We start from the raw sequence: 70,446 nt of genomic DNA, 5'->3' as shown, positions 1-70,446 counted from the left end.
CTAGCCTAGAGCTGAAGAGCTGAGGGTCAGCGTCCAGGCCCAGAGTTCAGGCCCCATGACCGGACCGCCTTCCCAAAATAAGAAAGTCCCTAGCCCAGAGAAAGGACTTCAAAGTGATTGTCGGGGAGAGTGGCCACCAGAATACAACTGTCCAGGATTCGAGCTGAGCATTCACGATGAGGAAAATTAAGCCACAGGGCTGAGAAGGAAATTGCTAGCTACTCATTGGATTCAACCTGAGCTGTGTCCCACTCTGACAGGCCTGAACTAAGGAACCCTACCCACACAGAGGCTAAACAGCTCCCAGTGCCCAAGCCCGAGGTCATTTGTCACCTTTCTTATCACCACTACAGAGGCAGGGCTGGAAGAGAGAGGTGAAGCCACTTGCCCAAGGCCACATAGCATGCAAGTTGCAGATCCTGTTTGGCTATGGGTCCTGAGGCTCCCATATCATCTGCTCACACTCATAGGGACCAAGTGTGTGAGACAATCTCCTGAGCAGCAGGAGGTAGGTCATCTTCTTCACCCTGGTGGGACCAGCCCCTACCTGTGAGGACTTGGTCAGGATCTGGGCAGTGGGTGTAGGTCTTCAGCCCCACCAAGGCTGGAGCAGCTGTGTGGACGCTGCAGTTGGCTCGGGGGAGCAGGCAGCATCTGGCCACTGCAGAAACCTGACTATCTCCAAATGCCAGGCAAACGCGTCTCTTTCCTAGGATCTGAGAGTCCAAGAGAGAAATGGGAACTTGCTGTGAAGAGGTCTAGGGAGTGGGGAACCTGGTCTGAGAGGGACCCAATCTGCAAGTTCTGACTCCTGAGTCCTCAGCACTGCTTGGTCCCAGGCAGTCTGTCCTGCCATGTTCAGCTCAGCTGAATCTTCCCAACACTGGCAATGCCTTGTAACTGGAGATAAGGGTACCTGATACAGCAGCACAGAGACTACGGGCCCCCTGACCCATCGGGCCTCTCCTAAGAAACCTACCTAACATTGATTTCTGCACAGAAATGCTCACCTACCATATCCTGTAAGCTCACTTCCCCTCACAGGGCCACCCAGGGAATGGGAACCTCATCAGCTGCTTCATCACCTTTGAAGTTCTCAACTCACAGAGCCACTGTCATCCCAACCTGAGGGTCATGACTGTAGATTCTCTTGGTTGGCAGGGAGAAGGAAAGGGTGTGTCAGTACTGGGACTTGAACTCAGGGCCTAGGTGCTGTCCCTCAGCTTTATCATTCAACCCTGGCACTCTACCAGCAGAGCTGCAACTCCCCTTCATGCTTATTTGGAGATAAGAGCTACATGATATTTCCTGACTGGGCTGGTTTTTGAACCACAATCCTCAGATCTAAGCCTCCTGAGTCATTAGAACAACAGACATGAGACAGAAACACCCAGCATAGAGATGGCTTTAGGCAAGGCAGAGAGCCGAAGCCACCGTTGTCCTTTCCCTCCTGTGCCCATGAGGGTGCTGTCTGTCCTGAGTCCCCCAGGAGCACCTGGCCCTGCCCAGGCCTTTGAAGTCGAGACAGGGATTGGAATCCAGAGGACAGAGGACTGGGCACACAGAGTGTGCAGCTCACCCTCACACGCTCGCCCTGCCGCTTTCCAGTCTGAGAGAAACTGGAGCAGCCCAGCAGCTCCTCCTCTGGGTCACACTCAGCCACTGCAGGGTCTGCCAGAGTGATGTTCCAGGGTGCTGACCACACAGTCCTGCAGAACAAATGTTCACCTGCAACAAGGCCATGAGTAATGAGGCTCTGGGGGCACAGGACACCCAGAGACTCCAGAGAAAATTTCAGTCTTGAATAAGGGAGAGGAGTTTCCATATCACATGAAACTTTTAGTTAAAACTTCAGTGTTGAAATAATTACCCTGAGCCTGGAGTCCTATCTGAGGAGGACAGTCCTTCTGTAGACCAGGTTGGGGATTGTCAGCTCCACATGGGCCTCTCATACCCCAGGTTGGCCTCTGCCTACCCACCTGCCCTGCTCACCTGTTTCCTGGGTGCGGGGGGGCAGTGCAGCCAACAGGTTGGGGGTCTTGAATCGCTCCTCCTCCGGGAACCAGGTGTCATTGATAGCATTTCTGATAGAGTAGTGGATCAGTCTCTGCCTCAGCTCAGCCACAGTGAGGTTTGGCTGGGCAGTGAGCATCAGGGCTGCAATGCCTGATGGAGGAGGGAGAGGTCAGACAAGGTGATGGCCTGGCCTTCCGTCCTAGCTGGGAACTCCTTTTAGGACACAAATGCACACACATGCCCATATCATGTGCTCTTCCCAAAATGAAGCCACCTGCAATCCCTTGCTTAGTGAAAGATAGAAAGTAACACATCTTGTTCTCCTACATCTAGGCCTTTGTATTGGCCATTGTGTTCACCAGGTGAACACCTATTTATACTCCAGATTCTAGGATGCAAAATGGCACCATCACCATTGGGTTTGCCCATTTGGTCCTATTGCTAAGAGCCAGGCGTATGGAGGATCTGGCCAAAGGGGCCGCAGGAATCCTGGTGGCCCAGGCACTAACATGGTGACTCACCAGCCACATGGGCAGCCGCCTGCGAAGTTCCACTCTGTGTTACATAGCAAACATTACAGTCTTTGGAGGCACTGACAATGTTCTTCCCGGGAGCAAAGATGTCCACACAGGATCCATAATTGGTACCTAGAAGACCCTGGATGAGTGGTTGGATCTGATAATCGACAGCTCCAACAGTGATGACCTGGAATGTGGCAATGAGTTGAGGGAAAGGCTGCATGAGACAGACTGATCAACTCCTATACTACCGGTTTGACTCCCATGTAAATGTCTTCTCCACAGGAAAATCTGGCTCCTGGGCACAGCTGATACCCTAGCCTGTCCCAGGGCTTCTACAGGACACAGGCACTACTTTTGATGCCCTGTAGAAATTGTACTTAATGGGAGAAAAACACTAAATTGACAATGTTGTTATCAAGAAGCCAGAGTGCTGTGAGGCAACCCACAGTGAGCCAGGCTGGATGCAGGCTGTTGTAAGTTCAGCATCTCTGGAAAAACCGCAGGAGCTATAGTCTGAAGGTTTGTGCAGGAAAAGGAGGGAGAGGGAAAGGGGAGGGCAGCAGTGCCCATTTTCCTCTGTATCTTCCCTTCCTTCCAGGGCCCAGAAGTCCTGGAGATGGGACACCTGTCCTCCCCCTGATACTGCCAGGCCCACACAAGCCCCACACAAAGCAGTGGCTCTGCAAATGTCAAGCAGGAGTAGAGGGATGGCGCAGAGGGAGGATGTGATGGAGGGGGTAATGTGGCAGGGCCTTTGAAGGTGAGGCAGGGCTAGCCAAACCCCTTGTCACACTGGGGTTTGGGGATGCTGGGCCTCTGACAACCTGCAAGGCAGGACGTGAGCAGGAAGCCCTGCTGGCACCTACCTCAGGAGACGACGCTGGAGAGTAGGCACAGGCATTGCTCTGAAAGTTGCCCGCAGCGGCCACCAGCACTGCTCCAGCCCTTGCCAGGCGCTTGCAGGCATCGTTGATGCTCTGACTGTACCCACTCACCAGGGGCAGCAGCACTACCATGCGCTTGGAGGGATTGGAGACCAGCTTTTTCCAAATAAACTCCAAGCCTGAGAGAACATACATGACTGAGAACAAGATGACTGCCTGGAGAGGGGCATGTTCCCCCCCCCCTAGCTCCTTCCCTCCAAATCAACAGTGATGTTCACTATTCAACCCAACATAGGTCAATGCATCTGGCCAAAGTGGCTGATGGGGTCTGCCACTCACCCATGAGGATGCCACTGACCGTGCCCTTCCCTTGGCAGTTGAGCACACGCAGGCTGTGTATGTTGATGTCCTTGGCCACGCCAATACTCTGGCCATTGACCAGGGCTGCCAGGTGGGTGCCATGGCCTCCACAATTGCCCTCCTGCTCCACCAACACAAGGACCAGATGAGAAAGCCACCCACCCCACAATTTCACAATAGACCCTGGATGGATCGCAATGCCCACCCTCCCTTGCCTACAGCTGAGGACTGGGGATGGACAGTTAATACTGGAGAGGCTGGCCATGGGGCTCCAGGTCTGGTGGTCCTCATCTTTTCTGGAATGGGCGGGAGAAGGATGGCTCACCTGTGTCCTGGGCGCACTGGTGCTCTGCCACTCCTCCTCAGGCACTTTCTCAAAGTTAGAGATGTTGATCCTGCCCTTAATTTCCAGGTGATTAGGCTGGATGCTAGTGCCCAAGAGATACACCTCGACGGGGTTTTCCTTGTCTTCTCACAATGACATTTGTGCAAGAAGAGAAAAGGGAGAACCAAGAGGGTGATGTTATATGTGGGTCACATGTATCAATGATGGCATGCTCTGCTTCTCAATAGTGCAGTCTTTCATCTAAAAATCCTCCCAAGCCACTCCTAGTCGGTCTATGTTACTGACGTGGCCAATGACACATAGAGACAGGCAGCTGTCCTAAGCCATGTAGATGGCCAATGAGAGACAGTCAGGATACTCCCCAATCGCATGCTGCCTGTTACTGGGTCTTGTTATCAACTCAAATGGCCCAGCTCCGCCTTGAGCTCTGTCATTGGCTGGGAGCAGCCCAGGAGTCAGGGCCTCAGGGACCTGCTCCTACTACTGGTTTTCTTGCAGCAGAATTACAGCAGCACACTTTCTATTGTTGCCCAAGCAGAACTGCAGTTCTGGAGATCAGAAATTCAAGATCAAGAGATCAGTCCTGCTGCACTCCCCCTGAAGATTCTGGATAAGAAGCTTCATTAGATTTGTCCACCTCCTGGTGGCTGCTGGCATTTCTTGGTTTGTGGCTTCCTCACCCCAAGTTCTGGCATCTCCTCCTATTGCCTTTCTTTTACAAGGTTTGGGTTTGAGGATAACAAACAGGTGTGCTGTGTGGCCTCTATGAGTGAAGGGACAGTGCAGGGCCGGCCCAGCCTTCTTTATCCCCATCCATATGGGACCTGCTTTACCCTGTCCCAGTCCAACAGCTCCTAAATGGTCTACTCCAGCCAAACCCTTGAGAAGATTCTAGAAGGGGCTCCCTATCCCTGTATCCACTCCTCCAGGAATGGACAAGGACATCATGGGCATCACCAGGGAGCAGGAAATGGACTGTGTCTACTCTAAACCTTCAGGAGAGCTAGTCACTAGTACCATAGAAAAGACACACCATGTCCTTTTAGACCTATCTATCTGGAGGCTAGAGGTGTGACTTAAGTAGTAACCTAGCAAATGTGAGGTCCTGGATTCAAATGACAGCACCACCACCAGACCTTATCTGAAAAAGAGGTCTTTCTACGTGAGCTCATGCAGGATGAACAAGTAGCACTAAATCCAGTGCAGAGTGGTCTCACACAAGAATGAAGAGGAAGGCTGGACACTGTGTCTCACTTCTGTAATACTTGCTATTTTTGAGTCAGAGAATGGGTAGATCAAAGCCAGCCCAGGCAAAATGTTCACAAGACCACATCTCAACAAAACCTGGGTCTAGTAGCACAAGCCTGTCATCCCAGCTACTCAGTAACCATAACAAGGAGGATTGTGGTCCAGGTTCTGGCATAAATATGAGAACTTATCTAAACAGTAACTAATGTATACATGTCTTGAGTGGTAGAGAACCTGCCTAGCAAGCATGAGGCCCTGAGTGCAAAGCCCAAGACTCTAAAGGAGAAAACAGAACATATCTTGCTACTCAGAAAGGAGAAATGCAGAGCATTAATGGTTCAAAGCCAACCTAGGCAGCAAAGTCCTCTAGATTCCATCTCCAATTTACTAGTAAAATGCCAGGCTGGAGGTGTGGCTCAAGTGGCAGTGTGCCAGGGTGAACAAGTAAGCTGAGCACATGGGTAGCCCTGAGTTCAAGACCAATACCACTTATCAAATAAATAGAATAAGTCAATGAAGAGAAAGAGGAATGGAAAAAAAGAATGGTAAAAGGAGAAAGCAAGAAACCACACAAAGGTGGGAAGCTGGGGCAGAGCCAAATGACAGCCTGCCACCATCACCCACCTTCCAGTCCTGAAGACACTGCCTCAGCTTCCCCTTAGCCTCTAAACAGTGGGGAGGACAAGGCTGATCACAGCCTGTTCACAGCTAAGGGAAAGGCCTAGAAAGGGAGGTGGCTCCTCAGACCCTGATATCCATGGATAAGGAGAAGGCATTGGGCTCACCCCCAGACCTGAGGCCCAGCACCAAACCAAACCCAGGTCTGCACAGGCTCGTCCAACACTACAGGGTCCATCCAGAACCTCTGATCCTCTCCCAAGACCCCCCGATCCTCTCCCAATCAGGTGCCTTTACTGCCTTCCCCAGGTCAGGGTCACTTAGACACCCCCGTCCCCCACACACTGCCATTTTCCTGGCCGCCTCCTGAGAGGCCTGGAGGCCTGGAGACAGAGACCTAGATGAGGGAAGCTCTGAAGATCTGGTCTTATTTTGAGAACTGAGAGTTATATAGACCAGAGACTGCAAGTCACAGTCAAGTTTCCTCTTAAGGCAAGTATGCCCTCCTGGGGAGAAGAGGAGGAAAAGAAGATGGTTATTCAGGCACTTGTGGCTCAAGCTTGTAATACTAGCTACTCAGAAAGCTGGGATCTGAGGGTGGCTGTTCAAAACCCAGCCTGGGCAGGAAACTGTGAGGTTCTTATCTCTAATTAATCATCCAAAAGCTGGAAGTAGAGCTTTGAATCAAGTGGTAGAGCACCATCTTTGAGCAGAAAAAACTAAGGGAGAATACCCAGGCCCTGAATTCAAGACCCCAAATTTGAAAAAAAAAAAAATAGAATTGTGGACCTTAGGCAAATGTCCCGGTATTGTGCACAGAACACCAGGAGGGGGCACAGCCAAGTGGGGTTAGGAGAGAACAGAGAGAAGATGGGTCAGGTGAGGTCCCAGGATAGAAAGGGGAGGTGGGTCATGGCAGCTGTGGTCTTACTGCTGTGGTTGAAGCTACGAAACTGGTTCCACTCAGGAGAAATCCACTGCATGTTCCACATGGTGCTCCGAATCGGATTCCAGTGAGGGGAAATCAGATGTGGGCTCCACAGGAGGCTCTGTGCAAACGCAAAGGAATCCTCCTCGATGAACTTCGCCGGCTTCAGCCTCAGGACCTGCAGACACCAAGGACACAGGATCTCAATTTCATGAGTCACTTAGCCAGCAGCACCCAGCACTTGGCACATCTGATCCCTCCAGTTCCTACCGGAACCAAAAGGCCCCCTCCATGGACCAGAAGACAAAGGGTCCTCACTCCTTTAATAGGCTTAGGAGTCGGGGGAGCTGGGACCAGTGCACCCACAAGTGGTAGCTGAGCCCACGTGAGGGGCAGGAGAGATACAGCTTCCACATCTCATCTGAGAGCCAGGCAGTGCCAGTTCTAGTCAGGCTGGACAGTGGGGGAAGTCCTTGTGGTCTGGATTCCATGTCCACATCAGGATGTCGGCACTGGCCTTCCTTGAGTCCACTCTTTTCCCACATCTTTCCAGTCTTCAGAGCATAGTGCTATGAACCCTGGTGGTGGCATATGGGTGCTGAGCCAATGGGGCAGGAGAAGGGACCAGCAGGAATTGAGGGCAGAGTGTGTGTGCTCAGACCCATCCCTGCCCTGGAGCATGCCTCACACATGCATCATCCTGAGCCAACCTGACCCTTCTCTCACCTCAGCTGTGCACCCAGGCTGCAATGCACCAACCCAAGGACACTGGCCAGATGCACCAGAAGCTGGGAACCCAGCTCCCCCGTGTACACGGGGATGCCTCCTGCTTCAAATGAGGGTGAATAGACAAAGTGCCATAGGGGAATTGGCCAGGCTAACAAGGAAGCTGCCTGAGGAGGCTGGCATCACTAGCATCATTGAGCTACAGACCCTCAGGACTCAGTAAGTGTCTGCTGTCCCCTGAGTGAGTCAATCAAGGTATGCACACAGGCCTAGGCATGTGCACGCCTGAGCTGGGGCTCACCAGGTCCAGTGGGCCCAAGTTGTCCGACTTCATCAGGATGCCAGGAAAGAGGTCTTTGAAGACGTGTAGTAGTTCAAACATGAGGTCCTGGCTGGCAGCTTGGCTCTGTAGGCGTTGGACAATACTCTCCATCTGCTGCCTCTCGGATTCCTTGAACACTACCAGGTAGGTGTTGGGCACCTTCCAGGCACTCTGGCCCCAAGGGAGGAAAAGGAGCATGAGGACATCAAAAGAAAGACCCTTCCCTGTGTATAGATCAACTTAGAGCCAAAGAGACCCAGGACATAGAGAGACTACAGATGCCAGCTGACTCAGTGAGGCTTAAACCTCTCCACAACACACACAAAGCCCCAGTGACATCACCCACAACAGATCCACACACATCCAAACATGGTGTCCATCCCCAAAGGAACTTTGGGTCACCCTCAGCACTCCTGTGAGCACAAATCGAGCCGGCTCCACCCTGGCCATTCCCCAGATCCTGTCTTGAGACTCAGCTGTGAACTACCAGGAGTCCGTGGTGCACTGGCCATCCTAACTCCCCACTTTGGTGCCTTCAGTCCCAGGACCACACCAAGCCAGTGGGCAAATGAGCAAATGCTCTCAGGGATCTTCACTCCAGACCTTCCCTTACACTGAAGCTGGAGAAGAAATGGCATCCACATGGCTCCTCACCCCCAACCTGTTCGAACCTCAGAGCCCCGGTATATGATGGTTGTGGGCCAGCCGTGGATCTCCAAAGGACGGGTGAGCTTCGGCCCCTCTCTGGGTCTGTCCAGCTGCTCTTGGGCTCCAGACTCATCCTGCTCCTTTTGGGCTTCGACATTCTCAGGGCTCAGCAACAGCAGCAGCAAGGGCAGCAGTGGCCACTGTGGCCACCCACAGCCATGGGTGCCCATGGGGCTGCAAGAGAGATTTGCACCCTGGTGCTGACACCCAGAACCAGGACCAGCAGGAACAAGCACAGAGCCAGGCAGGACAGCTGGGCTGTCTGGCTCACTAAGTAGCAGCTGCCTGCAGCCAGGGGCCTCCAAGTATCAGGAAACCTAGGGTGCAGAGTGCTGTACACCTGGAATCTGGGTCAATCCCATCTGATTATATACTAATAGAGCCCACCCCTCCACACAACCCCACAGGCTGAACAGGAGGGAGTCTCCATGTTTGCATTCAGCAGTTCTGACATGGGATGACCAGCAGTCAGCATCCGCCCCCCCCTTTCCGTGTGCATTGGCACCTTTTTCAGAACATGTCTGCTCTTCTGAAGCATCTAGCCCTGCCTGAGGGGCACACTGAACTGGGGTCATCTCCCCATTTCACAGATAGAGAAATTGAGGACCAGAAATATCTTATCAACATCACGAGGCTAGAGGCAAAGCAGATCTGATTTTTCCAGCAGTTTCTTGGGAGCCCTAAGGGGCAGTAAGGTAAAGGTTGTATCTTGCCCCCAGAAGTCCCAGGCTCTTCCTTGGGCCAAGGGAGCTGGAAGAAGATTGAGGGGGTGCTGTGGCTCAGTGTATAAGTCCTCAGGTTTAATAAGGGCTGGCAAATAGGAAAAGCTCCCTGCCTGCACATCTAACTCTCAGAGAACTGTCAGGGTCACCTTCATGTGATCAGCACCTAGGCAGAACTTGGTAGGTACCTGTAATGACTGATTAGGTTAGAGATGGAACTGTGTGCACAGCACTGTTCTGCATGCTGGGTTACAGCAGTGAAGGTGATGGGCAGACACAGAGTGTGGAGATGGTGTCACTGGACACCAGTGCTGAGGGGAGGGGATTTACATTGTGGACAGAGGAAGGGAAGGGAGGAGGGACAGAGGGACAGGCTAAGAGCTTCTTTCTCCCCATGAAGTTCTGGAGACTCTGTGGGAAGCAGTAGCAGTGCCCAGCTGAACCAGCAGAGGACACCCAGTGGCCAGAGTGAGGCCCTGCAGCCTGCAGCCTGACAGGCAGGCAGGGCAGGGCCCACCTCAGCCTGGGCAGCACCTGCTCCAGCCTTCCCACCAAAGCCCACAGGGAGGTGGTAAGAGCATGGTGGTAAGAGAGGCAAAGCACACAGGAAAGGCAGGTTAGGTGTGGGGGAGCCCAGTCAGAGGGCAGTGCGTCCCAGCAGCCTTCCTGGAGGAGGCAGCTCAACATTGTGGTCCAGCTGTAACAGGCAGCACATCCACAGAGCACAGCAGGGTCCACTTGGAGATGCTGGGATGGGGGGTGCAGGGTAAATTTTAATATTAATATTTCAGTTTAAGACAATACAGGCACATCCTGAGGGTAGGGGGATTCTGGAAGCTTCTAATCAGAAGAGAGTCTTGACTAGCTTTCTGCTATACATACTCATTCACACTCATGTATGAACTTCTCTAAGTTCAACACAGTTTGGGGCCTCTCCCTGTTCCTGTCCTCCTGTTCTTGGTCCCAGAAGCTCCTTGCAGGCACCTGTGAGGAGAAGATGGCGCCAGGGTCTTCACTCCCCATTTCCTGCTCACCTCTGAGCCTGTCCAAAAGTAAAGTGACCACAACAACCGCTGCATGAGTCACAGACACTAGGTGGCATCAGCGAGCAAGGTAGATAGGGTCTCCTCTCCAGGTAGCCCCTACTCTTGAGGAGAGAACTGGTTTCTACTCCAATGCAGCAATGGTGCTCACTAGATACTATGTTGAAATGAACTATACACTTTGTGAGTGGGATGGGAGGGAAAAGTGAGAGAGGAGGGAAGGGGTGACAATGCACAAACGAAATTTACTTTCAGACAGCAAGGTCACTTCCTCCAGGCAGGCCTCTCTGGACACTTCCTTAAGACTTAGACATGGTTGTGTTCCCCTCCCCCCATCTTCACTCCCTTCCATGCGGCTGTGGACAGGGTGGTTTCAGATCCCTAAAGAGGCTTCTGTGCTAAGGAAAAGTGACAGCTAGATGATGAGGGACATATATAGAGGGCTGCGGAGTCAGCAGACAGGCCTTGAAACCAGTGTGTGTGTGTGTGTGTGTGTGTGTGTGTGTGTGTGTGTGTGTGTGTGTGTGTCTGTCTGTCTGTCTGTCTGTCTGTCTGTCTGTCTGTCTGTCTGTCTGTATCTATGTGTGTGTGTGTCTGTCTGTCTGTCTGTCTGTCTGTATCTATGTGTGTGTGTGTGTGTGTGTGTGTGTGTGTGTGTGTGTGTGTGTGTGTGTGTGTGTGTGTGTGTGTGCTGTGGTATGGCTTTTCACTTAAGGCTGTTCTCTACCTCTTGAGCTACACTTCTACTTCCTAGAACATTGGAAGGAACCAACATTGGATGAAATCTGCCTCTTCCCAGCCCTGCTGGCTGGGGTGATCCTTGCTGCCCATTTGCCCTCCATCCCAGGCTGCCCTGCTCTGGGTGACAGGGAGGATGCTCAGGTAGCTTATAACTAGGAACACTCGCAGCTGTGGGGCCTGTTACCTACCCCAGGGCTTCCCATTTCCAGGCCATTTGACCCTCACTTGCTGTCATCCTAGATTGGAACTGAACTGGGCATTTTCAGGCTACCTGGCAGAGTCTCATGACAGCTGCTCAGCGGGATCCACCAAACCACACTTGGCAACTTCATGTGAGGATGCTGACCCGAGGTCAAGCTAGCTTGTCAGCTCTGGGTTTGATCCACACAGCTTCAGCTCAGCAATGATGAGGATAATGGTGACTGCGGGTCATTGGGGCTGGCTGGGCACTGTCTTCAGGCTGCACACCCAACACATATATCCTGTCTGATTTTCATAGCATGGACACCTTATACGAATCCATCTTCCTTCCTTCCTTCCTTCCTTCCTTCCTTCCTTCCTTCCTTCCTTCCTTCCTTCCTTCCTTCCTTCTTTCCTTTCTTTCTTTCTTTCCATCCTTCCTTCCTTCCTTCTTTCTTTTTTTTGCTGGATCTGGGGCTTGAACTCTGATCCTGGGCATTGTCCCTGAGTTTTATTTTTATTCAAGGCTAGCATTCTACCACTTGAGCCACAAACTCCCCTTCTGTTTTTTTCCCCAAATAGTTTATTGGAGATAAGAGTCCCATGGACTTTCTTGCCCAGGCTGGCTTTGAAACATGATCTCAGGTCTCAGCCTCCTGAGTTGCTACTAGTACCACTAGTGCCTGGGTCACATTTTTTTCCTTCCTTCCTTCCTTCCTTCCTTCCTTCCTTCCTTCCTTCCTTCCTTCCTTCCTTCCTTTATTCATACCATCATACCATCACCCACTCTCAGGCCACACACTGTCATACTATCTTACTATCATACTGTCACACTACACACTGTCATACTATATATCATCACAGTGTATACCAGCACATCACTGTACCATCACACCATACAATGTCACACTGCATACTCTAACATCACACACCATCACACCACATACCTTTATAATATCATACCATTATACTGTCACACTGTACACATAACCATGAAACCATGACACTACCACACCAGCACACCAGCACACCATCACACCACTATACAATCACACCACCACACCATCACACCACCACACCATCACACCATCACACCGCCATACAATCCCACCACCATTTAAACACACCACCATACAATCACACCACCATTTAATCACACCATCATACAATCACACCGCCACACCACCATACAACCACACTACCACACCACCACACAATAACACCACCACACCATCACACCACCACACAATCACACCACCACACCATCACACCACCATACAATACCACCACCACACCATCACACCACCATACAATCACACCAACACACCATCACACCACCATACAGTACCACCACCATTTAATCAAACCATCATACAATCACACTGCCACACCACCATACAATCACACCACCACACCACCATATAATCACACCACCACACCATCACACCACCACACCATCACACCACCATACAATCACACCACCACACCAGCACACCACTATACAATCACACCACTATACAATCACACCATCACATGACCATACCACCACACTACCATACAATCAATCACACCACCATACCATCACATCATAACACCATATCATCACACCACCTTACCCACACCATGACACCTGCATACCATCACACCTTACACCATCACATTGCATATTGTCACATCATATCACATACCTTTATACCATCACACCTTTACATCATATACAGTCACGCTATATACTATCAAAACACACTGCTATGCCACTACATTGTCATATCATACCGTACACTGCCATAGTACATACCATAACACTGTCACAAAGTACACTGTCACACTGTACACTGTTACATCACACAGTTATACCATTATTCTCACACCATCACAGGTCACAGCATACACTGTCATCCTATACACTATCCTACCATCACACCACACAGTCACATCATAAAGCCATCACACCACACTCCATCACACCACACACTGTCACACATTACACCATCACAATACACACCATCACACTTCACACCATACACTATCACAGCATCACCACCCATACACCATCAGAGGACATACCATACACTGTCACACCACACACCATCACACTGTCATACCACTGTGGCTGTGGCTGCTGCCTTACAGGCCTGCTGCCCTGAGAGCATGGGTGTTTCACAGAAGTTAATTTGCAGGTAAATAAAGGCGACTCTTTTCCTGTTGACAGGGATTTCATTTCAGGCCTTGGTGCGGGCCTTCTCTGATGGGGTCACAGGTGCCCCACCTTGGCCAGCAGAGCACATGAACAGGCTGCACCTCCCCTCACCATGACCTGGGCACGAGCAGGGACACCCACCCTGGGTCTCATCAGTACAGAGAGGAGCTGAGTACGGCCACTGCAGAGGTAGAAATGGCCCGGGGAGGGGAGGGTGTGATCTAGGGGTCACAGGCCTTTTTGGACATATTACAGGGCATCTCCCTCCCTTGCTGGGGCCCCACCCTCCATGCAGATGCCCAGGCCAGGTAAAGGGCTCCACTCTGAGGCAGCCAGGGCAGAATGCTGAGTGTGCAGACCTTCTATGGGTCAGCAGCACCAGGCCCAGCTCAGGGCTGGCTGCCCAGGGCTTTGCCCAGCTCCACAGGAAGCAGGGGGACTGGAAGGCCATGGACAGTGACAGCAAGACCTGCACCAGCTGCTAAGGCTCTTTGACCCCTCAATGACCCCAGGTATACGTGATCTCAGGGGAGCTGTGATGTTGTCCTGAAGCCTTCTTGCCTGGCTTTGGGATGTCTGCAGGCCATTGAGTAATGTTAACATTCAGTCAGGTTCTGATGGCTCATAAATGTAATCCTAACTACTCAGAAGGCTGAGATCTGAGGGCCAACGTTAAAAGCCAGCCTGGAAAGACATTTCTATGTGACTCTTATCTCCAATTAACCAGAAAACTATTGGTGTAGAGATGTGGCTCAAGTAGAAGCTATGAATGAAAAAGCCAAGTGAGGGCTGGGAAGGTGGCTCAGTGGTAGAGCACTTGCCTTGCAGGCATGAGGCCCTGGGTTCAATTCTTCAGCACCACATAAGCAAAAAGAAAGAAAAAAGCTGGAAGTGGCACTGTGGCTCAAGTAGTAGAGCACTAGCCTTGAGCTGAAGAGCTAAGGGACAGTGCCCAGGCCCAGAGTTCAGGCCCCGCGACCGGACCCCCCCCCCAAAAAAAAAACAACCAAGTGAGAGCACAAGGTTCTGAGTTCAATCTTTGTTACCAGCAAAAAAAATAAAAAGGAAGGAAGACAGGAAGGAAAGAAGGAAGGAGGGAAGTAAGGAGAAAGCAAAAAGAAAGAGAGAAGAAAACAAAGGAAGGAACAAAAGAAAGAAAGAAAGAAAGAAAGAAAGAAAGAAAGAAAGAAAGAAAGAAAGAAAGAAAGAAAGAAAGAAAGAAAGAAAGAAAAAAGAAAGAAAAGAAAGAAAGAAAAGAAAGGAAGGAAGGAAGGAAGGAAGGAAGGAAGGAAGGAAGGAAAGAAGAAAGGAAGGAAGGAAGAAAGAAAGAGAGAGATGAGAGAAGGAGGGAGGGAGGAAAGGAAGGAAGGAAAGAAAGGAAAAAAGGAGGAAGGAGGGAGGGAGGAAAGGAGAGAGGAAGGAAAAAAGACAGGAAGGAAGAAAGAAAGGAAGGAAGGAGGGAAAGGAAAGAAGGAAGAAAAATGTGAGGCAAGCCCCAGTGGCTCGTGTCTACAATCCTAGCAACTCAGAGGCTGAGGTATGAGGATCATGGTTCAAAGCCAGCCCATGCAGGAAAGACTTTGAGACTTTTATGTCTAATTAACCACCAGAAAACTGCAAGTGGAGCTGTGGTTCAAAGTGGTAGAGATCTACATTGAACAGAAAATTCAGTCAAAAGGCCCAGGCCCTGAATTCAAGCACTGCAAAAGACCAAAGAAAAAAGAAAGGTGAATGCTGGAGAGTCAAGGGGCTGTGAGTATAAAATTTGGGAACTCAAGGTGGTGGCATTGTCTGAGGGGTCTGGTGCGTTCTACACATGCTCAGGGGCCACCAACTCTAGGACTCTGGAACTCTGGAGACTGAGGTAAATAAGGTTGAGGTGGCATCATAGGCAAGAGGCAGGAGGCAAGCCACAGTGAGAAATGGGCCTGTCCCCAGGGGAACTCAAGAAGTGAGGACTCCCTTCTTCGAGGAAACAGGGATACCAGAAATGCCTGGAGAGTGATCTCTGCAACTACTGGAAAAATGACATCTTGATAGAGAAGGGCAGCTAGGCCAGGGCATGGGCAGCAGAATAAGGATAGAATGTTGTAGAATGAGTGTGTGTGTGTGGATTGGGGGGCAGGGTTGTCCAAGAATGAAGTCGAGAATCTGCAGAGGTCAGTCATGCATCCAACTAGAGGATCATGGGGGCCCCAGAAGGGACAGGACCAGGAGGAAATGCAGTCAGCTCTGAGGGGGATGGATCACACCACCCACCACAGGATTGAAACGGATTAAGAGGGGACCCTGTGAGGCCTTCATGAGGGACCAGGCCCTGATAGCACCACAGAGTGGTCCCATCACAGGCCATCTTCAAGGAGACTAGAAAGGGTTTCTGAGAAATCAGCTGCTGAAAAATCTCAGAAAATCTCATTGGACCTTCAAGAGTGTGGAGGAAGAAGCTAACAACTGGAAGAGCAATGGTCCCTGAAGGATTGATATCCCCTCCACCCCCACCCCATGGATTTCCTTACACTTCACAGCATTCTCCAGCCCATCATCTGTCTTCTTTGACCCTCCATCCATTCCCACTTGGCACATTGGGAAACTGAGGCTCTATCAGGTCACTTAGGGTTAGCAGAGCTACCAGGATGGAAATGGGGGAGCAGAATCACTTTAGCCCCATGTGTCAGGCTCAGAGCCACGCTCCTTGTCAAAATGGGGGTACTCCAGGCTGTCTGGCGGCCCATAGTACAAGTCTTCCTCTTGCTCCTCAGGGTCTAAGGGGCCTGGGACTAGAGCATCCTTCTTCTCCTTTGTCCTCAGAGATAGCTGCCAGATTTGGGGCCAGGCTGCATCCTGAACCTGCTTCTCTGGGACTGTCATCCAAGGTGGGGGTGTCATCGATTAGAGCAAAGTCATGGAAGCAGTACAGTAAGCCCATGTGGGCCTAGGACTACTGTGGCAGGGCAGGGCTTCTCATCCTCATCCTTCATCAGCTGGAGATGAAGTAACTGCGCTGACTTCTCTGAAGTCAATATCTAGGACATCTTTGAAGGAGGCCAAGGCTGCAGGGGCCAAGGGACAGGCTGGGGGCTACAAAGGCAAAAAACAAGGAGGTCAAGAGCCCTGAGTCAGATTGCCTGGGTCCTGATTACAGCCACTAGCTGCAAGGCCTGAAGAGAGAAAATTCACATCTCCAAGACACAGTTCCCTTCCCCGAAAGGTGAGGAAAAATAAGTATATGCACTGCTGAGCCTGTTTCTGAGAGTCATAGCTGATAACAATGTGCAAAGCACATTGCACAATGCCTGGCATGTGGTAGGTGCTCACAACAGGGCTGTTGGATTACTGTGCAGACTACACCTCCAGTCATCCATATCTCCAGCCATCCCTCTTCTCCTATGGTCTCTCATAACACTTGTCACCCCAAGAGTCCCTCTGTTATCTCCTTTGCTTGCCCCACAAGACAAGATAGAGTTCTGGAAGCCTGGAGCCCAGGCAGGCCAAGAAGGCAGCTTGTGCCAGGTTCTAACAGTGGAATGAGTAAACAAGTGGATGAGTCAGGAGCTCAGTCACAAGCAAGCAGACACAGGCGAGCAGGGGGACAGCCTGGCCTGTGGTCACTGGAAGGTTGACAGCAGTGGACTCACGTCCTCTGCTTCCTTATCCTCCAGCACTCATGACAAACATCCAGAGAAAGCAAGGACCTACTGTGCACCAGGCATTGGAAATGTATTACTTGAAGCTTCACAAGACAGCTGGGTATGTGGGAATGACTATTCCGTTGGGGAAACTGAGGCTCCAGAGAGTAAGAGAATTGCCAAGTTGACAGAGCCAAAGAGCTGGTTTTTGCATCCAGGCTCCTGTGACCCATAGCTCTGCTCATGTGTTTGCTGCTGCCTTCATGTCCCACATCCCCTGCTGCCTGCTCCTCACTCCCAAGTGCCTCTGACCCTCGGTGATCCAACAGGCCTCCCCTCCTTTGCACACTCACCTACCTTGAGTTTGAGTTCCTTTTGTTCGTTCTTGTCCAAACTCCTATGGACAAACAGGGCAGCCTCCATTCAGCTCTGAGCATCATGAGAACCAAACTCTCCTCCACCACTGACTCCCAACTTCAGCTCTAGGGTTGGCAGCAGGCAGGGGTCTTCGCTGTAGCCCATGACTTTCATCTGGATGTGACCGAAGTTGGGTAGGCTCTGGTCATAGGTGGCTTCCTCCCACAGCCTGACTTAGTGGGATGGGGGCAGAGGACCGGGGGAGGGGAGGAGGGGAAAGAGGAGAGAAGAGAAGAGAAGGGAAGGCAAGTGGGCATCAATCCACTCAGCCAGCCTCAGTGTCCTCCCCTGGCCAGTGTGCTCTGGGTATGCCCATGCATCTCAACAAGAGCCCTTCAGGGCATCTCCCTCTACCCATTCATAGATAACAAGGTGAAGCTCTCACACCATAAATTCAGTAGCAGAGCTGGGGTCCAACCCCAAGTCTGCCTCTCAGTCCTGTGTTCCCTTCACTTTATGTCTAAAAAGGAAGCACAGCTTTTGAGGGAAAATGGAGAGCAGTGCCATGGAGGGGCACAGGGTCTCAGACTCGTAAGCAGACCCTGACTCTAAGCTGACGCTCAGGCAAACATTACCATTTTCCATGTACACGTGGGCCATCCTGGTGGTCACTCCTCAGTTATTGTGGGTCCTGGCCTGCCTGGCTCCCCATGATGCCAGGAGGCATGGTGGGGAGACCTCGCCTCAGGGAATACAACTGGCCTGTTTTCATTCCCTTTTAAGAGACATAGATTTAATTGATTAGATGTGGACATATAGAACACAGATAAGGGACATGGTGTAGAAAATCTCTCCCTTCATTTTCACTATAATAACCTTAATTTCTTGTTCTTTGCCTCAGGGATCAGAATTTCCCATGATGACTAATGAATTAAGAAATGGCCTTGATGGTGTTGACACTTAGAAGTCTGTGCCTAGATCCTCACAACACTGGGTGCTTAGCACCTCAAGAAACCAGAATCTGATCCTCAAAGCCCTTAGAGGAGCCTGGAGAGCTGGGAAAGTGTGACTCTGGAGGGCCATGTGCTCTGAAGGAAAGCTTTCTTTGGCCCCTAGATGGTGGGATGATGTTGGCAGACAAACTCCAGCAAGTGGACCCGAGTCCCGCATGTGGATTGACACTTGTGTGGAGACCAAGGAAACAGAGCTGCTGCCAAGCTCGTGTCCCATGAGCACACAAGAGAGGGGTAAGCGGTGGCTTTGTCCTCATTGCCACAAGAGAAACTCCTTTGTTTTTATATTTTATGGGAGAAAGATGAACTGCCTTTTGGTGTGTAGGGAAAATTTTAATGTTCCAGTAATATTGAGTAGGAATATCCCATTTAAAATGATGTAAAGATATGAGGAAAAAATCCTTTTCACTGTAAAGTAGTGGCTGAAGAATTGCGTTTACATGGACCTTTGTATTTAATATGTTTCTCTCTATCCATATACGTTGCCCATGGGTCTGGTTGAGATCTGGGCTTAGGCTTGAACCTTGAGGAAAAGCTATCAGGATCAAAATTGGAATGTTTACTTTACTCTTGAAGGTATTTTCTGTAAACCCCATCCCAGAAAACCACACAGACACACCTACGATCAGGAGAACCAGTTTATTGCCAGCTGATGCTGACAAGGCCCCCTATCCCATGGGAGAGCAGAAAATGGAGCCTGTCCTTTGTTCAGGGCCAAATTTATAGTCAGGAGTTAGGGGTTGGAAGTCCTCTGCATGAGCTAAAGGTGAATGCTCTGAATTCTAAAGATGGCACAAAGTTGGGGTGGGGCAAGGTAACTGTAACAGTTACAGTTAGATGACAGGAAATATAATAGACCTCTCTATAATAACCATAACTATCAATGGACTCAATCCACCAATCAAAAGAAAAAGAACAGTGGTGCTGTGGCTCAAGTGGTAGAGTACTAGCCTTGAGCTGAAGAGCTGAGGGACAGCGCCCAGGCCCAGAGTTCACGACCCATGACTGACAAAAAAACAAAAAAAGTAAAAAGAACTGCAGATTGGATCAGAAAACAAGATCCATCAATTTGCTGTCTTCAAGAGATCTACCTAACAACCAAAGATAAAAGCAAACTCCAAGTGAAGGGATGGAGGAAGATCTACCGTGCAAATGCCCCCAGCAAGAAGGCAGGAGCTGCCATTATGATATCTGATAAAATAAACTTTACACTTAAATCACTAGGAAAAGACAAAGAAGGTCACTATATAATACAGGGAACAATCCAAGAAGAGCACATCACCATTGTCAATCTATACACCCCAAACAGTGGTGAACCCAAATATGTTAAGCAAATACTCTCCAATGGATCCAAATAAAATAATACTAGTAGACTTTAATACTCCACTCTCATCAAAGAACAGGACCACCAACCAAAGAACTGGCAAATAAGTCTCTGAATTAAATAAACTCATATCTCAAACAGACTTAACTGACATATACCGAGTTTTCTGCCCAACAATAACTCAGTACACATTCTTCTCAGCAGCCCATGGAACTTTTTCTAAAATAGATCATATCTTAGCTCATACAAAGAATTTCAGCAAATACAAGAAGATCGACATAATCCCCTGTATTTTATCTGACCATCGTGGAATCAAACTAGTTCTCAATAACCAGGCATTCAGTAGAAAAAACTCAAACACATGGAAATTAAATAGCACACTGCTGAGCAACACATGGGTCCCAGAAGAAATTAAAAAGTTCCTACAATTCAATGCAAAGGAAGACACATCACAAAGAAACCTATGGGACACAGCGAAAGCAGTCCTGAGGGGCAAGTTTATTGCTCTGTGTGCACATCAAGAAAACAGAGACAGACCAAATAAACAATTTCATGATGCAACTAAAACTGCTACAGACACAAGAAAAACTTGAACCTAAGGTCACTAGACGGGCAAGATAACCAAAATAAGAGCTGAAATTAATGAGACAGAGACTAAGAAAAGTGTAAATAAAATTAATAAAACAAAAACCCGGTTTTTAAAAAGAAAAACAAGAAAATTGATGGACCACTGGCAAGATTAACTAAAAAAAGAAGAGACCCAAATCAATAAGATCAAAGATGCCACAGGAAAAATTACAACAAACATCCAAGACATCCAAACAATAATAAAGAAATATTTCCAGACTCTATACTCACAAAGGAAGGAAAACCTAGCAGAAATGGATGAATTCTTAGAGAAGTACAAATTGCCCAAACTGAACCAAGAAGAAATAAATCAATTAAATACTCCAATAACCTACAACGAGATAGAGGAAGCAATCAGAAATCTTCCACAAGGAAAAGCCCAGGACCAGATGGATTCACTACGGAATTCTACTAGACCATTAAAGAGGAGCTAATACTCATAATCCTCAAGCTCTTCAGAGAAATAGAAGCAGAGGGAATAATCCCGAACTCATACTATGAAGCCAATATCACAAATATCATTCCCAAACCAGGCAAAGACCCAACAAAAAATAGAACTATAGACCAATCTCTTTGGTGAATATTTTCAAAGCTCCAAAATAGAATTCTAGCCAACAGAATCAAGAAACATATCAAAAAAATCATACATTATGACCAAGTAGGCTTCATCCCAGAGATGCAGGGATGGTTTAACATACGTAAGTCAATAAACATAATCCATCACATCAACAGATCCAAGGTCAAGAACTACATGATTATCTCCATTGACATGCAAAAGGCTTTTGATAAAATTCAACATTCATTCGTGTTAAAAGCTCTGGAAAAATTGGAATAGAAGAAACATTCCTTAAAACAATAAAAGCTTTATATGACAGACCAACAGCCAATATCATACTTAATGGGGGAACTACAACCAGTTCCCCTAAAAACAGGAACAAGGCAAGGATGCCCACTCCCTCCACTCCTATTCAATATAGTTCTGGAATCCTTAGCCAGAGCAATAAGGCAGGAAAAAGACATTAAGGGGATCTGCATAGGGGAGGAAGAATTAAACTATCTCTTTTTGCAGATGACATGATTTTATACCTTAACGATCCCAAAGGCTCCATCCCCAAACTCTTAGAGCTTATAAACCACTTCGGCAAAGTAGCAGGGTACAAAACTAACCCACAAAAAACAGGTGCCTTTCTGTACACCAACAATGTACAAGCAGAAAGGGAAATCAAGGAAACAACCCCATTCACAATAAACTCAAAACACAAAAAAGAAAGTGTCTAAGAATTAACCTAACCAAAGATGTAAAGGATCTATTTCGTGAAAAGTATAAAAGCCTAAATAAAGGAATCATAGAGGATACCAGGAAATGAAAAGATCTCCCATGTTCCTGGATAGGCAGAATTAACATAGTGAAAATGCCATACTGCCAAAATTGATATACAGGTTCAATGCAATCACCATTAAAATCCCAATGACATACTTTAGTGAAAGAGAGAAAACAGTCCAAAAGGTCATATGGAACAACAAAAGACCTAGAATAGCCAAAGCAATTCTAGGCAACAGAAACAATGAAGGAGGGATCATGATACCAGATTTCAAGCTCTACTATAGAGCCATAATAACAAAGACAGCTTGGTACTGGTACAAAAAGAGACCCAAAGACCAATGGAACAGACTACAGGACCCAGAAATAAAGCCGTCAGTTGATATTTGACAAAGGAGCCAAAGACATAAAGTGGAAGAATCATAACCTCTTCAACTACTGGTGCTGGGAAAACTGGATGGCCACCTGCAGAAAACTGGACCGTAGCCTGTCACCATGCACTAACATCAACTCAAAACGAATTAAAAACCTTACATCAAACCTGATACTCTGAAACTACTGCAGGACAGAGTAGGAGAGACACTTGAACTTAAAGGAACAGGCAGAAACTTCCTGAACAGACTCCCAGGGTCACAACAAATTGGAGAGAGACTGGACAAATGGGACTACCTTAAAATAAAGTTTCTGCACAGATAAAGAAATAACAACCAAACTAGAAAGACAGTCAACTAATTTGGAAAAAATATTTACCAGCAAAATATCAGACAAGGTCTAATATCCATTATATACAGGGAACTCAAGAAACTAACCCCTCACAAATCTAACAAACCAATCATGAAATGGGCCAGGGAACTAAAGAGAGACTTCTCAGAAGAAGAGCTAAAAATGGCAAAGAACAACAGGAACCAGGATACAAAGACACATGCACCGCCATGTTTATTGCAGCCCTGTTCACAATAGCCAAGATTTAGAAACAACCCAGATGCCCCACTACTGATGAGTGGATCCAAAAATTATGGTACCTATGTACAATGGAATATTACATAGACATTAGAAAGGACAAAATAATGGCATTTGCAGGGAAATGGACGGAATTAGAACAGATTATTTTGAGCAAAGTAATCCAAGAATAAAGAGACAAATGGCACATGGACTCCCTGATATGTGGCTGCTAAAGCCAAAATACAAGAAGATATGGCAAAGTAACAGGACTCAAGAAACAAAGGACAGCCACCCATTTTGTCATAGCTTTGCTAAATGACTCCATGTTCTAGACCATATAGATGGTAGATATAAGCATGCAACAGAGGGAAGCCAAGAGGAGAAATAGAATAATTAGGAACAGCCTACACTAAGCAAAAGGAAAGAAATGTAAACATCCCCTGAAAAAATAACTTGTATTGTCAAAGCTCATAGAATTCACAAACTTTATAGACCATGATCATGACAATTTGCCTTGTGAAAGTTAAAATGTGTTTGTGACTCTAAGTATCACTATTCCACAATACTGTGAAATAAGTGACATTTATGTAATCCCCTCATCTCAATTAAAGAAAAAAAGTGAGAGAAGGCATAGGTTAAGAAAAATGAGTGACAATGTTGTCCGACACTTTGTACTCATATACTGTTTTGTAGAATGGGAACTTCTTTGTAAAACTACTTAAAGATCATTTTACAAAGTTACAGTTAGGTAGCATTCTCCTGATGCGGCTGGTTCAGAGGCCCAGGGCGGTAGGGAAGGAGTGGACGCAGACCTTTCCTGTGTTGTGTACCTTTTGTGTGTTGAATGGCTCAGTTTCAGCCCTCGTTCAGCTTTAGATGCATGCTCTGCTATATTTCCCACTCACTGTGTGCAGAGCTTGGGAGCCTTGGAAAGTGCCAGATTACCAGTGTCAGCCAGACTTGCCAAGGCAAAGAGGCCCAACTAGTCCCAAAGTGCCTTTCTGGTTGTTTTACATCTGTGGGGTCACATGACAGAGGTGACAACTTCCCTGCTGTGCACTTAGAATAGCCCTTAGAATAGGAGACAGTGGGTCCCCTGCAAATGTCCCTTGTGGTCCATGGGCTCTAGTTTAATTGTGTAAGCCCACACCCAGGAGATGGAAGACTAGCATTGAAGAGAACTATATCTCCAAAGCACACAGATGAGTGAAGGATTTGGTGTGGTTCCAATGTTCTTATACTTTTGAATGTGACACTCTAAAGTTGATTTTGAATATCTGAAGGTTCCATGCTCTCTACTAGATCTCCTCCCCACGCCTCTCCCTCCCACTTCTCTGCATACCCATTTTTGCTGAAAGATTGTGTGAGACATGCATTGAAATGCTGGCGATGATATGTTTTGGGATATAGTTGCCAGCAACTGCACTCAGTAGCCCAAATTCAGGAGTGAAATGGCCACTTCTAGTCCCTTATTTCCTGTGGAAACGATGATGCCCTCCACCCTGTACCTGCCATCTCTCCTCATGGGAAGCCACATCAGGATCGCTGTCCACTCTACACTTTGATTCATTGTTATGTTGTTGCTGCATTGAGCATCATTTCTGCTTTACCAGCAACCACCTCATTTCCTGTGGCTGCAGTCAACAAACCTGCTGAGGACTGTTTTTAATGTCTTACCACAAAGTGACAATTGTGACAGGCTTGCCTTGGAAGAGTTGTCATTTTTACTGGCAATTTTTGGATGACGTTTTTATAATCTTTCACAAAGTCTGCAAATCAAGCAGGAATTGCACAACATACTCAAGAAGCGCCCTGAGTCCAGGCTGTTCGTGGGACCTGCAGGTACCCTGGGACAGATGAGCAAGCACCCTGTGAGCAGCTTGCCCACAGCTCTCCTGACAGACTGGTGTGGCCACTGACAAAAGTTGAAAGACCTACAGCACGAGCCATCAGGCACATGTGGCTCACCCTTCCCTCTCTGCTGACATGGAGGCCTGTGCAGACCTCTGAGCTTCTGAATCAGCAGACTGGAATTTTCCTCTGATCCCTCTGTTTATAAAAGTCCAAAAGAAAGTCGTAAACTAAGGAGGAATCTTAATTCTAAGCTTCGTTCATGTGAACAAGAGATCTTAGCTTGTAAGAGCATAAAAATTTTTTTCCAAAAATGAGTGAATGAGTCTCACAGACATTTTTTTCCATATACCACAATAGGTTTATGTGGGGAGCCAGATCACAAGGGTCTGAGGCACGGCCCTAGGTGATGCTATGCTCCCTTCCCACACTCTGCTCTGGCTGGTGGTCAGGGCCACTCTGCAGTAAGGATCTGTGGGTGTCCTGGCCCCTCTGAGATCTTTCCTCTACCCGGGACTCCTTTGTAAAGGTCAAGCAAAGATGCCAAACTCAGGCTAATCTTCTATAGACATCCTCCTGGAACTTTGGCTCTCCCAAGGAGTTCACTACCCAGTAAAAATCGTGTCTCCCCCATGGCCTGCTCCTATAAAGTCTTCCTTCTGTTCTCATTCCTTGTGTCCTGGGTTGCTCACATGAGTCTCTCCGTAGTGTTATTCGAGGTCTTTCTTTCCCTGCAGGCCAGGCCCTTCCTCCTGACTCATGGTGACCAAGTCTCTGTAGGAAGCTATTTAGGCACAGGTATCAGGCCACCTGGCTTGGGGTCAGTCCTGGGTCTCCAAGAACAAGCAAGCAGAGGTGACAGTGGAACTGGAAGTAGAGATCTCACATTGGAGCCATGATTACCCCTTGACTATTGAGCACTTCCCACCTGTGGCTCTGAATTTTCAGAAGAGAGGTTGGGAGGAGTTTTGCACCATCATTTATACATTGGTTGAGTAGAGGTAGACATTGTCTAAAAACAGTGACACTTGCCAACACTCGCTAGAGACAGGAGTTCCTACGCTGAATGGGATAACTATATCTTGTAAAATGGATAAAGACAACATATGCTACATGAATTCTATAAGGAGGCCTAGCAGAAGGGTTCTTCCAAACTACATAGAACCCACTGTCCAATAATAACTCAATGCCAGCTGAAATGAGTAGAATGAGTTCTGTAAGGCGTCCCTTACACAGCAGTAGATAATTGAAGGGACTGTATTTTCCCAGCCTCTCCAAAAGTCTTCTCACCTGGAGTCTCCCAAAAGCCAGAAACTTTACTTTCCCCTAACTGGAAAGCTCTTAATTCATATGGCTCTAGATCTGGTGCAGAAACCTGCCTGAGAGTGCCACCTACTGCCAGAAGAGGTCACTGCAGGCTAAAATAGAAGACATCCAGGAAGTTAGGTTTATCATGATTAGTCCTTGTTCTTCTCTGGGATCTTGTGGACCTGGAGATACCATCCCACCATTGGCAGGGGACTTGCGCTGCAGTGTGGCACCAAGAGTAACTTCATGCCGGCATGATGGTTGGAAAGCTAGTCACATGCCAAGCTTGGTTCAAGTCAAGAACCATAATCATGCAGGTACCCTGACTTAGAAGCATCTGCAGGTTTGTGAGCAGCAGTGCCATGACCATTCCCTGTGCTAGGCCCAGTGCTCTTGATGGGGCCTGGAATGGGAAAAGGGTTGGGAACTTGGGCTAGGAAGAGGCACCACAATTGTGTGTAGGTCTTGAGGTGGCTTCATATCGACATTCACTGTGCTCCTGTAAGATGAGCACCAGAGGGAGTTCCTGGTCTCCCTGCCAGTCCCAGCGGAGCCAAGCACTCTCCTTGTCACTCAAATATAACTAAAAATAAAAATGGTTACCAAAGCTAGAGTAAATATCAAGTCACAAAAGCAAAACAGGTCAGAAAATTGATTTGCTATAAAAGGGCAACAGAAAACAGGGTGCCAATGGCTCATGCTTCTAATCCTAGCTACTCAAGAGGCTGAGATCTGAGGATCTCAGTTCCAGCCTAGGCAGAAATGTCTGTGAGACTCATATCTTTACTCAACTAGCTGGAACTAGAGCTGTGGCTCAAGGGGTAGAGTACGAGCCTTGAGTAATAAAAAGGCTCAGGAACAGTGCTTAGGCCCTGAGTTCAAGCCCCAGAACTGACACACAAAGCCAACAAAGACCCAAAGAATAGACAAGTGTTGGTACATTCTGATATTTATTCACATGTGGGCAGCTGATCCTTACACAGGCCACCTGCACCCTCACATATTCCCCCAGTCCCCAGGAGTGAGACCACCACAGGAGAAGGCCCATGCCCCCAGGGAGAAGCCCTAGAGCAAGTAGGCTCTGGCTGCCTTCAAACCTTGTTCCCTGCAGAAATAAGGTGCCCAACCTGCCACCTCCCTTTATATCACCTCACTTCCCACTGTATGCCTGGCAGGCCCTCCCCTCTCTGGCCCTGTATCTTGCTCCATAAAGCATGGGTAACCAGTGCCTAGAGTGTAGGGCAGAACAGGGATCAGGAGAAGTAGGGATGGGGATATGATCTGTCAGCCTCTACTGCAAGTGCTCCCAGTCGGAGACATAGCTGGAGGTGCAGTAGAGTAAGGATAGCAAGGAGAAACTGAGGCATGGCCCTATGGTCACCTGAGACACGCTTGTCCTAGCTGGTGTGGCTCTCTCAATCAGTAATTCCTAAGGAGTTTCTACAAAGTGAGAAGACCAGGAGGGGTCCCCAGCACCAGTCACCCTCATTTGTTCCTGCTAACACTGGCTCCTCTCAATCCAAGTGCCTCCTGCAGACCCGTGTCAACTCCTGGAGGCAAATGCACATGAAAGGTGACTTTGCTCATAAGTCTGCCAGGAACCACGCTTACTGTCAAACAACCCTTCCTTGCTCCTAATGGGGGCCCTTTCTGTAACTCTGGCAGAGAAGGGCACTCAGGTGAGAACAAGTTCTCTCAGGGCAAGAGTCTCCACCCCAGTCCTGCCCTGGTCAGCACCACCCGGCAGGTTGAGGTCTTTCCATCCACTCTATGCTTGTCCTGAAGGCTGGATGCGGCAGCAGATGGCGATGACTATTACAAATTCCTCACTGGTCTTCCCTGTTTCATCAGGATCCTGGTGCTTCACCACACATGTGTTGTCCACAGGGAAAGCTCCCAGGGTGACTGAGGTCTCAGGATGGGCACTGCAGCTGGTCAGGGTCCAGCCTGCATCACAGCTCACGGTGACCTGCCAGAGTCCAGGGAGGACAAGTAAGGCCAGGTCCAGCATGCATGGTCAGATCTCAGCCACCTGCTATACTGTCCCTACAAGCAACCCTCAGTGGGGACCAAACTGTGAATACCTGGCTTGGTTTTGCCCCTCACACCCCAAAGGGGCTGTGTCCAACACTGCCCACCACTCCCTCAGGGTGCTTCAACCCCAGCTTACCAGGACACTGTAGCCCAGACAAACATCTCAACAAACCAAAGCCCCTCCCACTTCCCAGTTCCCTACAAGCCACCCCTCCCACAGCCTTCCCCACCCAGTGATGGCAACTCCATCCCCCCAGCAGCTCCACAAGTCCTTGCAACAGCCCTCCACTCCTTGTTGCAGCTCATCCCAGACCAGAGCCACCACCCTCAGGTCCCAAACTCCTCCTGCCATGGCCTCTAGAGGCTAGCTCTCAGACTCCAAGAGTCCAAGTGTGACCTGCCCTCCCTTCACAGATCTTCCTTCTTCCTCCAACCTTGCATGGTTGCTCAGGCATTCCAGCCCTGAACAACTCCCACACCATTTGTTAAGTGTTTCTGTGAGAGAGACAGACAGACAGACAGACAGAGACAGAGACAGAGACAGAGACAGAGACAGAGACAGACAGCCAATCCTGGGGTTTGAAATCCAGGCTTGAGCCTCAGCTCCCCTTCAGACTTCTTGAGGCTGTTAATTGGAGGTGAGAGTTTCACAGACTTCCGTGCCTCCACAGGCTTTTTACCCCAATCCTCAGATCTCAGCTCCCTGAGTATAGACATACAGGTATGAGTACAGACTCCTGGCTTGCTTTTTTGTTTTATTTAAGGAAATTCTGGGTTTGAATTCACGAGTGCTAAGCAGGCTCTCTACCACTTGAGTCATAACTCTGGTCTTTTTTGTTATACTTATTTTTCAAATACAATCTGGGAACAGGTGGGCCAGATTATGTGCAGTCCTCCTACCTATGGTACTTAGAGAGAGAGAGAGAGAGAGAGAGAGAGACAGACAGACAGACAGACAGACAGACAGACAGACAGACAGAGAGACAGACAGACAGACAGACAGACAGAGAGACAGAGACAGAGACAATGACAAAGACAGAGAGACAGAGGGAGAGAGAGAGAGAGAGAGAGAGAGAGAGAGAGAGAGAGAGAGAGAGAGAGAGAGAGAGAGAGAGCTGCTAGTCCAATTGTACCAGCATATCAGTTTATTTGTTTAGATGGTTTTGTTGTTGTTGTTTTTCAATTACTTTTTGCCCAGGTAGGCCTCAAACTGAGATCCCACTTCTTCCTTATAAGTAGCAGGTATAAAAAGCACAGTATTGTGTCTATCCTCAGCAATACATATCTCTCTCTCTCTCTCTCTCTCTCTCTCTCTCTCTCTCTCTCTCTCTCTCTCTCTCTCTCTCTCTCTCTCTCTCTCTCTCTCTCTCTCTCTCTCTCTCTCTCTCTCTCTCTCTCTCTAGTTCTGGGGCTTGAACTCAGGGTCTACGCACTGTCCCTAAGCTTCTTTTGCTCAAGGCTAGCACGTTACCACTTCAGCCATAGCACCACTTCTGGCATTTTCTGTTTATGTTGTACTGAGGAAATTGAACCCAGGGCTTCATGCGTGCTAGGCAAGCACTCTACAACTAAGCCACATTCTCAGCCCAGCACTGCATTTCTTTATGCCCTGTTTATGTGTGCTATCCTCAAAGTGGAACAGGGCACCTGGAGAGCAAACCTTACCAATCTGGACAGAAACAAAATCAAGCCACAACACTCACACACACATACACACAGCACAGGTGCATAGATATTCCACTGTGCACTGACCACCCCAAGAGGATACAGCCCAGCCATCTCCACCCCACCTCCCACAACCTTAACCCTTCACCTTCTCCAAGGGGCTTAAAGGCCTGTACTTCTTCGTTGTACACTGCAGGCCCGGAGCATGGCAGCAGGAGGCATGGACACTGGCCTCCTTGTGTCCCGCGCACCGTCTGGGCAGATTAGTACCTCTCTTAGGTGTGGTATGTGGGAAGACACCAAGATTCTCCACCTCCCAATGGGAGCTGCAGCCTGGAACAGAAGAGGGCCAGCTCACACCCTGGGATGCCGGACACCCTTTCCCTCCATCACGTACATTATTTTTAGGATCCAGACCCAGGGAAACCCAGGAGCAGCTCTGAGTAGAAGAGACATTGCCTGAGCAGCAGGACTTTTGGCTTAGCTCTGACTTGTAGGACCTTGGGAGAGCAGCTCAACTGCTCTGAGCCATAGTTTACTGGGAATCACATGGCCACCTCTCCACCAAAGAAGGGGAGCCCTGGGACAGGATCCCCAGGCCAGAAATGTTCAGCCGCTTCTCACCACAACCCCCCTCCCACCTCAGGTCCCTTCCCCATCCATCACCAGCTAGAAGATCAGCCTGAGCTTGCATCTGTAGGCTTGGGAATCAGGGGCACCTGGCTGTAATAGTGTGCCTGGCTTGCTGGAATTCATCAAGTCTCAGTTTCCCTATTTGTTAAAACAGCCAGAGCAATATCATCAACTCACAGAGTTCCTGCTTAGCTGAAGCAGAACATGCCTGGGAAGTCCCCGTACTGCCCATGCAGGACCCGGGCTCTGCCCACATTAGGGTTATGGTAGCCAGGACCAGAGCCCCTCTCCCGGCTACGTGGCTTTAAGAAATGAATTCAGCCAATTTACCTGCAAATGGAACTTGGCATGGGCTACACAGTGAGTGCCTGTGGCTCTGCAGCTTTGCCAAAGGCCAGGCTCCCCGCCAGGCCAGCAGCCACATGGAGCTCTTGTCCTGGACAAGGCTCTAGACACTGGGCTCATCTGATTGCTGAGAATTCTAATCCAGCCAGCTTTTAACCTCACCTGACCCTTACTATTCCAGAGCCTTTAGACTCCCCTGTGCTTAGCTGTCCAAGATCAGCCCCTGACTTAGTGATTCAAGATAATTCCTAGAGCCCCTTAAGCCCCACCTTGTACCAAGCACCTTCGGAGCATGGCCGTAGCCCAAGATCCACAGTGCCTAGCTCCTCAGTGCAGCCCTCACCCATGACTTCCAGACACTTTCCTGGGCAAGTTTTGACAGAAGGTCCTTAGCCCAAAGAAAGGACTTCAGAGTGATGGCCGATAACCGTGGCCACCAGAAAGTATACTGTCCCAGGATTAGAGCTGAGCATTCACAATGAGGACACTAGGGCACAGGGCTGAGAAGGAACTTGCCAGCTACTGAGTGGCAGTTGGAATCAACCTGAGCTGTGCCCCACTTCTGACAGGCCTGAACTATGGCTCCCCACCACACAGCTGGTAAACAGCTCCCAGTGCCCAAGCCGGAGCCCATCTGCCATCCCTCTCATCGTTGTCACTGAGGCGGGGGAGGAAGAGAGAGGTAAACAGAGAGAAAAGTGAACCTACCCAAGGCCACATGGCATGCAAGTTGCACATCTGGCTTAGCTATGAATCCTGAGGCTCCTAAATCTGCTGCTCACACTCATGGAGACCAAGTGTGGGACAAGGCTCCTGACCAGCAGGAGGCAGTGCCTCTGACTCATCCTGGCGGGACCAGCCCCTACCTGTGAGGACTTGGTCAGGATCCCGGCAGTGGGTGTAGGTCTTCAGCCCCACCAAGGCTGGAGCAGCTGTGTGGACGCTGCAGTTGGCTTGGGGGAGCAGGCAGCATCTGGCCACCGCAGAAACCTGACTATCTCCAAATGCCAGGCAAACGCGTCTGTTTCCTAGGATCTGAGAGTCCAAGAGAGGAATGGGAACTTGTGAAGAGGTTTGGGGACTGGGGAATCTGGTCTGAGAGGGACCCAGTCTGCAAGTTCTGGTTCCTGAGTCCTCAGCACTGGTTGGGCCCAGGCAGGCTCTGGTGCCATGTGCACCTCAGATGAATCTTCCCAACACTGACAATGGCTTCCAAGTGGAGACAAGGTGACCTGAGACATCAGCACAGGACCTATGGGCTCCCTGACGTACCAGGCCTCGCCTGAGAAACCTCCCTAACATTGACTTCTGCACAGAAATGTTCACCCACCTCGCCTTCATGGCCCCCTACCCTTCCCAGGGCCACCTAGGGTCTGGAAACTCCATCAGCTACTTCTGCACCTTTGAAGTTCTCAGTTCAGAGAGCCTCTGTCATCCCAACATGAGGGTCATGACTGTGGATGTTCTTGGTTGGCAAGTAGAAGGAAGGGGTGTGTCAGTACTGGGACTTGAACTCAGGGCCTAGGTGCTGTCCCTCAGCTTTATTATTCAAGTCTGGCATTCTACCAGCAGAGCTGCAACTCCCCTTCACGCATAATTGAAGATAAGAACCACATGACATTTCCTGACTGGGCTGGATTTTGAACCCCGATCCTCAGAACTAAACCTCCTGAGACATTAGAACAACAGTCATGAGACAAAAACACCCAGCATAGAGATGGCTTTAGGCAAGGCAGAGAGCCGAAGCCAACGCTGTCCTTTCCCTCCTGTGCCCATGAGGGTGCTGTCTGTCCTGAGTCCCCCAGGAGCACCTGGCCCTGCCCAGGCCTTTGAAGTCGAGACAGGGATTGGAATCCAGAGGACAGAGGACTGGGCACACAGAGTGTGCAGCTCACCCCCACACGCTCGCCCTGCCGCTTCCCACTCTGGGCGAAACTGGAGCAGCCCAGCAGCTCCTCCTCCGGGTCACAGTGAGCCTCAGCAGCGTGTGTCAGCCTGAAGCCCCAGGGTGCTGACCACACAGTCCTGCAGAACAGCTGTCCACCTGCAACAAGAACAGGATAAGGAGGCTCTTGGGAGACTCCAGAAAAAGGTTCAACCCGAGGTGAGGGAGAGAAACTAAGACACCACATGAAACTTTGAGGTAAAACTATAGAGTTACAACAATGCCCTGGAGCCTGGAGTCCTATCTGAGGAGGACAGTCCTTCTGTCAACCAGGTTGGGGACTGTCACCATCTCATTGGCCTCTCATAGCCCAGGTTGGCCTCTGCCTACCCACCTGCCCTGCTCACCTGTTTCCTGGGTGCTTGGGGGCAGTGCAGCCACCAGGTTGGGGGTGTTGACTCGCTGTTCTACAGGGAACCAGGTATCATTGATAGCATTGCTGATAGCATAGTGGAGCAGCCTCTGCTTCAGCTCAGCCACAGTGAGGTTTGGCTGGGCAGTGAGCATCAGGGCTGCAATGCCTGATGGAGGAGGGAGAGGTCAGACAAGGTGATGGCCTGGCCTTCCGTCCTAGCTGGGAACTCCTTTTAGGACACAAATCCACACACATGCACACATCATGTGATCTTCCCAAAATGAAGCCACCTGCAATCCCTTGCTTAGTGAAAGCTTGTCCTTGGAACTGGCCATTGTGTTCACCAGGTGAACTCCTGTTTAACCTCCAAACCCCAGCGATGCAAAGCGCACCATCACCATCAGGTCTGCCCATTGGGTCCTCCTGCGCAAAGCCTGGCATATGGAGGATCTGGCCAAAGGGGCCACTGGAATCCTGGTGGCCAGGACAGTGGCATAGTGACTCACCAGCCACATGGGCAGCGGCCTGCGCGGTCCCACTCTTTCTTACATAACAAATGGTACAGTCTTTGTCAGCACTGACAATGCTTTTCCCAGGAGCAAAGATGTCCACACAGGATCCATAGTTGGTCCCCAGAGGTCCCTGGGTGAAAGGCTGGTCCAGGTAATTGACAGCTCCAACAGTGATGACCTGGAATGTGGCAAAGAGCTGAGGAAAAGGCTTCAGGGGCAGACTGATTGACTCCTATACTACCTGTTTAAGCCCCATGCACATGTCCCCTTCTGAGGAAAATCTGGCTCATGAGCACAGCTGATTCCATGTCCTGTTCCAGGACATCCACAGGATATAGACAGTGCTCCCCATGCTTAATGTACATAATAGGGAGACAAATACTAAACATATAATGTCATCAAGAAGGCAGAGCGCTGTGGGGCAAACCATAATCAGCCAGGCTGGGTACAGGTGGTTTTAAGTTCAGCATCTCTGTAGGCCTGTTGGGCCAGTCTCAGGGGAAGAGGGAGAGTGAAGCAACTTCCCCACATTTCAGGGCCCAGAAATCGGGGAAGTGGGACAGGTGTCCTCCTCCTGGTACTGCCAGACAAGCCCCACACAAGGCAGGGGCTCTGCAAATGTCAGTCAGGAGGGGAGGCATGGCACAGGTGGAGGATTCCATGCGGGGGGGGGGGGGGCGGGGGGGAGTGTAGGGATGTGGTTTAAAGGAAGGGCAGTACTAGCCCCAACCCTTTTCACACTTGGGGTGGAGGCTGGGCCTCTGACAACCTGCAAGGCAGGACATGAGCAGGAAGCCCTGCTGGCACCTACCTCAGGAGACGACGCTGGAGAGTAGGCACAGGCATTGCTCTGAAAGTTGCCCGCAGCGGCCACCAGCACTGCTCCAGCCCTTGCCAAGCGCTTGCAGGCATTGTTGATGCTCTGGCTGTACCCACTCACCAGTGGCAGCAGCACTACCATGCGCTTGGAGGGATTGGAGACCAGCTTTTTCCAAAGAAACTCCAAGCCTGAGCGAACATAGATGACTGAGAACAAGATGACTGCCTGGAGAGGGACACGCTTCCTTCCAACCCCTTCCCTCCAAAAAAGCAGTGATGACCCTATGTTGGGTCAAATGCATCTAAGTGCTAATACACACACACACACACACACACACACACACACACACTCATACACACACACACACACACACACACACACTCACTCATACACACACACACACACCATGGCTAACATTTACATCAATTGCTCTTCATTTTAATGACTTTTGTTAAGGTAGTAAGCCTTGCTCAATCACATGATGGTTCAGAAGAAGGAATTCTGCCTCCATAAACCTACTGATTCACGACTGCAGTCAGCTGCTGCAGGCATCTGTAGGCTGCCTGGCCTGCCCTGCAGATTGCAGGCTCACCAGCCAAGTAAAAAGACCACTCCTTAAATCACCGCCCCTCTTCCTTTCTTCTTTCTTTCTCTCTTTTATTCTTTCTTTCTTTCTATCTTTCTTTCTTTCTTTCTTTCTTACTTTCTTTCTTTCTTCCTTCCTTCCTTCCTTCCTTTCTTTCTTTCTTTCTTTTTTTCCTTCTTTCTTTCTTTCTCTCTCTCTCACACACACACAGAAACACATACATACACACGTGTCCCATGTGTGCACATGGAAGCCATTAATTGCAACTGCAGCTTCAAACCAGCCAATATCAAGGACTTCCCTTGCTTGCCTCTCTAGATGCCTTGTTTAAAAGATGCTCACACAACCTGTTCTTACACTTTTCCAGGAAACGGCTATTGAGGTAGAAGCCTGGCATTCTGAGAATGAAGGCAGACTTCACAAACACTCACCACACTCTAGGCCTGGTTCCAGGGTCTCGCAGAGCTCTGGATCCACAGGAACCTGAGCCTGTCCTGGCTGCCTGCTGCCAGCTGGCAACCCCATTTGTAAAACAGGCACAGGTATTCTGGGTGTCTTCAGGGTTCCAAGAGCAGCTGATTGCCATGCAAGGAGGATGGGGCTCCCTCTGGCCACACAGCATGGCCTGGAGACCTGGGTTCTAATCCCCCCTCCACCTTAGAAACCTGCTGAAAACAGCCCCATAGGCTTAGCTGCTGCTGTTACCTGGTGTAACTGGACATACTCCTCAGCCACTCCTGGATCTGGGCCTCGGTGGCCAAGGGAGGAGTTGGAATCTTACTGCCATGCCTAGAGGACAGCTGCTGACGAGGGAGGGGGAGTGGGCATGGCAGTGGGGGTGACAAGGGCAGTCACAGCTGTAGTTATTAGACCGCTGCGCTGTGCAAAGCTCTGTGCTCAGTCACATCTCATTTCAGTCACTGTGCACAGAGGAACTGCTGATTGTGGTGGAGGTGACAGCTCCTCTGTGTGAGCCCTGCTCTGGCCAGTTGATGCCATGACTTAGACTCCAAAGAGGGGCTGCTCTTCCCTGTGCCAGGCCCAGCATGAAAGCCTTCCCTCCACTCATCACCTTTGGGAATCAAAGGTCAAGGCCAAGGTCAATCAGCAGAGGCTTGAGACAGGCACAGGGGTCACTGTGATGAGCGAGGAACTCTTGATCCCTGCCTGCAATGGAACACAAAGCTGGAGCCTCTGTGAATAAGATTTGGGGCAGTGTGTACCTCTGGACTCCATGCAGTTGAGCATCTGACCAGGGGCCTGGGCTCTTGGGGAAGGTCAGTCAGCCTCCACCCAGTATCTTCTCTGTGAGCCAGTTTCTTTTCTGTGAGCCTGGACAAGTCGCCCTCTCTAGATGGTTTCACTAACTGTTAATGGATGTCACCTGCCAGCCCCAGGTGTGGCGTCCAGAGCCCTTGGCTCAGCCTTTGGCCACCGCAGCTCTGTGCAGAGCTCCCTCCTTCTTCCCTGTCCATGGCCACGACAGGCCTGGCTCTCAGCAGGACCTCTCAGACCCGGGCCCCACCTCTCCTCTCCATGCAGTGGATGAAGAAACTGGGACAATCTGAAAAATGGGTTGGCGGTTCCTCTACCAACTCTTCTCAGCCAAGGTGACACATGGAGCCAAACTAAGAGAAATGAGCCCCACCATGATTGGAGGGGAAACTGGCTTCCTTTCTGTCTCCTCAGGGTCTGTGGAGATCTAAACCCACATGACAAATGACACAGAATTCTGCAAGCACAGAGCACATGGAATGGAGAAGGAGCAAGGAACAGGGGCTCACTTGGGCTGGGTCTCTGCTCCCTTGAGCCCTCAGTCTCTCCACCTGCACTGGCAACCTTGAGGGTTCTGCCGCTCCTCCACTGGTACTCTGTGGCAGAGGCTACCATGCCCTCTTGGGTCTGGAGACATTGCTCCTCCCTGGCTGAAGCCCCTCCCCGCATGGCCAGATGGAAAGACAACAGAATGGGAGCTGCCACTCACCCATGACGATGCCGCTGACCGTGCCCTTCCCTTGGCAGTTGAGCACACGCAGGCTGTGTATCTTGATGTCCTTGGCCACGCCAACATTCTGGCCACTGACCAGAGCTGCCAGGTGGGTGCCATGGCTTTCACAATTGTCCTCCTGCTCCACCAACACAAGGACCAGATGAGAAAGCCATCTACCCCATGATTTCCCAATAGACCCCGGATGGACTGCAATGCCCACCCTCCCTGCCTACAGCTGAGGACTGGGGATGGACGGTGATGGCTGGGGAGGGTGGCCATGGTGCTCCAGGTCTGGTGGTCCTCATCTTCCTCTGGGATGGACTGGGGAAGGATGGCTCACCTGTGTCCTGGGCGCACTGGTGCTCTGCCACTCCTCCTCAGGCACTCTCTCAAAGTTAGAGATGTTGATCCTGCCCTCAATTTCCATGTGATTAGGCTGGATGCCAGTGCCCAAGAGATACACCTCCACGGGGTTGTCCCTCTCTTCCCACAGTGACATTTGCGCGAGATGAGGAAAAGGAGAACCAGAAGGATGATTTTATAGGTGGTCATGTGTATCAATGATGGCATGCTCTGCTTACCAGTTATGCACACTGTTTCAAGGACTGTACATGAACTTAATCTTCGAAAAGTCCTCCCACTACCTCCTATTGGGAATATTTTACTGACCAGGCCAGTGAGACAAGAGATGTACAAGCCGTTATGTTGAAAACAAACTTTACAATTTTGATGGGGTGGGGATGACTGGGTGGAGGACAGGATGGGGAAGTATGGGAAGGGATGGGGAGGGGAAACAAAGGAGGAAGCTATAATGCTTGATAAGAAATGTACTCATTATCTTGCCCATGTAATTATAACCCCTCTGTACAGTATTTTCACAATAAAGATAAGAGGTAGAAAACTGTCCAAAACCATGTAGGTGGCCAATTCGAGGGAATCAGGAAACTCCCCAATAGCATGCTGCCTGGGTCTTGTTATCAACTCAAATGGCCCAGCTCCACCTTGAGCTCTGTCATTGGCTGGGAGCAGCCCAGGAGGAAGGGCCTCAGTGACCTGCTCTTACTACTGGTTCTCTTGAGGCAGGATTACAGCAGCACAAGCTCTATGGTTGTCCTGCTGACCAACTCGAACTACAGTTAGTGTAAAATGATCAGCCATGCCACACTCCCTCTGAAGCTTCTGAATAACAAGCCTCCATGACCTTGTCCTCTTTTTTATGCTGGTTGCTGGCTTTCCGAGATTTCAAGCCAACTCACTCCAAGTTCTACCCATCTCCACAGAACCTCCTCCTCTAATCTCCATTCTCTTACAAGGTTTAGGTTTGAGGATAACAAACAGGCTGGTCACCTGTGCTCTTGGTCTCTATATTAATGAAGGACAGCACTGATACTCCCAGCCTACATTATAGCTGACCATATGGTACTTCCCCTATCCTGTCCCAGCCCAACAGCTTCTAAATGGCCTCTTCTAGCCAAGCCCTTGAGAAGACTCTAGAAGACTCTACCCACTCCTCCAGGGAGGGACAAGGTCATCATGGGCATCCCTAGGGGGCAGGAAACAGACTGTCTACTCCAAACCTGCAGGAGAGGTGGTCACTAGTGGCCCCAGAACAGATCCTTTTAGACCTACCTGGAGGCTAGTGGTGTAGCTCAGTGATAACCTCATAAATGTGAGGCCCTGGATTCTAATTCCAGGACCACCACCAGACCTTTTCTGGATAAGAGATCTTTCCAGTGAAAGATCATCCAGGATGAACCAATGGTGCTAAATTCAATTTCAAGTAGACTCACACAAGAAGGAAGGGAAGGCTCGGCATAGTGGCTCACATCAATAATACCTGCTATCTGTGAGTCAGAGACCAGTGCATCAAGGTACAAGGCCACCCCAGGCAAACAGTTCACAAGACCTCATCTCAACCAATAGCTAGATGCAGTAGCACAAGCCTGTCATCCCAGTTACTAAGCAACCAAACCAAGGAGGATTGTGGCATAGGTCTCATATTTCTGGTATAAACATGAGAACTTATCTGAAAATAACTACTATGTAAATGGCTCAACTGGTAAAGGACCTGCCTCCCAAGCAGGAGGCCCTGAGTGTAAACTCCAAGACTGTAAAGGAGGGGAAAAAATGAATAAAGTTGAGTATCAGTGTCTCAAGCCTCTTATCTACTTGGGAAGGTGAGATCTAGGACATTAAAGGTGTGAAGCCAGCCTGGGCAGACACGTCCTCTAGAATCCATCTCTGATTATCTAGCAAAGTCGTTTCCAGGCATCTGTGTCAGGCTTGTCTAACACTGCAGGGTCCAGTCAGAACCTCTGATCCTCTCCCAGGCAAGTTCCCTTAATGCCTTCCTCAGCTCAGTGACACTGGGATGCCACACCCATACACTCCCCATATAGTTATTTTCCTAGTCTACTCCTCTGCCTCTCTCTGCACAGGCAGAAGGAAATGTGGGCAGAGAGGCTTGGAGGCCAGGGGAGACCGGAGACTAGATGGGGGAAGCTCTGGAGATCTGGTCTTATTTTGAGGACTGAAAGCTATAGAGATTAGAGACTGTAAGTCACAGTCAAGTCCAGCCTCCTCCTCAGGCAAGAGTGGCCTGCTGGAGAGAAGATGAGAGAAGGAATTATGAAGGTGGTTATTCAGGCATCAGGGGCTCAGGCCTGTAATCCTAGCTACTCAGGAAGCTGAGATCTGAGGGTGGCAGTTCAAAACCTACCCTACAGAAAAGTCTGTGAGGTTGTTATCTCTAATTAACCAGCAAAAAGTTGGAAGTAGACGTGTGACTCACGTGGTAGAGCACTACCTTTGAGCTGAAAAAAAATGAAGGGATATCACCCAGGCCCTGAGTTCAAGGCCCCAAATTTTACAAAATTCAAGCACAATAAGAATCTTGTACACTGAGTACCAGCAGGGGGCGCAGTCCAAAGGGGGTTTGGAGAGGACAGAGAGAAAACAGGCAGGGGGCCAGGTGCCAGGACAGGGAGGAGATGTGGGCCATGGCAGCTGTGGTCTTACTGCTGTGGTTGAAGCTATGAGACTGGTTCCACTCAGGAGAAATCCGCCGCAGGTTCCACAGGATGCTCCGAATCTGGTTCCGGTGACGGAAAATCAGATGAGGGGTCCACAGGAGGCTCTGTGCAAAGGCAAAGGAATCCTCCTCGATGAACTTCACCCGCCTCAGACTGAAGACCTGCGGATAATAAGAACACTGGATCTTAATTTCATGAGTCACTTAACCAGCAGCACCCAGGACTTTCTGCACCTGATCCCACCAGTGCCCCCAGCATGGCCCACCCATAGTCCCCCTCCCATGGACCTGAAGACAAACCAGGGTCCTCACTGCTCTCCTAGGCTTGGGAGTGGAGGAAGCTGGGACCAGTGCCCCCACAACTGGTAGCTGAGCCCACATGAGTGGCAGGAGGGATTCAGCTTGCACATCTCATCTGGGAGCCAGGCAGTGCCAGTTTTAGGCAGGCTGGAAAGTGGGGGAAGTCCCTTGGGCCAGGATTCCATGTGCACATCAGGATGTCAGCACTGGCCATCCTGGGTGTTCACTCCCTTCCCCTATATTTCCTTTTTTAGACCACATTGTTATGAACCCTAATGGTGGCAACTGGGTGCTAAGCCAATGCAGAAGTTGGAGGATATGGGAGAGGGTAGAGACACCAGAAAGAATTGAGGGCATAGTGTGTGTGTGTGTGTGTGTGTGTGTGTGTGTGTGTGTGTGTGTGTTCATCCCTCTCTCTGCTCTGGAGCATACCCCACTTGCACACCCTCCTGGGCTCTCCCTAACCTTTCTGTCACCTTAGCTGCGGGCACAGGCTGCAATGCACCAACACAAAGACAATGGCCAGGTGAGCCAGAAGCTGGGGGTCCAGCTCTACCCTCTGAGACCATGTGGTCCCTCTGCACTGAGATCCCTCCTGCTTTGATGAGAGTGAATGGACAAAGTACTATTAGGGTAATTGGCCAGGTTAACAAAGAAGCTGCTTGAGGAGGCTGGCATCACTGGCATCACTGAACTAGAGATGCACCAGTACTCAATAAGTGTCTGCAGTCTCCTGAGTGTCCACCAGAGGGTGAGTGCAGGCCTTTCCCCAGCAGAGGGAAGTGCATGCCTGAGCAGGGACTCACCAGGTCCAGTGCGCTCACTTTGTCAGATTTCATCAGGATGCCAGGAAAGAGGTCTTTGAAGACATGCAGCACTTGGAACATGAAGCCCCGCCTGGCAGCTTTGCTCTGAAGGTGGTGGACAATACTCTCCATCTGCTGTCTCTCAGATTCCTTGAACACTACCAGGTAGGTGTTGGGCACCTTCCAGTCAATCTGGCCCCAAGGGAGGAAAAGGAGCATGAGGACATCAAAAGAAAGACCTCGTCCCTGTCTAAAGATCAACTTAGAGCCAAAGAGATCCAGGGCATAAGAGACTACAGATACCAGCTGACTCAGTGAGGCTTAAACCTCCCCACAACACACACAAAGCCCCAGTGACATCACCCACAACAGATCCACAAACTTCTAAACAAGGCATCCATTTCCTAGGGAAACTGTAGGTCACCCTCAGCAACAGGCCCCTGGGGGAGCGCACCGATGTGCTCTCCAAGCCCTAGACAGATCTGGTCACCCCTGCAGCTTTGTCTAAAAGCCATCGCTCCTAGTCAACCCAGTGTCCCAACCTCCTTCCCAGTCTAACACATCTCCATTTCTCCTCACCAGAAGCAGCCCAAGAAGCCTCACAGACTTCAGAGCCAGGAAAATATGGATCTGAGTCCTACCACACCCAACAGTTATTGGCCAGGAGCAAGCCACTTAACCATCCTGTGCCTCAGAGTCTCTGTATTCCAGAGACTGCTCTACCCACATCACACCACGTCCAGGGAATCAGAGCAAGGCCGCTTCCACAGGGAGAGAAGAGGCTCTGTGGGCCTTGGTTTCTCATTACTGTAATGGAAGGATAGGTTGAAAATGATTTTCTACTTGAAAAACACAAAGAAGTCCTCATTCTGGGCCAGTGTGGCCTCTCTATGAGTGAAGGGACTGCTGTGTACCATCCATATGGTACCTGCTCTACCCTGTCCCAGTCCAACAGCTCCTAATGGGCCCATCTCAGCCAATTGGTACACATGGTAGTGGGCACCTACCATCCCAGCTCCATTGACCTTAAAGGAAAAATAGCCAGAACAAGATAGAGGCAGTAGATTGGATCCAAGCACATCCTATGCATGTATGTAAATCCCCCAATGAAACCCCTTTAGACAACTCATGTATGCTAATAAGACATTGAGAGCACCAAGGGGCTGGAGGGATGATCAGTGGTGGATGTCTGCCTAGCAATGGCGATGCCCTCAGTTCCAATCCCAACACACTTCACACATGCATTCTATATCTGACTCCACCAAAGTGCTCATGGGATGAACATGTGGACCTGAGGAACTTCCTGGAACAAACTCCCACCAGGGATGAACACCCTCTGCTACCTGGTCCCAATGGCTGTCCAGCCTCTGCTTGTGCACCTCTTAGGATAGGACACTCAGCCTTGTACAATAGATATGGGGGGGCGACAGAGGATGGGCAGTGATGATTGGAAATGCCCTCTTAATGATCTATCTACTTATTTTAATTAATTTTTTGAGACACTGTCTTGCTTTGAAGCCAGGCTGGCCTCAAACTCACAGTCGTCCTGCCTCAGCCTTCCTAACACTGGGATGACTGGAGTGCACCATGCTGAGCTCATGGCTTATTATCCGCACCACAGCCCCACAAGATCCCTGGAAAGGTGGCAAGAGACCCAGTGAATAAGGCAAAAGTGCTCTGAAGCAGATCAAGGGCCTGGCAGCCTGTGGCCCAGCACAGGCCCCTTGGGTCTCTCCATTCCATCCCAGAGGCTGAGCAAGTCAGGTGTGGCTAGGAGGAGACAGCAGCTGCCTGACTGTGACAACCATCTCTCTGGGGCCTTGCAAGCTGTGATCTACCAGTCTCCTTCCCCCCTTCATCCCCTCTGAGCAGCCAGACACATCACCAGTACCTGTGTACACCATGCCTGCTGCTGGCGCCCACCCCGGCCACCGTGGGACCGCAGCCAGACCTCAGGCAGGCGGTCTGAGTGCACTACAAGCCCTAGCCCCACCCCACCGCTCCCCCGACCCTCTGCCTCCACGTGCAGCCATGCACTGCTGCCAGTCCTGGCAGATTCTGCTAACCTATCCCCCCATCTGGTGCCTATGGTTCCTGCCCCATGCTAAGCAAGTGGCCAAATGAAGGAAAGGCTCTCTGGGATCTTCGCTTTAGATTTTCCCTTACACTGGGGAAACTGAGGACAGAAAAGAAAGGACATCCACGCGGCTCCTCACTACCCCCCCTTCCCCGCACCTCAGAACTCCGGTATATGATGGGTTTGGGCTCATGCTGGTTCTCCAATGGTGGGGTGAGCCCCAAGCTCTCCCTGTCTATGTCCAGCTGCTCGTGGGCTCTGGACCTCGCAGGGCTCAGCAGCAGCAGCAGGACCAGCGGCAGGGCCCGCAGCAGCCACCGCAGCCTCCCGGAGCCGTCGGTGCCCATCAGGCAGGAGGAGAGATGTGCACCTGGCACTGACACCCAGATCCAGGACCCGTGAAGGGACAAGCACACGGCCACGCAGGGCAGCCGTGCTGTCTGGCTCACGGTGTGGGGCCCACCTGCAGCCCAGTGTCTCCCAGTCGGGGGAAAGAGACCTAGGTGCCGAGGGCTGTACACCTGGAACCCAGGACGGTCCCATCTGATTAAATACTAGTGGAGCCCACCCCCTTCCACACACACCCGCAGGCCTGGAGCATGCGGTTTCAGTCTCATCCTGCCCTCCACACTCTGTCAGATGGCCCTTGCCCAAGGAGTGAGTGGCGGGTGTCGAAAAAAGTCCCAAATCCTAATGGAACTGGACAAGAGTCCTGCCCTCAGGTCTCTGTCTCTCACCTTGAGTTGTCACCTTCCCCTCAGGGTTCCCTCGATGTGACTGTGAGTGACTCCACTCAGTCTCATGGAGGAGTCCTCACTTCCCACCCATCTCCTCCCAGCACTCTAAACTTAGCCTGGATCACTCTCTGGCCTCCCCCTTATCCTTCTGTGCCCTGCATCCCAACCCCACCTAGGCCTCCACAAAGAGAGATAGCCTGGGTTAAGATGACACAGAGATGCAGTCACATCTCAGTGTTGCAAGCAACTGAGTTTGTAAAGATTTCTTAGCACATGGCTAAGAGCCCAAAGGGACAAGCATCCAGAAAGCACTAGGCAGAAGGGTTAAAGAAGGGACTGGCAGCCCAGCCCATGGGGGCTCTCCCCAGAGGCTTGAGCATGTTTGGCAGGTAGCAGAAGATTCTCAGTGCTGAGCTGGGCCCTTGGGGGTTCACAGCTGCTGCCCTTCCCACCTGTTTGCAGAGCCTCCGAAGAACCACAGGACCAGCCCTGGACCAGCCATGGACCAGCAGGGTCCTCAGTGACATGGAGAGGAGGGAGGTGCACTCCTTCGCTCCTTTCCACGAAGCACCACCTTTTTGTCACAAAAAGAGCTGCTGTGTTCAATTGTTGGCTAAGAGCGTCAGGTGGAAGTTCTCTTTCCTGTGGCCTGTTGGCAACTCAAGTGTGTCTGCAACTCCCCTTTGGGCAGCTACCTCAACAAAGATAGCGATGGCAGTGGCTGTGAGGAAGAAAAAAGGTCACAGTTTCCATGGGGGCAGAGAGAGACAGACAGACAGACAGACAGACAGACAGACAGACAGACCGACAGAGAGAGGCAGAGAGACAGACAGACAGACAGACAGAGACAGAGACAGAGACAGAGACAGAGAGAGAGGAGAGGAAGATGAAGAGGAGGAGGAGGAAGAGGAAGAGTTTGCAAGAGGAGGAAAGAGAAGGGGTAGAGAGGAACATAGAAGAGAGTCCCACAGTCCTTTCCAGGGGTACATTCCCAGTGCCTAAAGGGCCTCCCATAGGCCCTGTCCTCCAAAAATCCACCTCCTTCTAACTGAACCACCTCAACCACCAAGCCCTCAGTTCTAGTGGACCTTAGGAGAGGTTCATAAAGCTAAAGATCCCCACGTGCCGGCACATATGTATAGTACCGTTCTCCTGTGCAGTCAGATGAGGCTGAACAGGAGGGAGTCTCCATGTGTGCGTTCAGCAGTTCTGGCATGGGATGACCAGGGGTCAGGCAGTCCCCTCCCCTCTCCGTGTTCATTGGCACCTTTGTCACACATTTCTACTCCTCTGAAGTCAACTTGAGCGGCACACTGATCTAGGGTTATCTCCCTGTTTAACAGAATGAGAAATTGACGGCCAGATACATGAGGCTAGAGGAAAAGTAGAACTGGATTTTTCCAGCTGTTTTGGGGAACCCCAAAGGGCAGGGGGGTAAAGGTTGCATTTTGTCCACAGAAACCCCAGGTTCCTCCTTGGGCCAATGGAGCTGGAAGAGGCTAGAGAAGGACACTGTGGCTCAGTGCCCAGGCGCAATAAGGGCTGGCAAATAGGAAAAGCTGCCTGCACTTCTAACTGTCAGAAGGGCATGTGGAGAGAGGCTGCTGAGGATGGGGGCTGCTAGTCAAGGATCAGGAGGGCTAGAGCACAGAGGAAGGGAGGGAAGGGAGGAGGGACAGAGGGACAGGCAAAGAGCTTCTTTCTACCCATGAAGTTCTGGAGACTGTGGGAAGCAGTGGCAGTGCCCAGCTGAACCAGCAGAGGACACCCAGTGGCCAGAGTGAGGCCCTGCAGCCTGCAGCCTGACAGGCAGGCAGGGCAGGGCCCACCTCAGCCTGGGCAGCTCCTGCTCCAGCCTTCCCACCAAAGCCCAAAGGGAGGTGGTAAGAGCATGGTGGTAAGAGAGGCAAAGCACACAGGAAAGGCAGGTTAGGTGTGGGGGGAGCCCAGTCAGAGGGCAGTGCATCCCAGCAGCCTTCCTGGAGGAGGCAGCTCAACATTGTGGTCCAGCTGTAACAGGCAGCACATCCACAGAGCACAGCAGGGTCCACTTGGAGATGCTCGAGTGGAGCTTGCAGGGACGATTTTAATGTTTGAGGCCAGGACAAGATAAGGTATTGGGTAAGGAGATTCTGGAAGCTTCTGAATAGAAGAGGGTCTTGACTGGCTTTCTGCATATACATACTCATTCACACTCCTGCATGGACTTCTCTAAGCCTAACATAGTTTGAGGGCCTCTACCTGTTCCTCTCCTCCCCTCTCTTGATCCTGGAAGCTCTTTGTAGGAGCTTGTGGGGAGAAGATGGAGCCAGGGCCTCCACTCCCCTTTTCCTGTTCACCTCTAAGCCTGTCCAAAATTAAAGTGAGCACAACAGCCACAGCATGAATCACAGACACTAGGTGGCCTCAGCGAGCAAGATAAATGGGGGCGGGGGGAGGGGACAAATAAGCCAAGTAGGGAAGTTTCCTCAAAACTCCTGAGAAGAGCAGAATCCACAAGGGCCCATGCCACACTGGGTGCTTGACTCTGGTCTCCATGGCTTCACAGGAGCCCAGAAATAAACTGCTTTCTGGGGACCTATCATTATGTTTATTTCTGTAAAATAGAATTACTAGCATTTTCTAAATGCAAACTGTTATTTTGTGATCATGATCTACATGTAATGCTTTTTACATGGGATACTTGAAGGAGAATCCCGCCATCCCAGGGTAATCTTTTTCATTCTTTTCTTATTCACTTCTGCAATAGAGACACGTATGGGATCATACTCTATATCTGGAATGTGTGTCAGACTCAAAGCCCTGCCACTTGTTCTTGGGGCTGTCTGCAGCCTATAAGATAAGTCTTCTTCTTCCTCCTGGGTCTATCAGAGGCCTGGAACTACAGCATCATTCTTTGTCCTCAGAGATGGCTGCCAGCTTTGTTGTTGGACTTCAGCCTGGCCTGCTTCTCTGGGGCAGCTATGACATCCAATGTGGAGGTGTCATCGATTAGGGCAAAGTCTGGAAGGGGTCCAGTGGGCCCATGTGGGGGCTGGAACTTTTGTGGCCTAGGGCACAGCTCTTCCTTGTCAGATGGAGATGAGTTAGGGCTGCTGCCTTCCCTGGAGCCCATGTCCAGCTCATCTTGGAAGGAAGGCAAGGGTGCAGGGGCTAAGGAACAGGCCAGCAGGATGCAGGGGCTAAAAGTAGCAGGTCAAGAGTCACCCTGAGTCAGATTGCCTGGTCAGATCAGCTGATCACAGTCACCAGCTGCAAGGCCTGAGGAGAGAAAGCTCACCTCTCTGAGTCTCAGCATCCTTCCCTGAAAGGTGAGGAGAAATGAGTACGCACTGCTGAGCCTGTTTCTGAGTCTCAAAGCTAATAAACCACGTGCAAAGTATACTGCACAATGCCCAGCATGTGGCAGATGCTCAAGAAACAAGACTGTTAGATTGCTGTGCAGACGATACCTTCTGTCATCCATATCTCCAGCCATCCCCTTGTCCTCTGGTCCCTCACAGCCCTTCACCTCAAGGGGCCCTCTATTATCTTCTGCATTTTAACTACTAGACTAGAGCTGCAGAGTCTGGAGGCCAGACAGGCCTAGAAGGGAGCTTGTGCCAGGTTCTAACAGTGAAATGACTAAACAAGTGGACGAGTCAGGAGCTCAGTCACAAGCAAGCAGACACAGGCGTGCAGGGGGACAGCCGGGCCTGTGGTCACTGGGAGGTTGACAGCAGTGGACTCACGTCCTCTGCTTCCTTGTCCTCCAGCACTCATGACAAACATCCAGAGAAAGCAAGAACCTACTGTGTGCCAGGCATCAGAAATGTATTACTCCAAGCTTCACAACACAGCTGGGTAGTGGGAATGACTATTGCATTGGGGAAACTGAGGCTCCAGAGAGTAAGAAAATTGCCAAGTTGACACAGCCAAAGAGCTAGTTTTGCAGCTAGCCCCCTCTGACCCACAGTCTGCTTGTGTGTTTGCTGCTGGCTGCGTGTCCCACATCCCCTGCTGTCTGCCTCTTACTCCCATGTGTCGCCCATCCTCAGTGACCCCACAGCTCCTCCTTCCTTTGCTTACTTGCCTTCCCTGAGCTCGGGTAAGTTCTTGTTCATTCTTGGCCAAACTCCTGTAGACAACCATGGCAGCCTCCATTCAGCTCTGAGCATCAGGAGAGCCACCTTCTCCTCTCCCACTGACTCCCAACTTCAGCTCAGCGGTCAGCAGCCGGCGGGGGTCCTCGCTGTAACCCATGACCTTCATCTGGATATGGCTGAAGTTGGGCAGGCTCTGGTCATAGGTGACTTCCTCCCACAAACTGACATGGGGGGACTGGGGACTGAGGACCCAGAGAGAAAGAGGAAGGAGGGGAGGGAGGGATAAGGAGATGAAGGGAAGAGAGAAAGAGTGAGAGACAGAGACAGAGAGAGAGAGAGACATAGAGAGAGAGACAGAGAGACAGAGAGAGAGAGCGAGACAGAGAGAGAACACCCAGGTGGGCATTGATACACTCAACCAGCCTCAGTGTCCTCCCCTGGCTGTGTGCCCTGGGCATGAGATCCCACACATCTCACCAAGAGCCCCCCAGGGGATCTCCCTGTACCCATTCATGGGATACAAGGCTGAGGCCTCACAGAGTGAGTAAATTATGTGGCAAGGCTGGGGCCAAACCCCAAGTCTGACTTCCAGTCCTGTGTTCCCTTCACTTGTTGTCTCCCATGGAACCACAGGGTATGAGGAGAAAATGGAGACCAGTTCCATGGAGGTGCATGGGGTTACAGACCTTACTCTAAGCTGAGGCTCCAGGAAGACATGGTCATTTCCTTTGACCATGGGAATTATTTAATTATTGTGTACACCTGGGCTGCCAGGCTCTGGTAGTGAGCTCCTCTGACCCTCCCTGTGATGCAAGAGGCCCAGTGAGGAGACCTGGCCTCAGAGATTAAAACTGGAATGCACCCAAAGTACACCAACCCAGCTGCTGGAGCTGGGCTGGTGTCCTGTTCTCTGTCACTGTACTGTAGCCTGTGGGACGTGAGGGTCAGAGATAAACTGTACTACCCAAGATCACAGGACCAGGCAGTGACAAAGAAGTGTCTAGAAAACCCATGTGACAAGGAAACCATGGTCGTCCTATTCTCAGTGCACAGCTGCACAGCTCTCCTGGGAAACATCCACTGCATTGCCTCTCAGATGGCCAACTCTCTGTCAGGAGCAGAACATGCCAGTGCTCTCAGCTTCCCCAGCCAAGTTAGCTTCGCTGAGCCCCACTCCCCTTAGGCCTGCAGCCTGGTCCTTAGGGACACAGCCAGAGGTCAGTGGAGGCCAGGGTGCTCTTGCCTGTGCCTCAGAACCACGTCAGGCCTGAGTTCAGGCTCCATGTCTATCCATCACTCCCCATGAGATTTAGGGCTGGCGACTCTATTTCTCTGAGTCTCAGATTCTGTACAATGGGAATATTAATACTTAGTTCCCAGAGCAAGAGTGAGAAACAGCCCATGATGTGTAACAGGTTTTTCTCAGGAAATGGAGAGGCAAAGTGAAACCTGGGTCATGAGAGAAAATAGAAGATACTGCTCCCCCACTGGACTGGACACTTTCCCCTCTGCTTCCTTCATTCTCCGCCTGATGGGAGGATGGGACGAGGCCACCCCTGCACTCACCTCTTCAAGTCAGACAGTCTGCTCTCCAGCAGGCCTAGTGCCTTTGGGGACAGGGCACCTTGGAAGTCAGAGTCAGCAGGCACAAAGGCAACCTGCAGAGACAAAGGGAGACAGCCTGTGCATCTGAACACAGCTGCTTCCACACAGCCCAGACCCTCGGTAGACCTCCCTGGGTGCCCAGGAAAAGAAGCTGGACTTAGCTGGGGTCCATTTGACAAGCAGATGCTGTTCAGAGCATGGCTCCAATGGTGGGCTGTGGCTGTCCCAGACTTGCTCTGTGCACTCACTCTCTCCAACACTAGGGGCAGCAACAAGTGAGAGACCATTTGCCCTAGAACTCAAGTCTCATCATTCATTTCCCAGAGGTCTCATCCCAAACCTGACATGCAGAAGGTCCTTCATTCTAGGCAGTGAATGAGTGGAAAGCAGGTCCTGCATTTGGTGGTGCACAGACTGCAGAAACAGAAAAGTGGATGGAGCAGTGGTTTCCACAGCCTGTTCTTATCATTCAGAATCCAGCAGTTTCTATATGTTCAGTGAATGAGTGGAAAGCAGGTCATTGCCATGTGCTTGGTGGTGCAGAGACTGTGGGGGAAACAGAAGCACATGGATGCAGGTGTGCCCACAGCCCATTCCTAAACTCTCAGGATGCAGCCGTCTCTGTATGTCCAGCTCCAGTGGCTGAGCAGTGGGGGATGCAGAGGGAGGGAAGTCATGAAGGAGGCAGTAGGACTGGTCAGAAGGAGACTACGGTTTAGGAGAATGGGTGAGGCTCCTTCTGCCAGGTCCTTGCTGTTGGCCCAAGACAGTCACCCCTCTGCCCAGAGCCTCTCTCAGTTCTTCTGGGCCGTGGGGCTGGCCTTGCCCATTGGTACTCAGAGCACCATCATCATGCCCAACAGAAACCCACATGCGCATTGACCTAAGATGACCAAACAAAAAATGAACACATAGAGTACCATACCAGGATCCCTTGTAGCCAGCTGGTTCTCACCTTCAGAGAAGTTGTTTGTTCTCCCAATTAGCTCATGACTCGCTCAAACACTACCATCATCATCATCATCATCACCACCACCACTATCACCATGACCAACATAATCACTACCATCATCAATACCATCATCATTATAACCTCCATCATCTACTTCATCATCATCCCCTCACCCTTACCACCACCACCATCACCATCACTTCTATCATGATTACCTCATAATCATCAAGACCACCTTACATCAACCACCATCATCAACACAACGATCACCGTCATCTCCATCACCATCATCATCACCACCAACTCTATCACCATAACTACTATTACCACCACCAAACAAAATAGTACCACCATCACTTAATCATCACTGTGATCGCCATCATCACCACCACATAGAACACCATTCCCATCATTCCCATCACCTCTGTCATCATCAGGACTAACAGTAGATCAACCACCATCACAATCACCTGCAGCACCACCTCCATCACCACCCTCATCACGACTGCCATCACTATCTTCACCTTCATCATCACCATCACCATTGCCAAAAGGCAAAGTTCCCTTGTTTTCATATAATACAGGAGACAGGCAAGCTGCCTTTTGGTGGGGGGGGGGGGCAAATTTAAATGTCTGTAGCATGTTGAGTGGGAATATCCCATTTAAAATGATGCAAAGAATGTGGTAAAACTCCCTTTTGCTGTAAAGTAGTGGCTGAAAAATTGCATTTACAAGGACATTTGTGTTTAATATGTCTCCCTCTCCATATAGAGTTGCCCATGGGCCTGGTTGGGAGCTCTGGGCTTAGGCTTGGACCTTGAGCAAATGCTATCAGGATCAAATCTGGAACATTCACTAAGCTCTTGGAGGTACTTTCTGATATGATTAAGACTGAAAAGAGCAATAAAAATGTCATGTTCTTCGGAAGTACCAGCTGTAATCTTTTGGCCCTCATCCTAAAGAAGTTATGGGTTGCTCACAAAACATATTTTAAGTGATATTAAAAGTACTTTCAGATACAATTTTTATCCAGTTTGACTTCTTAAAACTTATCTTGAAGACATTGAATAAACTGTGGTCTTAAACCATGTGACCTTCAATCATTTGCTGTTACCTGATCATAACTCCTGTGGTCCTTAGCATTGACTATACTATCTGGATCCGGAGAGACAGTTTTGTGAGTCTCATTATAATTTTAATGCTGATAGTCACCTTGAAAGTTTATTTCTCCTCAATGACTAATACTATAAGGAGGAAAGCTGTAAGAGTGACATCCTTAGAAATCCTTAGGAGTGACTGAACACCCACAAGTTTTTGAGTCAGGTTCAGCGGCCCAGGGCAGTGGGAAAGGAATGGCAACAGACTTTTCCCTTTTTTTCTTTTTCTTTCTTTCTTTTTTTTGTCGGTCATAGCGCTTGAACTCTGGGCCTGGGTGCTGTCCCTGCACTCTTCAGCTCAAGGCCATTGCTCTACCACTTAAGCCACAGCGCCACTTCTGGTTTTCTATTTGTTTATTGGAGATAAGACTCTAACGGACTTTCCTGCCTGGGCTGGCTATGAACCATGATCCTCAGATTTCAGTCTCCACAGGAGCTAGGATTATAGGTGAGAGCCACCGGCGCTCAGCCAGACCTTTCCTTTATTGTGTAGCTTTTCTATGTTGAATTGCTCAGTTTCAGCCCTCTTTCATATGTTTAGATACACTTTCTGCCATATTTCACCCCCTCTGTGTGCAGAGCTTGGGAGCCTTGGGAAATGCCAGATTGCCACTGTCAGCTAGAGTTGCCAAGTCAAAGAGGCCCAACCAGCCCCAAAGTGCCTTTCTGGTTGGCTTTCCATCTGTGGGGCCACATGACAAAGGTGACGACTTCCCTGCTTGCACTTAGAATAGCCCTTTCTTCCACTGTCCTCCTGCAAAAGTCCCTTGTGGTCCATGGCTCCAGTTAAGTGCTGTAAGCTGCAACCAGCCCCACACCCAAGAAACAGAAGACCATGATTGTAGAGAACTGTGCCTCCTAAGCACACATATGAGTGGAGGAATTGGAGTGGTTCCAATGTTCTTATATTTTTGAATGTGACATTCTAAAGTTGATTTTCAATATGCTCTGCTATAACCCCCAACACACACACACACACACACACACACAAAAACACACAAACACACACACACACACACACACACACACACACACACACACACACGCTTCTCTCCATACCCATATTTGCTGTAAGATGGTATGAGACACATATTGAAATTTTGGCAATGATATATGTTGGGATGTAGTTACTAGCAACTGCACTCAGGAGCCCAAATTCAGGAGTGAAATTGCCACTTCCAGTCCCTTATTTCCTATGGAAACGATGCCCTCCACCCTGCACCTGCCATCTGTCCTCCTGGGTAGCTACATGGATCACTGTGCACTCTGCATTTTGATTAATTGTTACATTGTTGCTACAATGAGCATCATTTCTGCTTTGCTAGCAACCACACTATTATCCTTAGCTGCAGTCAACACACCTGCTGTGGACTGTGTTCAAGGTCATTCCACAAAGATCAATTGTGATAGGCTTCCCTTGGAAGAGTTGTCACTTTCACTGCCAATTTTTATGATGTTTTATAATCTTTCACAAAGTCTACAAATCAAGCAGGAACTACATAATCTGCTCAATGCTTTCCCAAGGAGTCACTATCCAGTACAAATCATGTCACCACCCACCCCTCTAAAAAGCTAGGTTTCCTGCTCTGTTCCCGTTCCTTGTGACCTGGGTTGCTCACAGGAGGCCTCTCCTAGTGTTATTCCATATTTCTCCTTCCCTGCAGGCTAGGCGCTTCCTTCTGATCATGGAGACCAACTCTCTGTAGGAAGCTATTCAGGCACAGGTTGATTCCTGCTGGTTTGGGGTAGGTCCTGGGCCTTCATGAAAGGGGCAAGTGGAGGTGATGGTGGAACTGGAGACCCCAATCTCACATTGGAGCCTTTATCATCCCTTGACTATTGAGCATTTCCCACAGGTGACACTGAATTGTCAGAAGACTGGTTGGCAGGAGTTTTGCCTCTGCTGAAATCCCATCATTTTTACACTGCCTGAGCAGAGGTAGACATTGCCTAAAATAGTGACACTTGCCAACATTAGCTGGGGACAGGAGTTCCCACAGTGAATGGAATAACTATCTTCGTAAAAAGGACAGAGACACCATGTGCTGCGTGAATTCTATAGGGAGGTCTGGCAGAACAGTGTTCTTCTAAACTGGATGGAATTCACTGCCCAATAATGATTAAAATGCAGCCTGAAATAAGTAGAATGAGTTTTACTAGGGGTCCCTGATAGAAGAGTAGATAATAATAGGGACTGTATTTACCCAGTCTCTCCCAAAGTCTTGTCACTTGGAGTCTCCTTAAACTCAGAAACTTTCCTTTCCAATAATTGGAAAGCTCTTAGTTTATATGGCTCTAGATGTGCTGCAGAAACTTGAAAGAGAGTGCCACCTACTTCCAGGAGAGATCACTGCAGGCTAAAATAGAAGACGCCCTGGAAAAGAGGTTTATCATGCTTAGTCCTTATTCTTCTCTGGGGTCATGTGGACCTGGCAGATACCATCCCACCATTGGCAGGGGACTTGTGCTGCAGTGTGACACCAAGAGTAATTGTGGCAGCATGATAGTTGGAAAGCTACTCACATTCCAGGCTTGGATTCAAGTCAAGAACCTTGACTCCTTAGAAGCATCTGCAGGTTTGTGAACAGGGGGTTCCATGTACATTCCCTGTGCTTGGCACAATCCTCTTGACAGGGATCTGGGATGGGAAAGGGCTTGGGAACTTTGGTTCAGTGGTAGAGCAGATCCTAGGATGAGGCACCACAATTGTGTGTAGGTCTTAGTGTGGTTACAGATCCACAATCACCACATTCCTGTAAGATGAGTACCCAGAGGGACATCCAAGTCCCCCTACCAGTCCCAGCTGAGCCAAGCGCTCTCCTTCGCACTCAAATACAATTAAAAATAACAATGGTGACAAAATCTGCAATAAATATCAAGTCACAAAAGCAAAACAGCTCAGAAAATCAGCTTGCCTTAAAAAGGCCACAGAAAACTGGGTGCCAACGGCTCATGCCTCTAACCCTAGATACTCAAGGGGCTGAGATCTGAGGACCTCAGTTCCAATCCAGGCAGGAAAGTCTGCCTTATCTCAAAAACCTGGAAGTAAAACTGTGGTTCCAGGGGTAGGATTCTAGTCTTGAGCCAAAAAAGCTCAGGAACAGTGCTCAGGTACTGAGTTCAAGCCCCAGAATGACACACAAAGGCAACTGAGAACCAAAGGATAGACCAGTGTTAGTTTATTTGGATAGTTATTCACGTGTGGGAAGCCAAACCTCACACATGGCACCTGTACCCCTCACATGTCCACCCAGCCCCCGTGAGGGACACCACCATAAGAATAGGCCCATTACCACCACCACCCCTCCACCCCGCAACACAGGCAGCAGCCCTAGAGCAAGCAGGCCATGCTCTGGCTGCCTTCATACACTGTTTCCTGCAGCAATAAGTTGCCCAACCTGCCAGCTCCCCTTATATCACCTCACTGTGCTTGGCAGGGCCTTTTCCCTCAGGCCCTGTTTCTTGCTCTATAAAGTAAGGTTGCTAGTATATGTGGTATAGGGCAGAATGGAGGGTGGAAGAACTAGGGATGGAGGTGTAATCTGTTGCTCTCTGATCCCAGTCAGGGACATAGCTAGAGGTGGAACAGAGTGAGGATAGCAAAGAGAAAGTGAGGCATGCCGCTATGGCCATTTGAGATATTCTTGTCCTAGTTGGGGCTGCTTCACTCAATCAGGAAGTCCAAAGAAGTTTCTATAAAGTGAGAAGTCCTGAGGAGTCCCCAACACCGGTCACCCTCATTTGTTCCTGCTAACACTGGCTCTTCTTAGTCCAAGGGCCTCCCCCAGGCTGGAGCCAAATGTATGTGAAAGGTGATTTTGTCACTAGCCTTCTAGCAGGTCTGCCAGGAGCCCCTCTTGCTGTTAAATCTACCCCCTCCTTGCTCCTAATGGGGAGTATTCCTGTACTTCTCCCAGGGAGGGGCACCCAAAATGAGACCAAGTTCCCTCAGGATACATATACCCCCCGCAACCATGCCCTGATCAATACCACCCAGCAGGTTGAGGTCTTTCATTCACTCTATGGCTGGCCAGAGAGCTGGATGCGACAGCAGATGGCGGTGACTACTACAAACTCCTCACTGGTCCCTCCTGTTTCCTCAGTGTCCTGGTGCTTCACCACACACGTGTTGTCCACAGGGAAAGCTCCGAGGGTGACTGAGGTCTCAGGATGGGCACTGCAGCTGGTCAGGGTCCAGCCTGCATCACAACTCACGGTGACCTGCCAGAGCCCAAAGAGGACAACTAAGCCTAAGTCCACCATGCACAGTCAGGTTGCTAAGCCATCTGCTACACTGTCCCTCCCAGCAACCCTCAGTGGGGACCAAAGTGTGAACACCTGGCTTGGTTCTGTCCCTCAAACCCCAAAGGGCTGTTTCCAACACTGCTCACCACTCCATCAGAGTGCTTCAACCCCAGCCTATCAGGACACTGCAGCCCAGACAGACATCTCAACAAACCAAAGCCCTTCCCACTTCCCACTTCCCTACAAGCCACACCTCCCACAGCCTTCCCCACCCAGTGATGGCAACTCCATCCCCCCAGCAGCTCCACAAGACCGTACAACAGCCCTCCACTCCTTGTTGCAGCTCATCCCAGACCAGAGCCACCACCCTCAGGTCCCAAACTCCTCCTGCCATGGCCTCTAGAGGCTAGCTCTCAGACTCCAAGAGTCCAAGTGTGACCTGCCCTCCCTTCAGAGAGCTTCCTTCTTCCTCCAACCTTCCATGGTTGCTCAGGCATTCCAGCCCTGAAGAACTCCCAGTAGGTTTGTGAAACGCAGAAGTGATGCTTTGGTTTTTTTGTGTTTCTTTTGTTTTTTTGTTGTGCACACACACCAACCCTGGCATTTAAACTCCAGAGCTGAACCCAGCTCCTGATCAAGCTTTTTTGGGGGCAGTTAATTAAGTGCATAAGTTTCATAATCTCTCTTGCCAAGCTTGGCTTTGAACCCCAATCCTCAGATCTCAGTCTCCAGAATAGTTATGAATACAGGTGCTTTAAAAAAAAACAAGCAGTACTGGGGTTTGAACTCATGAGTGCCAAGCAGGTTCTCTACCACTTTAGTCATCAATTTGGCTGCTTTTGCTTTAATTAATTTTCAGATAGAATCTCTTTTTTATTTTTATTTTTTATTTTATTTTATTTTTTGCCCAGGTGGGCCTCAAACTGAACTCCTATTTGTTCCTTCTCAAGAGCAGGTGAAACAGGTACAGCATTATATTACTGTGTCCAGTTTTAGCAATCCATTTCTTTATGCCATATTTATTTGTGCTATCCTTAAAGGGGGACAGGGCATTGGAGAGCAATCCTTACTAATCTGGACAGAAACAAAAGCAAGCCCATCACACTCACACTGACACTCATACAAACACATGTGCAAGTACATGCACACACACACACACACACACACACACACACACACACTGCACATGACAGCACAGGTGCTCAGGTCCTCCCCTGGGCACTGCAGGCCCCAGCCATCTCCACCCGACCTCCCACAACCCCAACCCTTCACCTTCTCCAAGGGACTGAAACGCCTGTACTTCTTTGTTGTACACTGCAGGCCTGGAGCATGGCAGCAGGAAGCATGGACACTGGCCTTCTTGTGCCCCAGGCACTTTCTGGGCTGATAAACTTGCTGGCTTGAAGAATGCTTGGAGACACCAGGCTTATATATCCCCCAATGGGAGCTGCATCCTGGGGCAGAGGAGGGACAGCTCACACACTGAATGTGGAAGACTATAGTGGTTCTCTTACCACATCCATTTCTCTGTAAGGATTAAAGCCAAGGAAACCCAGGAGCAGCTCTGAGTGGAAGAGACATTGGGCTGAGCAGGAGGACTTTCAGCATAGCTCTGCTGGTGATCTGACTTGTAGAACTTTGGGAGAGAAGCTCAACCGCTCTGATCCATAGTTTCCATGATCTCCTCTCCACCAAAGAAGTGGAGCCATGGGGCATGGTTCCCAGGCCTGAGATGATCAACCACTGCTTACCCAAACCCCTCCCACCTCAAGTCCTTTCCTCATGCATCATCACCAAGAGCAGTCCGGCATTAGCCTGGGTTTGTTGGCTAGGGAATCAGGGGCACCTGGCTGTAAAATTGTGGGCACTTTGCTGAACTTCATCAAGTCTCAGTTTCCCTATTTGTAAAACAGCTAGAGCAATAGCAGCAACTCACAGAGATACTGCTTAGCTAAAGCAGAAACGCATGGGAAGTCCCACTACTAACCATGCAGGACCCAGGATCTGGTAACCAGGACCAGAGCCCTTCTCCCAGCTCTGTGGCTTTAGGAAAGACACTTGGCAACTTGACCTGCATATGGGACTTGGCATGGGCTACTCAGTGAGTGCCTGTGGCTCTGGAGCTTTGCCACAGGCCAGGCTTCCTGCCAGGCCAGCAGCCACATGGAGCTCTTGTCCTGGACAAGGCTCTAGCCACTGGGCTCATCTGACTGCTGCTAATCCAGCCAACTTCTAACCCCACCTAACCCTTACTAATCCAGAACTCAGACTCCCCAGTACTTACCTGGCCAAGATCAGCCCTGACCTAGTGATTCAAGATAATTCCCACTGTCCCCTAAACCTCCCCGCTGTCACCTTCTAAGAATGGCTCCAGACCAAGAAAAACAGTCCCTACCTCCTATGTTCAGCCCTCACCCATGACTTCCAGACACTTTTGGGCAGCTTTGTAATAGAAAGTTTCTAGCCCAGGGCTGGTAATGTGGCTCAGTGGTAGAGCCTTGCATCCATGAGGTCCTGGGTTCGATTCCTCAAACCACATAAGCAGGAAAAAAAATAGCTGAATGTGGCACAGTGGCTCAAGTGGTAGAGTGCTAGCATTGAGCTGAAGAGCTGAGGGACAGCATCCAGGCCCAGAGTTCAGGCCCCACAACTGGACCTCCTCACAAAAAAAGAAAGTCCCTAGCCCAGAGAAAGGACTTCAGAGTGATGGTCGGTGACAGTGGCCACCAGAATGGAACTGTCCCAGGATTAGAGCTGAGCATTCACAATGAGGGAAAACTAAGGCACAGGGCTGAGAAGGAACTTGCTAGCTACTGATTGGATCAACCTGAGCTGTTCCCCACTCTGACAGGCCTGATCTAGGGCACCCTACCCACACAGAGGGTAAACAACTCCCAGTGCCCAAGCTAGAGGTCATTTGTCACCCTTCTTATCACCACTACAGAGGCAGGAGAGGAAGAGAGAGGTGAAGCCACTTGCCCAAGGCCATGTAGCATGCAAGTTGCAGATCCTGTTTGGCTGTGGGTCCTGAGGCTCCCATATCATCTGCTCACACTCATAGGGACCAAGTGTGTGGGACATGTCTTCTGAGCAGCAGGAGGTAGGTCATCTTCTTCACCCTGGCATGACCCCTACCTGTGAGGATTTGGTCAGGATCCAGGCACTGGGTGTAGGTCCTCAGCTCCACCAAGGCTGGAGCAGCTGTGTAGACTCTGCAGTTGGCTCGGGGGAGCAGGCAGCATCTGGCCACCGCAGAAACCTGGTTATCTCCAAATGCCAGGCAAACACGTCTGTTTCCTAGAATCTGAGAGTCCACGAGAGAAATTGGAACTTGCTGTGAACAGGTTGCGGGACTGGAGAAACTGGTCTGAGAGGGACCCCCTCTTCAAGTTCTTGCTCCTGAGTACTCAGCACTGCTTGGTCCCAGGCAGGCTGTCCTGCCATGTGCAGCTCAGATGAATCTTCCCAACACTGACAATGCCTTGTAACTGGAGATAAGGGTACCTGATACAGCAGCACAGGGCCTACGGGCCCCCTGACCCATTGGGCCTCTCCTAAGAAACCTACCTAACATTGATTTCTGCACAGAAATGCTCACCTACCATATCCTCTAAGCCCCCTTCCCATCACAGGGCCACCCAGGGTATGGGAACCTCATCAGCTGCTTCTGCACCTTTGAACTTCTAAAGTCACAGAGCCTCTGTCATCCCAACCTGAGGGTCATGACTTTGGATTCTCTTGGTTGGCAGGGAGAAGGAAGGGGTTTGTCAGTATTGGGACTTGAACTCATGGCCTAGGTGCTGTCCCTCAGCTTTATCATTCAAGCCTGGCACTCTGCCAGCAGAGCTGCAAATCCCCTTCACACTTACTTGGAGATAAGAACTACATGAAATTTCCTGGCCTGGCTTTTGAACCACAATCCTCAGATCTAAATTTCCTGAGTCATTAGAACAACAGGCATGAGACAAAAATACCCAGCATAGAGATGGCTTTAGGCAAGGCAGAGAGCCGAAGCCACCGCTGTCCTTTCCCTCCTGTGCCCATGAGGGTGCTGTCTGTCCTGAGTCCCCCAGGAGCACCTGGCCCTGCCCAGGCCTTTGAAGTCGAGACAGGGATTGGAATCCAGAGGACAGAGGACTGGGCACACAGAGTGTGCAGCTCACCCCCACACGCTCGCCCTGCCGCTTCCCACTCTGGGAGATACTGGAGCAGCCCAGCAGCTCCTCCTCTGGGTCACACTCAGCCACTGCACGGTCTGCCAGAGTGATGTTCCAAGGTGCTGACCACACAGTCCTGCAGAACAGCTGTTCACCTGCAACAAGGCCATGAGTAATGAGGCTCTGGGGGCACAGGACACCCAGAGACTCCAGAGAAAGATTCAGTCTTACATAAGGGAGAGGAGTTTCCATATCACATGAAACTTTTAGTTAAAACTTCAGTGTTGCAATCATTTCCCTAAGCCTGGAGTCCTATCTGAGGAGGACAGTCCTTCTGTAGACCAGGTTGGGGATTGTCACCGCCACACGGGCCTCTCACACCCAGGCTGGCCTCTGCCTACCTACCTGCCCTGCTCACCTGTTTCCTGAGTGCGGGGGGGCAGTGTAGCCAACAGGTTGGGGGTCTTGAATCGCTCCTCCTTGGGGAACCAGGTGTCATTGATAGCATTTCTGATAGAGTAGTGTATCAGCCTCTGCCTCAGCTCAGCCACAGTGAGGTTTGGCTGGGCAGTGAGCATCAGGGCTGCTATGCCTGATGGAGGAAGGAAAAATCAGACAAGGTGATGGCCTGGCCTTCCATCCTAGCTGGGAACTTTTTTTAGAACACAAATGCACACACATGCACACATGATGTGATCTTCCCAAAATGAATCACCTGCAATCACTTGCATAGTGAAACCTAGAAAGGAACACATCTTGTTCTCCTACATCTAGGCCTTGGTATTGGCCATTGTGTTTACCAGGTGAACACCAACTTATACCCCAGATTCTAGTGATGCAAAATGGCACCATCACCATCAGGTCTGCCCATTGGATTTTCTTGCTCATAGCCAAGCTTATGGGGGATCTGGCCAAAGGGGCCGCTGGAATCCTGGTGGCCCAGGCAGTGGCATAGTGACTCACCAGCTACATGGGCAGCTGCCTGCGAAGTTCCACTCTGCGTTACATAGCAAGCATTACAGTCTTTGGAGGCACTAACAATGTTCTTCCCAGGAGCAAAAATGTCCACACAGGATCCATAGTTAGTCCCCTGGGAACCCTGGATGAGTGGTTGGATCTGAGAATCGACAGCTCCAACAGTGATGACCTGGAACGTGGCAAAGAGTTCAGGGAAAGGCTGCATGAGGCAGACTGATCAATTCCTGTACTTCCTGTTTGACTCCCATGTAAGTGTCTTCTCCACAGGAAAATCTGGCTCCTGGGCACAGCTGATATCCTAGCCTGCCCCAGGGCTTCTACAGGACACAGGCACTACTCTTGATGCCCTGTAGAAATTGTACTTAATGGGAGAAAAACACTAAATTGACAATGTTGTTATCAAGAAGCCAGAGTGCTGTGAGGCAACCCACAGTGAGCCAGGCTGGATGCAGGCGGTTGTAAGTTCAGCATCTCTGGAAAAACCCCAGGAGCTAGAGTCTGAAGTTTTGTGCAGGAAAAGGAGGGAGAGGGAAAGGGGAGGGCAGCAGTGCCCATTTTCCTCTGTACCTTCCCTTCATTCCAGGGCCCAGAAGCCATGTACATGGGACACCTGACCTCCCCCGATACTGCCAGGCCCACACAAGCCCCACACAAAGCAGGGGCTCTGCAAATGTCAATCAGCAGGAGAGGGATGGAGCAGAGGGAGGATGGGATGGAGGGGGTAATGTGGCAGGGCCTTTGAGGGTGAGGCATGGCTAGCAAACCCCTTGTCACACTGAGGTTTGGGGATGCTGGCCCTCTGACAACCTGCAAGGCAGGACATGAGCAGGAAGCCCTGCTGGCACCTACCTCAGGAGACGACGCTGGAGAGTAGGCACAGGCATTGCTCTGAAAGTTGCCCGCAGCAGCCACCAGCACTGCTCCAGCCCTTGCCAGGCGCTTGCAGGCATCGTTGATGCTCTGACTGTACCCACTCACCAGGGGCAGCAGCACTACCATGCGCTTGGAGGGATTGGAGCCCAGCTTTTTCCAAAGAAACTCCAAGCCTGAGAGAACATAGATGACTGAGAACAAGATGACTGCCTGGAGAGGGGCTTGTTGCCTTCCCCCAGCTCCTTCCCTCCAAATCAACAGTGATATTCATTATTTGACCCCACATACGTCAAAGCATCTGGCCAAAGTTGCTGCTGGGGTCTGCCACTCACCCATTAGGATGCCGCTGACCGTGCCCTTCCCTTGGCAGTTGAGCACACGCAGGCTGTGTATGTTGATGTCCTTTGCCACGCCAACATTCTGGCCATTGACCAGGGCTGCCAGGTAGGAGCCATTGCCTTCACAATTGCCCTCCTGCTCCACCAACACAAGGACCAGATGAGAAAGACACCCCCCACCCATGATTTCCCAAAGACCCCAGATGGACTGGCAATGCCCGCCCTCCCTTGCCTACAGCTGAGGACTGGGGGTGGACGGTGATGGCTGGGGAGGGTGGCCATGGTGCTCCAAGTCTGGTGGTCTTCATCTTCCTCTGGGATGGGCTGGGGAAGGATGGCTCACCTGTGTCCTGGGCGCACTGGTGCTCTGCCACTCCTCCTCAGGCACTCTCTCAAAGTCAGAGATGTTGATCCTGCCCTTAATTTCCATGTGATTAGGCTGGATGCCAGTGCCCAAGAGGTACACCTCCACAGGGTTATCCTTGTCTTCCCACAATGACATTTGTGCAAGTAGAGAAAAGGAGAACCAAGAGTGTCATGTTATATGTGGGTCACATGTATCAATGATGGCATGTTCTGCTTCTCAATTGTGCAGTCTTTCATCTAAAAATCCTCCCAAGCCACTCCTAGTGGGAATATTTTACTGACAAGGGCAGTGAGACTTAGAGACAGGGAGCTGTCCTAAGCCATGTAGATGGCCAATGAGAGAGAGTCTGGAAACTCCCCAATCGCATGCTGCCTGTTACTGGGTCTTGTTATCAACTCAAATGGCCCAGCTCCACCTTGAGCTCTGTCATTGGCTGGGAGCAGCCCAGGAAGCAGGGCCTCAGGGACCTGCTACTACTACTGATAATCTTGAGGCAGAATTACAGCAGCACACTTTCTATTGTTGCCCAATCAGAACTGCAGTTCTGGAGATCAGAAATTCAAGATCAAGAGATCATGCTGCATTCCCCCTAAAGATTCTGGATAAGAAGCTTCACTAGCCTTGTGCACCTCCTTCTGGTGGCTGCTGGCATTTCTTGGCTTGTGGCTTCCTCACCCCAAGTTCTGCCCATCTCCTCCTATTACTTTTCTTTTACAAGGTTTCGGTTTCAGGATAACAAACAGCTGTGCTGTGTGGCCTCTATGAGTGAAGGGACAGTGCAGGGCCGGCCCAGCCTTCTTTATCCCCATCCATACGGGACCTGCTTTACCCTATCCCAGTCCAACAGCTCCTAAAGGGTCTCCTCCAGCGAAGCCCTTGAGAAGATTCTAGAAGGGGCTTCCTAGTCTTGTCTTTATTCCTCCAGGAAGGGACAAAGACATCATGGGCATCACCAGGGAGCAGGAAATTCTCTGTGTCTACTCCAAACCTTCAGGAGAGCTAGTCACTAGTACCATAGAAAAGACACACCATGTCCTTTTAGACCTATCTATCTGGAGGCTAGAGGTGTGACTTAAGTAGTAACCTAGCAAATGTGAGGTCCTGGATTCAAATGACAGCACCACCACCAGACCTTATCTGAAAAACAGGTCTTTCTAGGTGGGCTCATGCAGGATGAACAAGTAGCACTAAATCCAGTGCAGAGTGGCCTCACACAAGAATGAAGAAGAAGGCTGGGCACCGAGTCTCACTTCTTTAATCCTTGTTATTTGTGAGTCAGAGAATGGGTAGATCAAAGCCAGCCCAGGCAAAAAGTTCACAAGACCATACCTCAACCAAAGCTAGGTGCAGTAGCACAAGCTTTTCATCCCAGCTACTCAGTAACTATAACAAGGAGGATTGTGGTCCAGGTTCTGGCATAAATATGAGAACTTATCTAAACAGTAACTAATGTATACATGTCTTGAGTGGTCGAGAACCTGCCTAGCAAGCATGAGGCCCTGAGTGCAAAGCCCAAGACTCTAAAGGAGAAAACAGAACATATCTTGCTACTCAGAAAGGAGAGATGTAGAGCATTAATGGTTCAAAGCCAACCTAAGCAGCAAAGTCCTCTAGATTGCATCTCCCATTTACTAGTAAAATGCCAGGGTGGAGGTGTGGCTCAAGTGGCAGTGTGCCAGGGTGAACAAGTAAGTTGAGCACATGGGTAGCCCTGAGTTCAAGCCCAATACCACCTATCAAATAAATAGAATAAGTCAATGAAGAGAAAGAGAAACAGAAATAAAGAATGGTAAAAGGAGAAAGCAAGAAACCACACAAAGGTGGGAAGCTGGGGCAGAGCCAAATGACAGCCCGCCACCATCACCCACCTTCCAGTCCTGAAGACACTGCCTCAGCTTCCCCTTAGCCTCTAAACAGTGGGGAGGACAAGGCTGATCACAGCCTGTTCACAGCTAAGAGAAAGGCCTAGAAAGGGAGGTGGCTCCTCAGAACCTGAGATCCATGGTTAAGGAGAAGGCGTTGGGCTCACCCCCAGACATGAGGACCAGCACCAAACCAAACCCAGATCTGCATAGGCTCGTCCAACACTACAGGGTCCATCCAGAACCTCTGATCCTCTCCCAAGACCCCCCGATCCTCTCCCAAGTAGGTGCCCTTACTGTCTTCCCCAGCTCAGGGTCAATGAGACACCCCCGGCCCACAGACAGTGCCATTTTCCTTGCCCCCTCCTGAGAGGCCTGGAGGCCTGGAGACAGAGACCTAGATGAGGGAAACCCTGGAGATCTGGTCTTGTTTTGAGGACTGAGAGTTATATAGACCAGAGACTGAGTCACAGTCAAGTTCAGTTTCTTCTTAAGGCAGGTATGGTCTGCAGGAGAGAAGAGGCGGAAAAGAAGATGGTTATTCAGGCACTTGTGGCTCAAGCTTGGAATACTAGCTACTCAGGAAGCTGGGATATGAGGGTGGCTGTTCAAAACCCAGCCTGGATAGGAAACTGTGAGGTTCTTATCTCTAATGAGTCATCCAAAAGCTGGAAGTAGAACTTTGAATCAAGTGGTAGAGCACCATCTTTGATCAGAAAAAACTAAGGGAGGGTACCCAGGCCCTGAATTCAAGGCCCCAAATTTGAAAAAAAAAAAAATAGAATTGTGGACCTTAGGCAAATGTCCCGGTATTGTGCACAGAACACCATGAGGGGGCACAGCCAAGTGGGGTTAGGAGAGAACAGAGAGAAGATGGGTCAGGTGAGGTCCCAGGACAGAGAGGGGAGGTGGGCCATGGCAGCTGTGGTCTTACTGCTGTGGTTGAAGCTACGAAACTGGTTCCACTCAGGAGAAATCCACTGCATGTTCCACAGGGTGCTCCGAACCGGATTCCACTGAGGGGAAATCAGATGTGGGCTCCACAGGAGGCTCTGTGCAAACGCAAAGGAATCCTCCTCGATGAACTTCGCCTGCTTCACCCTCAGGACCTGCAGACACCAAGGACACAGGATCTCAATTTCTTGAGTCACTTAGCCAGCAGCACCCAGCACTTGTCACATCTGATCCCTCCAGTTCCCACCGTAACCAAAAGGCCCCCTCCATGGACCAGAAGACAAAGGGTCCTCACTCCTCTAGTAGGCTTGGGAATGGGGGGAGCTGGGACCAGTGCCCCCACAACTGGTAGCTGAGCCCACATGAGGGGCAGGAGGGATTCAGCTTCCACATCTCATCTAGGAACCAGGCAGTGCCAGTTCTAGTCAGGCTGGACAGTGTGGGAAGTCCTTGTGGTCTGGATTCCATGTCCACATCAGGATGTCAGCACTGGCCATCCTGTGAGTACACTCTTTTCCCACATCTTTCCTGTCTTCAGAGCATAGTGCTATGAACCCTGGTGGTGCCATCTGGGTGCTGAGCCAATGGGGCAGGAGAAGGGACCAGCAGGAATTGAGGGCAGAGTGTGTGTGCTCAGACCCATCCCTGTCCTTGGAGCATACCTCAAACATGCATCATCCTGATCCTTCTCTCACCTCAGCTGTGGACCCAGGCTGCAATGCACCAACCCAAGGACACGGGCCAGGTGCACCAGAAGCTGGGAACCCAGCTCCCCCGTGTACATGGAGATCCCTCCTGCTTAAAATGAGGGTGAATAGACAACGTACCTTAAAGGAATTGGCAAGGCTAACAAGGAAGCTGCCTGAGGAGGCTGGCATCACTGGCATCATTGAGCTACAGACCCTCAGTACTCATTAAGTGTCTGCTGTCCCCTGAGTGAGTCAATCAAGGTATGCACACAGGCCTAGGCATGTGCACTCCTGAGCTTGGGCTCACCAGGTCCCGTGGGCCCAAGTTGTCCGACTTCATCAGGATGCCAGGAAAGAGGTCTTTGAAGATGTGTAGCACTTCGAACATGAGGCCCTGGCTGGCAGCTTGGCTCTGTAGGCGTTGGACAATACTCTCCATCTGATTCCTTTGGGATTCCTTGAACACTACCAGGTAGGTGTTGGGCATCTTCCAGGCACTCTGGACCCAAGGGAGGAAAAGGAGCATAAGGACATCAAAAGAAAAACCACTTCCCTGTGTACAAATCAACCTAGAGCCGAAGAGACCCAAGACATAGAGAGACTACAGATGCCAGCTGACTCAGTGAGGCTTAAACCTCTCCACAACACACACAAAGCCCCATTGACATCACCCACAACAGATCCACACACTTCCAAACATGGCATCCATCCCCAAAGGAACTGTGGATGACCCTCAGCACTCATGTAAGTGCACATTGAGCCAGCTCCACCCTGGCCATTCCTCAGATCCTGTCTTGAGACTCAGCTGTGAACTGCCAGGAGTCCGTGGAGCACTGGCCATCCTAACTCCCCACTTTGATGCCTTCAGTCCCAGGACTATACCAAGCCAGTGGGCAAATGAGCAAACGCTCACAGGGATTTCACTCCAGACCTTCCCTTACACTGAAGCTGGAGAAGAAATGGCATCCACATGGCTCCTCACCCCCAGCCTGCCCGCACCTCAGAGCGCCGGTATATGATGGTTGTGGGCCAGCCATGGATCTCCCAAGGTCGGGCGAGCTTCAGCCCCTCTCTGGGTCTGTCCAGCTGCTCTTGGTCTCCAGACTCATCCAGCTCCTTTTGGGCTTCAGCCTTCACCGGGCTCAGCAGCAGCAGCAGCAAGGGCAGCAGTGGCCACTGTGGCCACCCACAGCCATGGGTGCCCATGGGGCAGGAAGAGAGTTTTGCACCCTGGTGCTGAAACCCAGAACCACGATCAGCCAGGAACAAGCACAGAGCCAGGCAGGACAGCTGGGCTGTCTGGCTCACTAAGTAGCAGCTGCCTGCAGCCAGGGGCCTCCAAGTATCAGGAAAGCTAGGGTACAGAGTGCTGTACACCTGGAATCTGGGTCAATCCCATCTGCTTATATACTAATAGAGCCCACCCCCTCCACACAACCCCACAGGCTGAACAGGAGGGAGTCTCCATGTTTGCATTCAGCAGTTCTGACATGGGATGACCAGCGGTCAGGCAACCGCCCCCGCCCTCTCCGTGTTCATTGGCAACTTTGTCAGAACGTGTCTGCTCTTCTGAAGCATCTAGCCCTGCCTGAGGGGTACACTGAACTGGGGTCATCTCCCTGTTTCACAGATAGAGAAATTGAGGACCAGAAATATCTTATCAACATCACGAGGCTAGAGGCAAAGCAGATCTGATTTTTCCAGCAGTTTCTTGGGAGCCCTAAGGGGCAGTGAGGTAAAAGTTGTATCATGCCCCCAGAATCCCTGGCGCCTCCATGGGATAAGGGAGCTGGAAGAAGATTGAGGGGGTGCTGTGGCTCAGTGTATGAGTCCCCAGGTTTAATAAGGGCTGGCAAATAGGAAAAGCTACCTGCATGCACATCTAACTCTCAGAGAACTGTCTGGGTCACCTTCATGTGATCAGCACCTAGCCAGAAGTCGGTAGGTACCTGTAAAGACTGATTAGGTTACAAATGGAACTGTGTGCCCAGCACTGTTCTGCATGCTGGGTTACAGCAGTGAGGGTGATGGGCAGACACAGAGTGTGGAGATGGTGTCACTGGACACCATTGGTAAGGGGAGGGGACGAACATTGTGGGAAGGGAAGGAAGAGCTGGGCTTGGAAGCAGGGCAGTGTGAAAAGCTCCTTGAGGGAGGGAGCTGAGGAAATGGGCTGTGAGGACCATGTAGTGTGGCCCTCAGGGGCAGGGCTGCCCAGCAGGAAGACAGTAGGATGGCCAATGTGGGATACAGATCTAGAGAGGTTTGAGTCTCCTCTGGGAACAGGGTGTGTGACATCAAGTCTGCAGAGTGGACACAGGTTCCAGAGGGACAAGGGCAGATGGGAGGAGGGTGCATCTGAGCAAGGCCTCCTAGGTGCAAGGACTGAGTCCCCATGGCCTGTGGTGAGGGCCCTCCCGGGCCTGCTGGACTCCCCACAGCACACAGTGGTCACAGACAGGGTTAGGGTAGCCCAGGGGTAAGGTGATGTGTGTCAAAGACTTTGGAGGACACTGAGCTGGGAGAGGCAGCCCTCAGCATCAGGGGGAATGCTTCATGGCCTCTGGTTCTACAGACAGGCAGAGTGGGGAAAACAGATGCTCAGGACAGGGAGCTATAGAGCCATGGGGAAGGGTGTGTGGACAGAGGGTGCTGAGGATGGGGGCTGCTAGCATAGGACCAGGAGGGCTAGAGCACAGAGGAGCTGTCAGGAAGGGAGGAGGGACAGAGGGACAGGCTAAGAGCTTCTTTCTACCCATGAAGTTCTGGAGACTCTGTGGGAAGCAGTGGCAGTGCCCAGCTGAACCAGCAGAGGACACCCAGTGGCCAGAGTGAGGCCCTGCAGCCTGCAGCCTGACAGGCAGGCAGGGCAGGGCCCACCTCAGCCTGGGCAGCACCTGCTCCAGCCTTCCCACCAAAGCCCATAGGGAGGTGGTAAGAGCATGGTGGTAAGAGAGGCAAAGCACACAGGAAAGGCAGGTTAGGTGTGAGGAGAGCCCAGTCAGAGGGCAGTGTGTCCCAGCAGCCTTCCTGGAGGAGGCAGCTCAACATTGTAGTCTAGCTGTAACAGGCAGCACATCCACAGAGCACAGCAGGGTCCACTTGGAAATGCTGGGATGAAACAGGGCTGATTTTAATGTTTGAGGCCAAGATAAGACAGAGCCAGGTAGGGGGATTCTGGAAGCTTCCCAACGAAGAGAGTCTTGGCTGGCTTGCTGCATGTACATACTCGCTCATTCATACCCTTGCACGAACATCTCTAAGCCCAACACAGTTTGAGGGCCTCTACCTCTCCCTCTCCTCCCCTCTCTTGATCCTGGAGGCTCCTTGCAGACACTTGTGGAGAGAAGATGGAGCCAGCGCCTCCTCTTACCTTTTCCTGCTCACCTCTGAGCCTTTCCAAAATTTCAGTGAGCACAGCAGCCACAGCATGAGTCATGGGCACATGGTGGCAGCAGGGAGCAATGCAGATAGGGTCTCCTCCCCAGGCAGTGCCAATCTTGAGCAGAGAACTGGATTTCAAACAAATGCAGCAATGGTATTCACTAGATACGATGCAGAAAATGAACTGTACAACTTGTTGGTGAGATGTGAAGGGAAAACTGGAAGAGGGAAAGAGGGGTGGCAATGTTCAAAAGGAAAAGTACTTTTTTCTGAGTGATGTAACTGTACCCTCTATGTTTAAGCATTTTTAGATAAAAAGAATAAAAAATTACAGATAACCTTAAAAACTAAGAAAGAAGAAAGAAACAAATGAGGCAAATGTGGAAGTTTTCTGAGAGCTCCTAGAAGAGAAGCACCTTCAGGGACCGGAGGGTAGTAGGGGACGGGGCAGCCACACAGGGGGTGGGTGGCCCAGGGACCCCCAGCTGAGCCAGCTCCTCCAGGGACCCCCAGCTGAGCCAGCTCCTCCTGCTGTGTGTGTCACAAGATCAGGGATAGCCCGCACCTGACAGACCACAGCACCAGCACCAGCCAGGAGAAGTGCAGATCCCTCCTGGACAGCCTGGATGCCCAGAGTAGGTCACAGTAGGACACAGACCACGGCAAAGGTACCAGAGATTCATGCACTGATGCAGCCTCTCTGTCTGAATAGGCCAGGATAGTCCTGGCAGATTTGTGTCTAGGTTATGCTGGTCTCTCCTCCTAGAACTCTCTCTCTCGTTCTCTCTCTCGTTCTCTCTCTCGTTCTCTCTCTCATTCTCTCTCTCTCTCTCTCTCTCTCTCTCTCTCTCTCTCTCTCTCTCTCTCTCTCTCTCTCTCTTCTTCTCTCTCTCTCTCTCTCTCTCGTCAGTCCTGGTATTGAACTCAGGGCTTGGGCATTATACTGAGCCTCTTTTGCTCAAAACTAGCACTCTACTACTCAAGCCACAACTCCACTTCAGGCTTTTTCTGTTTATGTGGTACTAAGGACTA

At 50.4% G+C, this 70,446-nt stretch overlaps 3 protein-coding genes across 3 annotated transcripts in view; all 3 read right to left on the bottom strand.

The window, feature by feature from the left end:
* The window catches only part of LOC138803506 (proprotein convertase subtilisin/kexin type 9-like), an 11,768-nt gene extending 2,921 nt beyond the window's left edge, over positions 1-8,847 (bottom strand). The window contains exons 1-10 of the mRNA XM_069987616.1: positions 8,641-8,847; positions 7,949-8,140; positions 6,925-7,099; positions 4,107-4,249; positions 3,761-3,902; positions 3,404-3,600; positions 2,538-2,721; positions 1,993-2,166; positions 1,580-1,728; positions 548-716 (exon numbers count right to left, since the gene is read on the bottom strand). Of these exons, the coding sequence (XP_069843717.1) occupies positions 548-716; positions 1,580-1,728; positions 1,993-2,166; positions 2,538-2,721; positions 3,404-3,600; positions 3,761-3,902; positions 4,107-4,249; positions 6,925-7,099; positions 7,949-8,140; positions 8,641-8,847 (1,732 nt within the window). The remainder of the gene's footprint in view (positions 1-547; positions 717-1,579; positions 1,729-1,992; positions 2,167-2,537; positions 2,722-3,403; positions 3,601-3,760; positions 3,903-4,106; positions 4,250-6,924; positions 7,100-7,948; positions 8,141-8,640) is intronic.
* An 18,853-nt stretch (positions 8,848-27,700) lies between these two features.
* On the bottom strand, positions 27,701-37,316 carry LOC138803505 (proprotein convertase subtilisin/kexin type 9-like). The gene is made up of 9 exons (XM_069987615.1): positions 37,158-37,316; positions 36,812-36,953; positions 34,233-34,429; positions 33,416-33,599; positions 32,902-33,075; positions 32,505-32,653; positions 31,476-31,644; positions 29,780-29,964; positions 27,701-27,901 (listed from the first exon to the last, which is right to left on the bottom strand). The coding sequence occupies exons 1-9, from the start codon at positions 37,314-37,316 to the stop codon at positions 27,701-27,703; spliced, it is 1,560 nt and encodes a 519-aa protein (XP_069843716.1).
* Positions 37,317-54,859: 17,543 nt separating this feature from the next.
* Positions 54,860-67,236, bottom strand: LOC138803504 (proprotein convertase subtilisin/kexin type 9-like). Its single transcript, XM_069987614.1, has 13 exons — positions 67,030-67,236; positions 66,338-66,529; positions 65,405-65,496; positions 63,153-63,195; positions 62,502-62,639; positions 62,153-62,291; positions 61,797-61,993; positions 60,933-61,116; positions 60,388-60,561; positions 59,976-60,124; positions 58,948-59,116; positions 57,085-57,266; positions 54,860-55,788 (listed from the first exon to the last, which is right to left on the bottom strand). The coding sequence occupies exons 1-13, from the start codon at positions 67,234-67,236 to the stop codon at positions 55,588-55,590; spliced, it is 2,067 nt and encodes a 688-aa protein (XP_069843715.1). The 3' UTR covers positions 54,860-55,587.
* Between the last annotated feature and the right edge of the window lie 3,210 nt (positions 67,237-70,446).

The sequence above is a fragment of the Dipodomys merriami genome, unplaced genomic scaffold (genome assembly GCF_024711535.1).
Source record: "Dipodomys merriami isolate MVZ:Mamm:240054 unplaced genomic scaffold, mDipMer1.0.p SCAF_34, whole genome shotgun sequence".
NCBI classification, from domain to species: Eukaryota; Metazoa; Chordata; class Mammalia; order Rodentia; family Heteromyidae; genus Dipodomys; species Dipodomys merriami.
Note: the sequence above shows the minus strand (reverse complement) of the source record. Positions and strands in the feature narration are given on the sequence as shown.

Bases quoted from the DNA above. Each gene is read 5' to 3' on its own strand.
- LOC138803505 (XM_069987615.1), bottom strand. From the start codon at position 37,316: ATGTCACTGTGGGAAGAGAGGGACAACCCCGTGGAGGTGTATCTCTTG. The intron at 29,965-31,475 runs GTAGGGGCTGGT...CTTCTGTTCCAG, and splicing joins TCCTGACCAAGTCCTCACAG to GCTGCAGCTCCCATTGGGAG. The intron at 27,902-29,779 runs GTGAAGGGTTAA...GGACTCTGGCAG, and splicing joins CTTTAAGCCCCTTGGAGAAG to GTCACCGTGAGCTGTGATGC.
- LOC138803504 (XM_069987614.1), bottom strand. From the start codon at position 67,236: ATGGGCACCCATGGCTGTGGGTGGCCACAGTGGCCACTGCTGCCCTTG. The intron at 65,497-66,337 runs GTGAGCCCAAGC...TGGTGTCTGCAG, and splicing joins ACTTGGGCCCACGGGACCTG to GTCCTGAGGGTGAAGCAGGC. The intron at 61,117-61,796 runs GTAGGTGCCAGC...GCCACGTTCCAG, and splicing joins CTCCAGCGTCGTCTCCTGAG to GTCATCACTGTTGGAGCTGT.